Source organism: Zea mays, chromosome 5, assembly GCF_902167145.1.
Source record: "Zea mays cultivar B73 chromosome 5, Zm-B73-REFERENCE-NAM-5.0, whole genome shotgun sequence".
In the NCBI taxonomy this organism is placed as follows: Eukaryota; Viridiplantae; Streptophyta; class Magnoliopsida; order Poales; family Poaceae; genus Zea; species Zea mays.
This window is the reverse complement of record NC_050100.1, coordinates 184,890,901-184,960,268: the sequence shown is the minus strand read 5'-3', so window position 1 is coordinate 184,960,268 and position 69,368 is coordinate 184,890,901. Positions and strand designations below refer to the sequence as shown.

Sequence of the window (69,368 nt, the reverse complement as noted above, 5' to 3'; positions counted from 1 at the left end):
GTCCGGTGCACCCTCTGCCAGGTGGGACCAAGCTGGTCCACGGCAGTGTTTTCCCTTCGCAGAAACCCGAGAGCGCAGCGTTCAGAGTTGAATTTTAGTGGCACACCGGACACTGCACCGGACTGTCCGGTGTGCACCGGACAGTGGACTGTTCACTGTCCGGTGCGCCATGAGCCCAACGGCTCTCTGTCAGAACTAGCCGTTGGAAGTGACCGTTGGCGCACCGGTGGCGCACCGTTGGCGCACCGGTGGCGCACCGGACTGTCCGGTGCGCCATCGCGCAGTGAATTGCCTGTAACGGCTAGTTGGTGGGTGAGGGCTATTTATACCCCCTCCACCCACCATATTCAACGTCTTGCACTCCACATTTATTCCAGCACATTGGTAGAGCATTGCAAGCACCAAAAGGCTAGTGAGGAGATTAGAGAATCATAATCCACGCTTGTTCCTCATTAGCGCTAGTGAGAGCCACCTAGAGCACACACCACTTGCATTAGGCTTCTCTTGGTCAAGCGAAAGTCTACGGCTTGTTACTCTTGGTGATCAGCATCACCTAGACGGCTTGGTGGCGTTGGGAGCTCGGTGATCACCGTGAAGATCTTGTTGGTGACCCGACTCAAGTTTGTAAGCGGTCTCGAGGGATCCACCGCGCCGGAGTGGCAAAGGATCATCTCGTAGTGAGCACTTGGTTCTTGCGAGGACCAAGGGGGAGCGATACCCTTGCGCGGGTGCTCCAACGAGGACTAGTGGAGAGTGCCGACTCTTCGATACCTCGGGAAAAATTGGAGGAGTCTTCTAAACTTTGCTTTACATTCCGCACTTAATTCAAGCACTTTACATTGTGTATTTGTTTAGCAAGTATTTGAAGTATTATCTTAGCCTTGTTACATTTCTAGTATTATATTCTTAGTGCTAGTTGTTGGGGTGAAGTTGGGCTCTTGTTTAGCTCTTGCTTAGGTTTTAATTAGTGTTGATTTTTAGAAAAGCCCAATTCACCCCCCCTCTTGGGCATCGTGATCCTTTCAATTGGTATCAGAGCCTTGTTGCTCATAGATTAGCTTAACCGCTAGAGTTACGATGTCCGGTGGGGATGGACCTCCTCCCGTTTTTGATGGTGACGATTTTCCTTATTGGAAAATTCGTATGGAAGCATACTTAGAGGCTATAGACATTGGTGTCTATAAAGCCGCCACACAAGGGTTCCCCGAACCTAGAGATCCCACAAATCTTGTAGGTGATGAGTTCAATTATGAGAAATGGAATGCTAAGGCCAAAAACACCCTTTTTAGAGGCCTTTGCAAAGATGTGTTCAATAGAGTAAGGAATCATAAAAATGCTCATGATTTGTGGATGGACATTTGTGCTCTACATGAAGGAACTAGAAGTGAACGTGAGGAAAGATATCACATAGCCATGCGAAAGTTAAATTCCTTTGAAATGCTTACTAATGAAAATGCAAATGCTATGTACTCACGACTTAATATTCTTGTAGAGGAAGTCAATGGATTGGGGCTTACTCAAATCTCACAACTGGATGTTGTGAGGAAGATTCTCAGTGTCCTCCCAATAGACAAATATGGACACATTGTCACTGTGCTACATCAAATGGATCTTTCAGTTACCACACCTACACAAATTTTGGGAAAGATCAATGCCCATGAAATGTACATGCACATCAACGACAAAGAAGAATCATCTTCCAAAAGAAAGGATTTGGCTCTCAAAGCAAATCATGAAAGAAAAGGAAAAGCAAAAATACAAGTTGAGGAAGAATCCTCAAGTGATGATGACCTTGATGCAAACATTGCCTTGATGGTAAGGAAGACCACCAAGATGTTGAAGAAGCTAAATAGAGAAGGCATCAAATTTGATTCAAGAAAGAAGAAGTTCTTTTCCAACAAAAGAAAGCCCATTTCTGAGATGGACTGCTACAACTGTGGTGAGCTTGGTCATCTTGCTCATCAATGCAACAAGCCCAAGAAGAACAAGTTCAAGGGCAAGAAGGAAGATGACAGCGATGATGAAAAGAAGGAAAAGAAATTCTTCAAGAGGAAGGATGGGAAGCAAAAGAGGTTCCACAAGAAGAAGAATGGAAAGGCATATATTGTTGGCGACTGGCTCACCGACATCGAATCATCAAGTGGGTCTTCTTCAAGTGAAGAAGAGAATGATGAAAAAGTTGCGGCCATCGCCGGGGACTTCTCTTCACCACCACCATCGCCATCATCCACTTCTCACCTATGCCTCATGGCTAGGGGTGAACGAAAGGTACAAAATGACATTAATATTGATGATGATAGTGATAGTGATAGTGATGAAGAATTTGCTTCACCTTCATATGATGAGTTAGCTGACTTACTTAAAGAACATACTCAAATCATTAGAAAGTCAAAAGCTAAATGTGATAGGTTGAAAAATGAAAATGAATCTTTAAATGCCAAGTATGACATAGTTATAAAGGCTAGTGATGAAATAAAAGAAGAAAATAAAACTATGTCATCAACTGTAAATGAGCTCACAAACTCCCTAAAAGATGCTAAGGAAAAATATGACAAATTAAATGAAGCTAATAGGGAGTTGCAAACTAGACTAGTAAAGATCAAGGAAGACTATACTCAAATTAAATTTGATCATGACAATCTTCTTGTTGAAAATGAACTTTTATCTTGCAAAACACATGAGGCTATTAACCCTGTTGTTAAGCTTGATGTAGCAACCTCATGTGATGATTTGATTCAAGAAGAGCAAACTAGTCTACATGCTGAATTGACTGAAAAAGTTGAAGTCCTGACTTTAGACAACCAAAAATTGAAGAATTACTTGACTGATGCAACTACTAGAGGAAAAGTTGCTATTGAGAACAATGATTTCAACAATGAGTTGGCAGTGGATAACCAAAGGCTTAAGAATGAGGTCAAGAAACTAAAAAGTGAAAATGAACATCTTGCAACAAGTGTGCAAAAGTTCAACAAGGGTCAATACCTCCAAAATGAGCTGCTTATGAACACTGTTATGAAAAATAACAAGAGTGGTATTGGATACAATGCTTTTGTGCAAAAGAAAGCTATCACTCAATACAAGCCAAAGCAGACTCACAAGCCTATCAAATGCTTTGAGTGTGGAAATGAAGGTCATTTTGCCCACAACTGCAAAGCTAAACCACCAACTCCCTTGCCTAAGCACTCAAGACCATTTGCTTTCAATGCTCACTATGTTCTAAGAAAGGTTGCAAATGGAAAGATTAAGGTTACATTCCTAGGTCCACCAAATAAGAGTAGACCTAGACAAATCTGGGTGGCAAAGTCCTTAATTGAGAGAGTCACTAGTCCTATGCAATATAGGGCCCTCAAAACTCAAGCTTGAATTGTCTGTGAATGTAGGTGAACTACAAGACCGGTGGGAGCCATTGGGTTATTGATAGTGGATGCACACAACATATGACAGGCAACCCACGGATGTTCACCTCACTCGATGAGAATGTTGATGATCAAGATAAAATCACATTTGGAGACAACTCAAAAGGAAAAGTGCAAGGACTTGGCAAGGTGGCAATCTCAAATGACTTATCAATATCAAATGTTCTCTTAGTTACACCCTTGAGCTTCAATTTATTATCAGTGGGACAACTCTGTGATCTTGGACTTCAATGCTTATTCACTCCATCAGAGGTTATTGTAACAAAAATAGATGATGAATCAATGGTATTCAAGGGATTTAGATACAACAACCTCTGCTTAGTGGATTTCACTTCAGAAGATGCAGACTTAAGAACTTGCCTCTTCACCAAAGCTTCTCTTGGATGGCTTTGGCATAGGAGGCTTGCACATGTTGGAATGAGCACACTCAAGAAAGTATTAAAGAAAGATATGGTTAGAGGACTAAAGGATGTGGTATTTGAAAAAGACAAGCCATGCAGTGCATGTCAAGCTGGAAAGCAGGTTGCTAATACACATCCCACTAAAGCTTTCATGTCAACATCAAGGCCACTGGAACTACTTCATATGGATTTATTTGGACCTACAAATTATGTCAGTGCCGGTGGCAACCTCTACTGTCTAGTGATTGTTGATGACTTCTCAAGATACACTTGGGTGTTCTTTCTCCATGACAAATCTGAAGCTGCATCTATATTCAAGAAGTTTGCCAAGAAAGCACAAAATGAATTTGATTGCAAGATTAAGAAGATTAGAAGTGACAATGGCAAAGAATTTGACAACACCAACATTCATGAGTACTGTGATGAAATTGGGATCAAGCATGAAGTATCTGCCACATATACACCTCAACAAAATGGAGTTGTTGAAAGGAAAAATAGGACCTTGATCACCCTTGCAAGAACAATGATTGATGAGTATAACACACCGGAGAGGTTTTGGGCCGAAGCTGTCAACACTGCTTGTTATGCATCAAACAGGCTATTTCCTCACCGGCTACTTGCGAAGACTCCTTATGAACTGCTAAATGGGAAAAAGCCAGACGTCTCTTTCTTCCGGGTATTTGGGTGCAAATGCTACATCTACAAGAAACGCCATCACCTAGGGAAGTTTCAAAGACGTTGTGATATTGGTTTTCTTTTGGGTTATTCATTAAAGTCCAAAGCATATCGAGTATTCAACCATGCCACTGGCGTGGTAGAAGAAACATATGATGTGGAATTTGATGAGACTAATGGCTCCCAAGGAGCACTTGAAAATCTTGATGATGTAGGTGATGAGCCACTTAGGGAAGCAATGAAGAACATGCCTATTGGAGCTATCAAACCAAAAGAAGATGAAGAAGAGGTGCAAATCATTGACAGGCCTTCTTCATCAAATGTACCACAAGATGATGAAAAAGATGAGAGGCATGCAAATGAAGATACATTTGTCTCTCATGAACAAGCAAGGGTACAAGCCGAAGATGTTGATGCTCCAGGATCTTCTTCTCAAGTGGTTGACAGGAGAAACTCATCACTACTTCAAGCTCATCCTCAAAACCAAATCATCGGGAGTCCTTCACAAGGGGTTATTACTCGATCACATAGACATGCTAATTTTATTGAACATCACTCTTTTGTTTCTTGTGTTGAGCCTACTTGTATAGATGAGGCGCTACAGGATCCGGACTGGGTGAATGCCATGCATGAAGAACTTAACAACTTCACCCGTAACGAAGTTTGGACCCTGGAGAAGCCCCCACAAGATGCAAGAATCATTGGAACAAAGTGGGTGTTCAGAAACAAACAAGATGATCAAGGTGTGATTGTAAGAAACAAGGCAAGACTTGTCGCAAAGGGATTCTCTCAAGTTGAAGGCTTGGATTTTGGAGAGACCTTTGCACCGGTTGCTCGACTGGAAGCCATCCGTATCCTACTTGCATATGCATCATGCTATGATATAAAACTTTATCAAATGGATGTAAAAAGTGCATTTTTAAATGGCTTCATAAATGAACTTGTATATGTTGAGCAACCGCCTGGATTTGAAGACCCTAGATATCCTAACCATGCTTACAGGTTGTCCAAGGCGCTTTATGGGCTAAAGCAAGCTCCAAGGGCTTGGTATGAGCGTCTTCGCGACTTCCTCATCGAAAAGGGCTTCAAAATCGGGACTGTCGACACAACTCTCTTCACAAAGAAACATAACGGTGATATTTTCATTTGTCAAGTATATGTTGATGATATAATCTTTGGCTCGACAAATGACTATCATTGCAAGGAATTTGGTGAGTTGATGTCGAAGGAGTTCGAGATGTCAATGATTGGTGAGCTAACATACTTCCTCGGCTTTCAAGTCAAGCAAATGAAAGATGGTAACTTTCTCTCTCAAGAGAAGTATACCAAAGACTTGTTGAAAAGATTCAACATGGAGAAGTGCAAACCAATCAAGACCCCCATGCCTACAAATGGACATCTCGACTTAGATGAGGGAGGTAACCCGGTTAATCAAACTCTCTACCGTTCTATGATTGGTAGTTTATTATACCTTACCGCATCTAGGCCCGATATTATGTTTAGTGTCTGCATGTGTGCTAGATTTCAATCTAATCCTAAGAAAGCTCACCTTCGCGCTGTTAAGAGAATTCTTAGGTATCTCAGGCACACCACAAGCGTTGGTCTGTGGTATCCCAAAGGAGCTACTTTTGATTTAATTGGCTATTCCGATTCGGATTATGCCGGTTGCAAAATTGATAGGAAAAGTACTTCTGGGGGATGCCATCTGCTTGGTAGATCACTAGTTTCATGGACATCCAAAAAGCAAAATAGTGTTGCCTTGTCAACTGCCGAAGCGGAATACATTGCCGCAGGTGCTTGTTGCACACAGATTTTATATATGAAACAAACTCTCCTAGACTATGGCGTAGTTCTAGAAAAGGTACCTTTGTTGTGTGATAATGAGAGTGCTGTTAAAATTGCTAATAATCCTGTACAACACTCTCGCACCAAGCACATTGATATATGTCATCACTTCCTTAGAGATCATGTTGCTAAAGGAGATATCATTTTAGAAGGAGTGAGGTCGGAAGATCAATTAGCGGATATTTTCACTAAGCCTCTTGATAAGACCCGCTTTTGCATGTTGAGGAATGAACTAAATATTCTTGATCTCAGAAATTTTATGTGAAATGTCAAATGGTGTTGTCAAGCTTGCACTGCATATTTAAATTTCTTGTATTGCATCTAGGACTTGTCTAACCTAGTTGAGATAACCGCCAACAAAGCGAGTGAAAAAGCTTAACTCGGGTCAAACCTGACAAGTCTTAGTTTTTAAGCTTTTAGCACTTAAATTCTTACTTTTCATGCAATTATTGGTTCTTGAAATATGCATGAGGTACTGCACTTAGGGGGAGTATTCAAAACTCAAATCACTCTTGAAAACCCCTAGTGCAAGCCAAAATGCAAATTTCACCATTTGCCTATTTTCTCTAAGAATTATCTAGCCTATGGCAAAATATTTTGAAAAGTATATGAGGGTGCCAATACCTGTCCCAACAAGTGCTATTTTGTGTGATTATAAGTTGGGATTTGGTTTGGTTAGGAGTTAGATAGAAAAATTCAAAATTTTCCAAACTCCCCTCTGTCTGGGCTCACCGGACAGTCCGGTGTGCACCGGACACTGCACTGTGCAATGTCCGGTGCACCGGCAGCCGCGCGCTAAAATCCAATTTTTCCTGTGCGCTGTCCGGTGGTTCACCGGACAGCTACTGTGCGCTGTCCGGTGTGCACCGGACAGGCACTGTAGACTGTCCGGTGTGCCCATACTCCGTTTTTTAAAAAAAAATCCCTCTCTGCCCGAGCCCGTGGCCTGGCTCAGTTTCTTCCTCTCCACCCGCGCTCTCTGTTCTCTGGCGATTCTCCTCTCCCCGTCGGCGAACTTCCTCCTCCGGCGGCCACCGTCCCCGACTGGGCTCCAGCGACCTCGCCAGTACTCTTCCCCCTCGGTGAGCAGCTCTTGCTCACTCTCACTCCCTCAGTTCTCCTCTGTTCTGGTGAGCAGAGCCTCCCACCTCTTCCCTTTGTGCAATAACTCTAAATCCTGTGAAATCTGGTGATTCCCCTTTGTGAAATGTGTTCCCCTGTGTGCCTTAAACATCCTTGCAGGTTCCTAGCTCCTTCGGGAGGGTTTTCCCACCTCAAATAACCGTTTCACCGAAACCCTAATTCCCCGCACGCCACGTGCTCGGTGAAATGCCCAAACCAGTCAAAAATGCTCCAATTGAACCCAAATTTTTCAGGCACCTTCACAACACTTTCAGTAACCTACTTGCCAAATTTCACACCCATCCGAAATCCCAGGCTTAAATTTCACCAAATTTCCCGTTTTGAGCGATCGTTTCCGAGCCGAGTGCCCAAATCCATATTTCTTCGTCTAAATTCAAACCGAGCACACACTTCACTCATATTCACCTATATAAACCTATTCGTGAAGTATCGGCTCAATTCCATATCGTTTCGTGCCTCAATTCGAATTCCAAACATCCTATGACACCATTTATCCGTCAAACGCCATTTTCACGTCATTTGACTCCTTAATCGTCTCGTCTCGTGCCATCTCTCTTTGTGTATGTATTTATTCACATTTCATATGCTTATGACTATGTGACTAATACGTGCTCACCTCTTCTGTCATTTCAGTGACCTTGATTGATCGTGTGCTGTCTCCCGTCCTGCCTGGATCGTCACATCTCGTGTGAGCTTTCCAGGTAGACATCTCATTCTTTGCTAAATCCATCGGTCACTTTTGCTCTGTGCTTAGTCACTCTCTCTCATTTGCAGACATCAGATCAGGATGCCGCGCACGAAGAATGCGTCGGCGCCAGGGGGTGGCGATGATGAGGACCCTCGTCGCCCCTTCAGGCAGGTGAAGGGCAAGACTGTCTATTTGGAGCCGCAAGAAGCGGCGTACGGACAGAGAGGCTCGTGCAGCGGCAGCAGCTGCAGCAGCCGCTGCGCAGGCCGCTCTTGGAGATCAGCCACAGACTCCATCCGATCAGATTGCATTCCGTGCTCGTCGTCTCACCTCCCGGCCTCGCTCCTCCTCTCACACCTCCGCTTCCACTCCGCCACCCACTCTGCCTGCTCCCATCACTCCTATTACTCCATCCACCTCCACAGCCATACCCACTACCTCCTCTACGCCAGCTTCCACTGCTTCCCCTGCTCCCGCTCCCGCTTCAGCTCCTCCTGTCCCTCCACCTCGCTTCCAGGAGCATGATGAGACTGAGGTCCGTCCTCTGGTTTCGGATCCTCGTCTGTTTGATCTTCAGCGTGCTACTGCAGCACGGGTACGTCGGTTCAGGTACGTACCCGTGGAGTCCTGGCTACCAGCTCAGAGAGACCCAGCAGCAGGTGTTCTTTTCAGCACACGGATTCAGGAGTCATTCTTCAGAGCTCAGATGCCTGCTCAGATAGCTCTGCGAGTGCACCGCCTTTTGGATCTCCCAGCTTTTCTGCTTGCAGCCGGTGCTGAGTCTGAGGCGCATCTCACCTATCTGCCTGGCCTCCTGACCCTTCTGACTATCAGCGGCAGATATGTTGAGGAGTGGGTCCGTGTCTTCTACGCCTCTGTTTGGATTGACCCGGATCATCACTGGATGAGGTTCCATTTTGAGCGAGAGGATGTCACGATCACTGCCAGTCAGATCCGTCAGCTCTTTGGATTCCCAGAGTCGACGACTCGCCTTCACAGTCTCTGTTACGGCTCTTCTGACCCTCCTCGTCGCCCTCACGGCGGTGTGGCTCGAGGGACAGCTCACGTCGCGGCTCTGTTCCGCCCGCCTTTTTCAGATGGGTCGCGACGTTCTCCAGCAGACTTTACTACAGCAGCAAAGTACTTATATGAGCTCATCAGACGGACACTCCTGTCGAGGATGGGATACAGGGAGGCTACCACTCATATTCAGCTTTGGCTCCTTGGTGCCCTGGTATCCCACTCTGAGTTTGATGTTGTGGACTTCCTGATCTGTGAGATCGAGGACACTGTTCTGGATGGGATTCGTGCTCGTCGGCAGTTACCTTATGCTCACTACTTGTGCCACATCTTTGCGCAGCTGATTCAGCCACCTCGATTTCAGAGCACCCTTGAGGCCTCACGCCTTGTTTTTGGATCTTACCGTCCTGCTCCTGAGATTCCAGTGCCAGCTTCTGCTTCTGTGTTTGACTCTCAGGCCGAGGATATAGCTCTTCGTCAGTTTGACACTCAGGGTACAGCAGCTGATGATGATGATGATGATGATTTTGGGGTTCCTCCTCCGCCTCCGCCTCCTATGCCTCCACGCTCACATGATCATGAGGCTGGGAGTTCTCGTGCTGCCCCTGCTCCTCCTCCGGCTATGGACCCTGCTCTTGCGACTATTCTAGCCAACCTGGCAGCCGAGCAGACCCGGTTATCCGAGACGATGCTCTCGATGTTTCAGAGCATGCAGGACAGGCAGGATGCTCTTCAGCAGCAGTTACTTCAGGATCGGGCAGAGAATAGGGCATTCATGGCTCTCATGCTTCAGCATTCTGGTATCTCAACACCTCCGGTTCAGTCTGCTCCGCCTCCTCCGCTTCACGCTCCAGTGGTGCCATCGATTTTGTCTGGACCCCCTGTTGGTATCTCTCCGCTCCGGCCGGTCACTTTGGCGTTCACCTCTCCAGTTCTCAGCTCTGTCTGTCCGCAGCCGCCAGTGCCACCAGCATCTGCTGTTACCACTACCGCTGTGACAGTATCTGTGACCGCTTCTGTTCCGGTAGCTCCTGCAGCGCGGCCTCCGTCCGAGTCAGTACCAGCTCCAGCTTCTACCGCAGATCCTGGATCCGAGACTGACTCTGACCCTCCGTCGGCGTTCGCTCTGCTACCTCGACCTCGACCGGATGCGCCCCCGCCGCCTCCTCCTGCTTCAGGCGTTTAGGTTCAGGTCCCTTTTGGTGTTTGACGCCAAAGGGGGAGAGATATGAGTTGTGAGAGCTAGGGGGAGTTAGAGAGTTAGTAGAGAGTCAGAGTCAGTTAGAGAGTTAGTAGAGAGTCAGAGTCATTTTGGTGTAATATATGTGCTTGCTACTCTCTGTACTAGCTTGATGTTTTTGGCTCACAAACTCGTCATATACTCTCGTTGCGTATGATTGACTGTGTGTACTATGTTTTCACCTTATATTATATCACCAGTCTTCTAGCTCTTGTTTCATTAATTTAACTTCACTTTTACATGAACAAGAATCTTATGATGTGTATGCGCTCACTCTTATTATTATGGTACACATTCTTTCTGTCAAAGATTACTGAGTATAACTAACCATTCTTTCTATTGACAGAATCTTCAAAACAAACTACTCTCACAAAACTTGTAGGGTTGTCATCAATCACCAAAAAGGGGGAGATTGAAAGCATCTAGGCCCCTGGTTGGTTTTAGTGATTAATGACAACGTAATATTATATGTGACTAACGTGTGTTTTGCAGAGACAAATGGTAAGTTAGGTCGCATGACAGGTAGAAGTACTACAACGGTGAAAACAATCCCGAAGATAAGAACTCGAAGCGACGGCTAAAACGACAGAACAAAAGGTGAAGGTCTACGGAGTCCAAGTGTCAAGGAGATGTGGACACTCGCAATCTAGTTAGGTCTTTTATTCTCTTTTAGCCGTACTATAAAGAGGGGTTGTCGATGAGTAGTTTGACCAAGAGAGTTCTAGTGTAGTGTTGGTGCACAATCACACTCATATACAGTGCTAGGTGTCACTCTAGAACTCACACACAAGTTAGAGCGAAAACCGATTTGAAAATCAGCTGAAAAACAAGAGTTAGTGTTTCTGGCTTTGGGGCACCGGACTGTCCGGTGTGCACCGGACTGTCCGGTGCATCCTCTGCCAGGTGGGACCAAGCTGGTCCACGGCAGTGTTTTCCCTTCGCGGAAACCCGAGAGCGCAGCATTCAGAGTTGAATTTTAGTGGCACACCGGACACCGCACCGGACTGTCCGGTGTGCACCGGACAGTGGACTGTTCACTGTCCGGTGCGCCATGAGCCCAACGGCTCTCTGTCAGAACTAGCCGTTGGAAGTGACCGTTGGCGCACCGGTGGCGCACCGTTGGCGCACCGGTGGCGCACCGGACTGTCCGGTGCGCCATCGCGCAGTGAATTGCCTGTAACGGCTAGTTGGTGGGTGAGGGCTATTTATACCCCCTCCACCCACCATATTCAACGTCTTGCACTCCACATTTATTCCAGCACATTGGTAGAGCATTGCAAGCACCAAAAGGCTAGTGAGGAGATTAGAGAATCATAATCCACGCTTGTTCCTCATTAGCGCTAGTGAGAGCCACCTAGAGCACACACCACTTGCATTAGGCTTCTCTTGGTCAAGCGAAAGTCTACGGCTTGTTACTCTTGGTGATCGGCATCACCTAGACGGCTTGGTGGCGTTGGGAGCTCGGTGATCACCGTGAAGATCTTGTTGGTGACCCGACTCAAGTTTGTAAGCGGTCTCAAGGGATCCACCGCGCCGGAGTGGCAAAGGATCATCTCGTAGTGAGCACTTGGTTCTTGCGAGGACCAAGGGGGAGCGATACCCTTGCGCGGGTGCTCCAACGAGGACTAGTGGAGAGTGCCGACTCTTCGATACCTCGGGAAAAATTGGAGGAGTCTTCTAAACTTTGCTTTACATTCCGCACTTAATTCAAGCACTTTACATTGTGTATTTGTTTAGCAAGTATTTGAAGTATTATCTTAGCCTTGTTACATTTCTAGTATTATATTCTTAGTGCTAGTTGTTGGGGTGAAGTTGGGCTCTTGTTTAGCTCTTGCTTAGGTTTTAATTAGTGTTGATTTTTAGAAAAGCCCAATTCACCCCCCTCTTGGGCATCGTGATCCTTTCATCTAGCCTCGATGACCCCGGTGCCATGCGGGACTTCATGTCCGCATGTGACCACTGCCTCTCCGGTTGCTCTGACGATGGCCATGGCCTTGACGACGAGGGTTACAGCCCAAGTCGCGAATGTTTCCACGTCGGTCAGGGAGATCACAACGAAGGCAACCACCTCGGTATGCCACAGGTTGACGATCCCCCTGGGCCCACATCTCGCGTTGACATCCCGCGGGAGCTAGCTGTGGTCCCAGTCCCTATGGGGGGTCGGGACACACAGCTCGAGCAAATCCGCGAGATGCAGGCCAAGGTCGACGAGGAAGCAGGGCGGCTTGTGCAGCTCCGACAAAACATCGAACAGGAGTGGGCAGGCCGAACACTCGCCAGAGGATCCTGTCATCAGGCCCGGGACGTCCAGCGCCGCATCGTCGACAACGCCAGGGCAGCGCTACCCTTGGCCGTCAGCGGGTCCAGCCAGGACTTAGCTGCAGCGGCGATGCTACTTCGAACCATGCCGGAGCCATCCACCACCGAGGGACGGCGTATCCAGGGCGAACTCAAGGATCTCCTGGAAGGTGCCGCAGTTCGATGAGCCGAGAGCTCTGCCTCCCGGAGGCGAACTAACCCCTCGGAGCATCACATGGCATCCTCCCAACGCATGCGGGAGGCCTCGGTCCATCCCGAGCGCACACGGGACGAGGCACCTGCCGCCCGGGATCGCCTCGGCAACGAGCATCACCATCGCGACCATCGAGCCTGCCTCGACGAGAAGGTGCACCGAGGCTACCATCCTAGGCGCGGGGGACGCTGCGACAGTGAGGAGGATCGGAGTCCCTCGCTCGAGCCACCCGGTCCATGAGTCTTCAGCCGGGCCATACGACGAGCGTCGTTCCCCGCCCGTTTCTGAGCCCCGACTACCATCACCAAGTACTCGGGGGAGACAAGGCCGGAGTTGTGGCTCGCGGACTACCGACTGGCATGCCAGTTGGGAGGGGCGGACGATGACAACCTCATCATCCGTAATCTACCCCTTTTCCTCTCTGACGCCGCCCGGGCCTGGCTGGAGCATCTGCCTCCTGCGCAGATCTCCGACTGGGACGGCCTGGTCAAGGCTTTCGTGGGAAATTTCCAGGGCACGTACATGCGCCCTGGGAACTCATGGGATCTCCGAAGCTGCCGCCAGCAGCCTGGGGAATCCCTCCGAGAGTACATCTGGCGGTTTTTGAAGCAGCTCACCGAGTTGCCTAACATCACCGACTCGGACGTCATCGAAGCTTTCCTCGCCGGCACCACTTGCCGAGACCTGGTGAGCAAACTGGGGTGCAAGACTCCCACCAAGGCGAGTGAATTGATGGACGTCGCCACCAAGTTCGCCTCGGGTCAGAAGGCGGTCGAGGCCATCTTCCGGAAAGACAAGCAGCCTCAGGGGGAGCCGAAGGAAGACGCCCCCGAGGCGTCCGCCCAGCATGGCGCGAAGAAGAAGGCCAAGAAGAAGGCGCAAGCGAAGCGCAACGCCGCTGACGAGAATCTTGTCGCTGCTGTCGAGCACAGGAACCCTCGGAAGCCCCCTGGAGGGGTCGGCGCGTTCGACAAAATGCTCAAGGAGCCGTGCCCCTATCACCACGATCCTGTCAAGCACACCCTTGAAGAATGTGTCATGCTCCGGCGCTACTTCCATAAGGCCAGGCCCCCGACGGAAGATGGCAAGGGCCAAGGCAACAACAAGAAGGAGGGCGGCAAGGAAGAGGAGTTCCCCGAGACCCACAACTGCTTCATGATTTATGGCGGGCAGGTGGCGAACGCCTCGACTCGAAACCGCAAGCAGGAGCGCCAGGAGGTCTGCTCGGCAAAGGTGGTAGCGCCATCCTACCTAGACTGGTCCGACAAGCCTATCACCTTCGACCGAGGTGACCACCCCGACTTCGTGCCAAGCCTAGGGAGGTACCCGCTCATTGTCGATCCAATCATCGGCAACGTTAGGCTCTCCAAGGTCCTCATGGACGGAGGCAGCAACCTCAACATCATCTACGCCGAGACCCTGGAACTCTTGGGGGTTGATCGGTCCGAGGTCCGGGCCGGTGCGGCACCCTTCCACGGGATCGCACCTGGAAAGCGTATCCTACCCCTCGGACGGATTGACTTGCCCGTCTGCTTCGGGACTCCCTCCAACTTCCGAAAGGAAACCCTCACCTTCGAGGTGGTCGGGTTCCGAGGGACCTACCACGCGGTGTTGGGAAGGCCGTGCTACGCCAAGTTCATGGCCATCCCAAACTACACCTACCTCAAGCTCAAGATGCCAGGCCCAAACGGGATCATCACCGTCGAATCCACGTACCGCCACGCGTACGAATGCGACGTGGAATGCGTGTAGTACGCTGAGGCCCTCACCGAGTCCGAGGCCCTCATCGCCGACCTGGAACGCCTCTCCAAGGAGGCGCCCGACACGAAGCGACACACCGGCAACTTCAAACCAGTCGAGGTGGTTAAGTCCGTCTCTCTCAACCCCGGCAACGACGCCAGCAAGAAAGTCCGGATCAGCTCCGAGCTCGACCCCAAATAGGAAGCAGTGCTCGTCGACTTTCTCCACACAAACGCTGAAGTTTTTGCGTGGAGTCCCTCGGACATGCCAGGCATACCAAGGGATGTCGCCGAGCACTCACTTGACATCAGAGCTGGAGCCCGACCCGTGAAGCAGACCCTGCACCGTTTTGACAAAGGAAAGCGTAGGGCCATAGGCGAGGAGATCGACAAGCTACTCGCGGCAGGGTTCATCAAAGAGGTATTCCATCCCGAATGGTTAGCTAACCCTATTCTTGTAAGGAAAAAGGATGGGAAATGGAGGATGTGCGTAGACTATACTGGTCTAAACAAAGCATGTCCGAAGGTTCCCTACCCTCTGCCTCACATCGATCAAATTGTGGACTCCACTGATGGGTGCGAAACCCTGTCATTCTCGACGCCTACTCAGGCTATCACCAAATCAAGATGAAAGAGTCCGACCAGCTCGCGACTTCTTTTATCACACCTTTTGGCATGTATTGTTACACTACAATGCCATTTGGTTTGAGGAATGCAGGCGCCACCTACCAGAGGTGCATGAACCATGTGTTCGGAGAACACATCGACAGAACGGTCGAGGCTTACGTCGATGACATCATTATCAAGACGAAGAAAGCCTCCGACCTCCTCTTTGACCTTGAAACGACATTCAAGTGTCTGAGAGCTAAAGGCGTGAAACTCAACCCCGAGAAGTGTGTCTTCGGAGTCCCCTGAGGCATGCTCCTAGGGCTCATCATCTCCGAGCGGGGCATAGAGGCCAACCCGGAGAAAATCGCGGCCATCACCAATATGGGACCGATAAAAGATTTGAAAGGAGTACAGAGGATCATGGGATGCCTTGCGGCTCTGAGCCGTTTCATCTCACGCCTTGGCAAAAAAGGATTGCCCCTGTACCGCCTCTTAAGGAAGACCGAGCGCTTCACTTGGACCACCGAGGCCGAGGAAGCCCTCGGGAACTTAAAGGCACTCCTTACAAATGCACCCATCTTGGTGCCCCCCCCCCCCGCTGCGGGAGAAGCCCTCTTGATCTACGTAGCCGCAACCACTCAGGTGGTCAGCGTCGCGGTCGTAGTCGAGAGACGGTAAGAAGGGCATACACTGCTCGTCTAGAGGCCAGTCTACTTCATCAGCGAAGTGCTATCCGAGACCAAAATCCGCTACCCGCAGATCCAGAAGCTGCTCTATGCAGTGATTCTGACACGACGGAAGTTGCGACACTACTTCGAGTCTCACCCGGTGACTGTGGTGTCATCCTTCCCTCTAGGAAAGATCATCCAGTCCCGAGAGGCCTCGGGTAGGATAGCAAAATGGGCGGTGGAACTCATAGGCGAAACACTTTCATTCGCCCCTCGGAAGGCCATAAAATCCCAAGTTTTGGCCGACTTCCTGGCTGAGTGGACTGACACCCAGTTACCAACGACTCCAATCCAACCCGAGCTTTGGACCATGTACTTCGATGGGTTGCTGATGAAAACCAGAGCAGGCGCGGGCTTGCTCTTCATCTCACCCCTCGGAAAACATCTTCGCTACGTGATCCGCCTTCATTTTCCGGCATCAAACAATGTGGCCGAGTACGAAGCATTGGTTAATGGGCTGCGCATCGCCGTCGAGCTAGGGGTTCGTCGCCTCGACGCTCATGGCGACTTGTAGGTTGTCATTGACCAAGTCATGAAGAACTCCCACTGCTACGATCGGAAGATGGAGGCCTACTGCGACGAAGTTCGACGCCTGGAGGACAAGTTCTACGGGCTGGAACTCAACCACGTCGCCCGACGATTCAATGAGACTGCAGATGAGCTGGCTAAAATAGCCTCGGGTCGGACACCGGTTCCCCCGGATGCCTTCTCCAGGGATATACATCAACCCTCCGTCAAGATCAACGACACGCCCGAGGAAGCCTCGGCCGAGCCCCAGGTGCCCTCGGCCACCGAGGATGAGGCCCTGCGCGTCGAGGGAGAGCAGAATGGGGTCACACCGGTCCTAAACTGGCAGACCCTGTACCTGGAATATCTCCTCCGAGGAGAGCTGCCCCTCGACAAGGCCGAAGCTCGGCGACTGGCTCGGCGTGCCAAGTCGTTCGTTTTGCTGGGTGATGAAAAGGAGCTCTATCACCGCAGTTCCTCGGGCATCCTCCAGCAATGCATCTCCATCGCCCAAGGACAAGAGCTGTTACAAGAATACACTCGGGGGCTTGTGGCCACCATGCAGCACCTCGAGCCCTCGTGGGAAATGCCTTCCGACAAGGCTTCTACTGGCCAACCGCGGTGGCCGACGCCACTAGGATTGTACGCTCCTGCCAGGGGTGTCAATTCTACGCAAAGCAGACACACTTGCCCGCTCAGGCCCTGCAGACGATACCTATCACTTGGTCGTTTCCTGTGTGGGGTCTGGACCTTGTTGGCCCCTTGCAGAAGGCACCCGGGGGCTTCACGCACCTGTTGGTCGCCATCGACAAATTCTCCAAGTGGATCGAGGTCCGACCCTTAACTAGTATCAGGTCCGAGCAGGCGGTGGCGTTCTTCACCAATATCATCCATCACTTTGGAGTCCCAAATGCCATCATCACCGATAATGGCACGCAGTTCACCGGGAAAAAGTTCCTGGACTTCTGCGAGGACCACCACATCCGTGTGGATTGGGCCGCCGTAGCTCACCCCATGACGAATGGGCAGGTGGAGCGTGCCAACGGTATGATTTTGTAGGGACTTAAACCCAGGATCTACAACGACCTCAACAAGTTTGGTAAGCGATGGATGAAGGAGCTACCCTCGGTGGTCTGGAGTCTGAGGACGACGCCGAGCCGGGCCACGGGCTTCACGCCGTTCTTTCTAGTCTATGGGGCCGAGGCCGTCCTCCCCATGGACTTAGAATACGGTTCCCCGAGGACGAAGGCGTACGACGACCGAAGCAACTAGATCAGCCGAGAGGACTCGCTGGACCAGCTCGAAGAAGCTCGGGATGTTGCCTTACTACATTCGGCGCGGTATCAGCAGTCTCTGCGACGCTACCACGCCCGAAGGGTTCGGCCCCGAGGTTTCCAAGTGGGAGACTTGGTGCTTCGGCTACGACAAGACGCCCGAGGGCGTCACAAGCTTACTCCTCCCTGGGAGGGGCCGTTCATCATCGCCAAGATCTTGAAGCCCGGAACATACAAGTTGGCCAACGATCAAGGCGAGGTCTACAACAACGCTTGGAACATCGAACAGCTACGTCGCTTCTACCCTTGAAATGTTTCAAGTCGTTCATGTTCCTCGTTTTTACGCGCTTAAATAAAGTCTAACCGTCAAGGAAGAGTCAGCCTTGCCTCGGCCAAGCCCGACCCTCCCTCGGGGGCTAGAAGGGGGGACCCCCCTCTGCGTCGAAATTTTCTTCGGAAAAGATTTCTACCGAGAAAAGTTTTCTACAGAAAACAACTTTCGTGCTTTCGACTATATCGATAGCAGGGTCCTGCGAACGGGTGATAGAGCACGTAAGCGGTAAGGCCGACCGAGCCGAGGGACTCCTATGCCTCCGGGATACGGATACCTCACTCATCATCTTCCGCAAAAAGTAACTCATGCTCGGATAAGCGATCCTGCTACCGAACAAGTCCTAACGCTCGGGTAGAAAACGACTTTCGTGCATTTTTCGACTATATCGATAGCAGAGTCCTACGAACGGGTGAGAGAGCACGTAAGCGGCAAGGCCGACCGAGCCGAGGGACTCCTACACCTCCGGGATACGAATACCTCACTCATCACCTTCCGCGAAAAGTAACTCTCGCTCGGATAATGCGATTCTGCTGCCGACGAACAAGTCCTAAATGCTCGAAACAAGAGGAAAGAAAACACAGCTTTATAATCTGAATGCTAAATATGTTTAGGCCTCGGTGGCCGCAAAAAACATACACATACTTTAGACGAACTGTTCATGCAGGCTCAAACATCAACAGGGGGAGGAGCGGCACCCTCGGTGTCGTTTCCACCCTCGGCGGAATCTGGCCTAGCCTCAGACGGTGAAGCGAGTAGGCGCCTCGGCCAGCTGCTCCGAAGCCCCAGCCATCCGTCCCCCGAGGATCTCAGCCCGGCTCACGGTTTCGGCGGCTTGGCTCCAAGATTGGTCCTGCTCGCGGGTGATCTGGCCAAACCCCAGCTACCGCTGCTGCACCTCCTTGGCCTGGGAAGCCACCTGCCCCCGCATCGAGAAAGCCTCTGTTCAAGCCGACATCGCCTCTGTCCACGCCACCGCTACCTTCGACTTTGGCTCATCGCAGAGCAGCCAAAGGTTCTAAAACCGAGCCAGAGAGGCCTTAAGCGGCAAGGCCGACCGAGCCGAGGGACTCCTACGCCTCCGAGATACGAATACCTCACTCATCACCTTCCGTGCAAGGCAACTCACACTCGGTTAAGTGGTTCGGCCACCGATAGGCAAGTCCTAGTGCTCGAAATGAGGAAGAAACACAACTTTATACTCGAATACCTAGATGTTTAGGCCTCGACAGCCACAAAGAACAAATACATATGCTTGGGGTAACTATGCTACATAGACTTAGACATCGGCAGGACCCTCGGCGGTTCTCCCGGCCTACAACAAATGTCTAAGTCCTTGAAACAGTTACATTTTGCTCAGGCAAAAACCCAGTATATTCCCCATACAAACGGGACTCCGGTTCCAATCCCGCGGGTATGAACAACCTCCACACCAGGGGGCCCGCGGGATAACAAACTCCAAGCGGCTCGCCGACGACCTCTGCAGCAGCAGAGACAACGACCTCCACCTCGGGCGGCTAAACAGCAGCAGTGATGACCTCAGGACAGACGCTGCTGTGAAAAGGCCCTCGCCCGCGTCCCCACACGAGGGGCGAGGACAAGCCGTTAAGGCCGAAGAGTCGGAGGGCGCCGTCCGTGGGGATCGAACCCACTGACACCGCGCCGGCGAACAGCGGCTGCCCCAAAGCGCACCGGCAGGTCCTCACTCCCGTCCTCACCGAGGCCGTCCAAGAACACGAGTACCGCCCTCGCGGCGTACGACGTGCTGAGCAACCCCCCGGTGCAGCTGACGGTGCGAGGAGGACCTGGATGTGGCCGGCCCGCGCGCGGCACGACCGCCGCCCAGGTGGAGGACGGAAAGCTGCACCCTGGCCAGGGAGCAGCAGTTCGTCTTCCCCCGCATGGCTGGAGGACGCCTCCGCAGGGCTGGAGGATGCCCTTCTCCCCTGAACGCTAGGGGAAGAAAAGGGTCACCGACCCACGCGGAGGTGACCCCTCACTCGGTGCGCTCCTCCGCCTCAACCCAGATGACGAAGATCCTTGAAGCTGAGGGCGGGGCGGAGGTCGCAGCCCGGCTTGCTTCTCCCCACCACCAGGCTGGTGATCATCCCTACGGATGACCATTGGTGAGGGAATGCAGCCGAGCTGCATGACGAAAATCCTTGAAGCCAAGCGATGGCTGAAGAGCACCAATCTCCATGAGGTCGCGCTCCTCCAACAACAGCAAGAGCAAGGCGACGCCGGTGCGCCCCATCTGGGGGCTCAAAAGGTGGAAGGGCGCAACACATGAGGGGAGAACGAAGGCATGGCCACTGCCCGGGGGATCGATCCCCTTTTATAGGCAGATCTCCTCACTTGCACCCCTTAGCGTCACAGGCAAAGTCTCCACCGACGTGCTCCAGGGTTCTCCCCCTACGACACGGGGTTAGGCCCCACACGTTGTGCGAGCTGACCCAAAACGCGAAGGAGGCAAACCGTCGCACGAAAGGAATGAAACCGCCTTGCGGTTATAAGCGTTCCCTCATCCTCGCCGGAACCAGCGGACGAAAGGGCGAGTCGCCACGCAGGGAGCATGCAACCGCACCACGGTTATGCACCCTTTTAGCTTCGTCACTTCCGGTGGACCAGCACGAAGGCCCGGTCCCACCTACCATGCAACCGGCGCGACGGTCACTACGTGCGAGGAAACTGCACCGCCACATGAGCCAATGCCGCGTCTTCTCGACTGCGGAACCAGTGTCGTGACTCGAGGCGGCCCCGCGCGTGACCCAACAGTGCCAATTGGGAGCAGCGGTCACGGGTCAGTCAGCTACGGGGGTAGGCACGACAGTTGATGTGGCCAAAAGTGGACCGGCAATAACTGCTGCAATAGACGGGCGGAAGCAGCGGTCAGATCACCCCCAGGCTCACGTCTTTTCCTGAAGCAGCGGGGGAGCCCTCTCCCACGGCGTAAGAACGACGCGCCTGTGCCCCGTTCCTCGAACGGCCCGCGCACGCGCAACAGACGCCCCGCGAATCGCCCGTCCCGTCGCATTAACTCCTTGGCAGAGCCAGCGACACCGTTGGCAGGCAAAGCGAGCGACGTTTCACCTACGCCATAATGGTCGCGTCAAAAAAGGTGCGCCATGATTTTCAAATTCATATCCTTTTCTGTTTCCTCTCTTTCTCTTGACACAGGGACCGAGAAAGAGGATATTTTGAAAGGAATCCTTCCCCGCGAAGGAAACGGGCCCCCGAGCCCTCTTACTGATCAGGGGTTCGAAGGCTGGCCCCTCGGAAGGGTTCGACAGCCGCCCCAGAGCACCCGGGCTCCACGCCCATTACTGATCAGAGGTTCGAAGACTGGCCCCTCGGAAGGGTTCGATAGCCGCCCTAGAGCACTCGGGCTCCGCGCCCATTACTGATCAGGGGTTCGAAGGTTGACCTCTCGATAGGGTTCGACAGCCGCCCCAGAACACGCAGAGTGAGGGATGACCCTGGGTACGTCCGATACATGGTCGAGGCTCGGGCTATGCTCCCGAGGTACCCTAGGACATTTCCGAGACCATCGGGAACGACTCGTAATGGAATCCCACCGGAGCGAGGCATCGAGCCCTCGGACCCTGTCGAAAAGGGTCCGGGTCCAGCGAATCACCTGCAGGTACTTTTGGAGCGCGCCTCTGGGCCACTAGTTGACCCCTAACGAACGGAGCACGTGCGTCCACTCGGATCACCCGTTAGCAACTCACTGGAAACACCATGATCGATGCCCTCCGAGGGTAACATGGCGCTTTCCCCCCTTCCTCCTTGCGAAAAGGCGACGAAGGGGCGTATAATAAAAGTCGGGACAGTCCTTGATTGTTCTCTCGCTCCGTGCAGAGGCTCGAAGGCTGCTCTCGCACCCGGCTACGGCCAAACTATTGACAGCGTCAACAAACCAGCTCAAAAACTCGGAACCTGATCGAGCACCCGGGCTACGGCCAGGCCGCATGGGGGAACAACAGGACCGGCCGAGGCATCACGAAAAGCGTTAAGACCTCAGAGGAGTCAAACCACTCCTCCGAGGCCTCGGGGGCTACACCCGGCGGGTGCGCTCGCGCGCACCCGGCGGAACAAAGTATAACCGAGAAAGGCCGGTCCCCTCACCAAGAATGCGGCAGAGCCTCGAAGCGAGCATCACCACTCCCCTCGAGGCTCAGGGGCTACTGTCGGGTACCGTAATTAGGGGTACCCCCACCACTCCTAATCACGGCTGGTAAACACCTCCAGAGCAAACCGTGAAGATTGACGACTCGGGTCAAAGTCAAAAGCTTCGTCTACCAAGGGACGCGGTCTCACCTCGCCCGAGCCCGGCCTCGGGCGGAACAGTGGTCCCGGACGAATCCACGTCTCGCCCGAGGGTCTCCTCAGATAGTGAGCGCACCCTCGGCTCAGCCAAAGGCAAGCCTTGTCGTGCAAGCGACTTTGGCCAAATCGCCTTACCAGCCGACCGTGTTGCATGCACATTTAATGCTGGGGTCGCCTGCCACCTTATCCTGACACGCGCACCTCAGTCGGCAAGGTCGAAGTGACCGCAGTCACTTTGCCCTTTCACTGACCGATCTGACAGGAAAACAGCGTCGCCCGCCCCGCTCCGGCTGCTGTGCCAACCACCCGGGCGAGACCGACAACGGTCGAGTTCAGCCTCGGGCGCAACAGGAAGCTCCGCCTCGCCCGACCCCAGGGCTCGGCCTCGGGAGGAAATCTCCGCCTCGCCCGACTCCAGGGCTCGGCCTCGGCCTCGGCCTCGGGAGAAAATCTCCGCCTCGCCCGACCCCAGGGCTTGGCCTCGGCCTCGGCCTCGGAGGAGTCGCCGCCTCGCCCGACCTCAGGCTCGGATCAACCGCGCCACAAGGGATGCATCATTACCCTACTCCTAGCTAGCTCAGACTACGAAGGAACAAGACCGGCGTCCCATCCAACTTACCCTGGTAACAGGCGATGGTGGTTTCCCGCATGCAACCATGACGTCGGTGGTTCTCAAGCCCCCTACGGAAGCAGGGAGACGTCAGCAGGTTCCATACAGCACCAACAGCTGTACTGCTATAGGGCTCAAGGCACTTCTCCGACGGCTACGATACTACCTCTACAGGACTCGAGACGTCCCCCCGACGACCACGTTGTTATCTGTACAGGGCTCAGGGCACTTCCCTGCCAGCCACGTTAGCTCCCAGCTACACCCCATTGTACAGCTGGGCATCTCCTTACGTCTATAAAAGGGGGTGTCCAGGGCCCCACAGAGGGGAGAGAGGGGAAAAAAGGGGGACAAAGAGACGAGCATACGAACATACGAGCATACGTACGCACGGCAGGAGAGACGAGTAGACGCACGACAAAGGGACGGGAGAAGACGAGCAGGGGCCGGACCCTCTCTCTCTTGCTCTCTCCTACTCTCTCTCTCGCCCTCGCTCTCTCGCAAGGCTTATAACCCCTACTATAAGCACCCTGGTGCAGGATAATACAAGGCTCATTCCTCCACTTGTGTTTCATCTCGCACCAACCCATCTGGGCAGGGGCACGCAGCGACAAATTTACTCGTCGGTCTAGAGACCCCCGGGTCGAAACGCCGACAAAATTATATATATAAAGTTTTTTTAAAAATAATTAAAACATTAAATAATTAAGTTATAATGTATAGAAAAGTTTGGGAAGAATGATCGGAGACGTCCTATATAAGTAAAGTATTTTTTGGAAAAATATCGTGTAATATAATTAAAAGTATAAAGCTAAATGTCTTAGAGCATCTAAAGAGACTAGCTAAATAACTTGCCAAGCCAAATTTTAACTACTCAATAGTAAATTAAATCTCCAACAGACTAGTTATCTGACTCGCAAGCTCTCTGACTCTGTAAATTGGCTCTCTCACTAGTTAAATTTGGCTAGCCAAACTAGATAGATAGTCTGTTGGACTGAGATTCTATATATAGAGTGTAATTTTTATGAAAACATAAATAGATAATCAAATAGAGAGAAAAAAATGAAGAGTTTCTTAGAGATGCTCTTAGATGATAAAATTGTAAATCTCTTGTGTTCAACCTGTTAGGATCTATCTGGGAGCAAGAGAATCCTCAGCCGCTACCCTACCTTGCATCCAAAGTTCCAAACTGACACCTCAAAGACTCGTCTATTCGAACTGTCCCTCCCCATGGCGAGCACGCGAAGCAGCTCATTGCCCTCTCGCGGCGCCACCGATGGAGAGAAGCGCCTCGAAGCACTGGCCCTGGGCAGGGTAGCGGAGGCTGCCGACGCAGTTGCCTCCGCTGCTTGCGCCGGCGAGGTGGTCCGCGCGATTCACGCTGTCGCATCCCTCCTCTTCCCCGTGGACTCTGAGGCCGTCGCCGGTGAGGCCCCGAGCCCTCCGCCCCTGATCCACACCTACGTTTAAATATTTAACCCCTACACCTGTGGTCTCTAACTCGTGTCGTTTGCGTGCGCTTTCTCGTTCGAAGGTACCGTCGAGGAACCATTCAGGAGCCAGGTGAGACTTTGTGATAGTTTGAAGGCACTAGTTAATTCATTTGAGCGGAATTCTGACATTTCTACGAAATATTGCGATATTCACGTACAAATATGGTCTCCTAGAAAGATTGATTGATGGGAGGGGTCTATCGAAACCAGAAAGTCTGTTTTCGCTTTCATAATCACATAGGTTTTATAATTATATCATAAGAAGCCAGATACGCAACTGAGGTTGTACACTTTATATTCTGGAAAAAAACTGCCATCCAGCTAAGTACTGAACTAGATTAATGTGCCACAAGATCTTTTGGTTGGTAATCATTTGTGGCATATTGCATAAATGATTCCATCATGACACTGTGTGTTGCTGAAACCACTTACACTTAGGTGAGAAGTTAGCAGTTCCCAGGTATGGAAGTTTTTGAACCTTTGTCTAGTGATGAAAATGAAAGTATGATTTGAAGCTCTGGAGTTTAGCAGGCGCAAAGGGTCTTTCCCTCCTGTGTGGTCTGTTAGGGGGAAATGGAGTCTGAACCTCTAGTCTTTTAGTCCTTTGTGTTTTTGGCGCGGTTTTGGCGCGTTGTAATCAGTGGTTGTTGTAGGGTTTCTTAACCCCTTGTTTCTCCTTCTTAATATAAATGATATACAGCTCTCCTGCGTATTCGAGAGAAAAAAAGATGAAAATGAAAGTATGAAACATTCATGACAATGCACTGAGTGTAAATTGGGAGATAAAATAGTGAACATTTTCACAGGCACATACCTCTTTCTATGTGATATGCTGATATGGAAAATTTGAGTTCAGAACCATGGTTTTTGGATGTTTCACCACTTCCTATTTGAGTATTTTCTCAGATTCTTGATGCTGTAACTGTAACCCTCAGCAATGAGGAGAGGGAATCTTGGAGGCATGCCTTTTATCATGGTCCTGCATTTCCTACTATGTCTAAGATATTGCTTGGCAGTAAGTATACTACTCAGTCTTTACACCTAAATATTCACAAACAATGAATAGTCTGGCTATCTGCCTCTGCCAACTGCAGTCCCATACTGCCATGATTCATTTATGTCCACTGTTAGCTACAATCTCATGGCATGTCTAGTTGTTTGCACTCAATACAAAATTGACTTGTGCCATCAATTAGAAGCGATCTTCTAGTGTTATTTTTTTAAATTACTTCACAGGAAAAAATCATTGAAGAATAAAGAATTGAATTTTGTGCCCAAACTCATTTGTATTCACTGTGTTCTGCGTGAAAGCAAGAAAGGCTTGCTTGCTGGATGTTCTTTTTGGAAGAGTTTGTCTATGGTGTGCTAGAGTTCATGTGTCTAAGGTTAGTTGCTTGTTCAATCGTCTTGTGGAGCACTCTATCTGCCAATCGTCTTTAATTGCTTGTTCAATCATATAGGGCATGTTTGGCTTGCTGCCTAAGACACCACAACTTGCATAACTTTTCTGTCTAAGGTTAGTTCTCAATTGGAGCGATTAAACTTAGGAAGACTGTGGCACCTTAGGTATGAAACCAAACAGGTCATCGCTTCTGCTTAGTAATGAATAGAATTTCAATTGTGCCACTGTTGAACGGGAGGTGAATCCAACTTTTGTTTGAACACCAGTTGTTTGTGGCCCTTGTTGTCTTTACAGCAATTTAGTTCTCATGCCTCCATGGACATATAGGATGCTCAGAAGATTTTAATTAGTTTTTAAGCACATTGTCTCTTACTCTCTTTGTTACTCTTAAAACATTATTAGCACTCTCCAATCCATTCTGCCACTTGTGGTTGTCAGATGTTGCCTTGAAGTGGTTGCCGAAGATTAATGTCTCTGCAAGGCAAGAGATTTACGACTCATTTTTTGTCAAAGGGCCTCCAACTGAAGTGATTCAAGCTCTTGTTCCAGCGCTATCTGAAAAAGAATTTTCTAAGGAGGACCACCAGACTTTTTGCTTGAACCTTGAAAGGTAATATTCATAAATAGGATCCTTGCAGTTTAGCTTTGTGGACTTCACTAGTTCGCGCCTTTGACACATTTACACTGTGCATGTTTATGTATGTATACTGTTCATTCTAGTTATCGCAAAAGCAATTGGGGCACATTTTCATCTTATCTTTAGCTAGTTGTTGTTTCTTTATCACATTTATGCCATGGATGTTTATGTATACTTTTGTTCCTTTTGCTTTCACCTGATAACTATATTTTTTACATATTTCAGGCTACTGATTCTATGGTTACTTGATAATAAGGGTGTTTTCCAAATTGTTGTGGACTTCATTTGTTCTAAAAAGCATGGTGAAGATATTCTCAGCCCAGATAAAACAATATCCGTATCAAGGGTTGCACAACTACTTGCATCTGTTCCAGATAAAGCAAGATTGGGAGCTTCAGCTGCACTTACATCACCGTATCCTTTTAAACTATGCAGTATTCTGTATTTTACTAGACAATTAATGAGTATCTTGTTCCTTCCTTGCGGTATGTTATGTTGATTGCGCCCAAAGATCATAATAAAAAATGGGTCAAAATATTTTTGCCATTTACTTCTGCAGTTTGTCGTTTGCAAACTCAAATAATGTTTTTCTGATTTGTACTTGTATTGTAAATTCTTAACACAAACAAGCTCATTCTTCAAGCATGTTGTCAGCCAACTTCTTGCTGGTGCAGAAGCAACAACTATTGAGTTGGCTGCTGACAAAGAAGCTAATGAACATTATGTCTTGAGTTCTATGTTTCACTTTGTGGGCGAAGTGCTATCTCGTGTTTGTCGTCGTGGGTCTACTGGTGAGGATTGATCTCTCAAAGTGCAGTTTGATATTGATTGTTTTATGAACATAGAACATGTTTGGTTCTTTAGCATAAAGTTTCTACACTTTAAGCTTTGTGTTGTGGTATTTGTTTGCTACCACTATCACACAGCAAGGAAGCAGATCATTTGCTTGTATGTCTGATAACAGCTTGTTGGTTTCAGGTGTTTTAGTTGCTGAATTGATTCCTAAGGTTCGCAATCACATACATAGATGTGTGCCACCAGATCATAGGGCCACAATTCCTGAGATGGTCCAACATGTTTGCCAGTCTCAATTTTGGTTCAATATGGTTGAAGCAATGAGAGATCAGCATTCTATTGAAAGGTTGACAGAAGAGCTGTTGCGTCAACTTGCGTCACAACATATAAGCGATGAAGAGGCTTATTGGATTCTGTGGACCCTCTTTAATCAGAGCTTCAAGCGTTTAACTGTCATGAGGTGAGATAGGACCGGTAGATTTGAATTCTGAGCAACACTGGAAGTCAATCTTCTGATACCTTAGCGACTATTTTTTAGTTCATCTAAGTATGTGGCATGTAGTATGCTTTATTGCTTTGTGAAAGGAAGCACACTTCAAAAGCCTTCTTTGACCAATATTTGGTTCAAAATATGCAATTTGTCAACCAGGAGAGCCATCTGTTGCACAATGCACTGTTCTTTTCTTTTTTTGGTTATTGCTTTGCACATTCTCACTACAATTGTTCATCTTTCTGATCACTGGTAGCATAAATTATTCGTATGTGTTCTCTGAGCTGAAGTTTGTGGTGAATATTGTTTTTTAGTTTGCCATCAACATTTTCAGGTCAATATATATGTATTTTGGCCTCTCATATAAGCACCTATTTCATTGATACATAATTATCTTTTCTTTATGTTTGATTTTTTATGTGAATAATACCATCCAAATCCATATCACTATTATCTTTTCTTTATGTTTGATTTTTTATGTGAATAGTACCATCCAAATCCATATCACTATGAAGGGCCCGTTATACATCCTACCCCTGGAGTAGGAAATTTTGTACAAATGGAGTAGGAAACTTTAGCATCTACTAAATTTTGTGAAGTACTTCTATGTGTGTTTTCAGTTTCCCTCATTATGTAGCTTCATCTCATCTTACTTTAGGGCGATGTTTGTTGACAAATTTTTGCTCTGGAAAACATTTCCTTTATGCTGCCTGAGATGGATTCTTCACTATGCTGTCTTTGAATGTCCACCAAATTCAACCACAGAAATTCTGATGCAAAGGACACCAAACTTTTTTGGTATATTGCAAAGTTTGGTTAGTATTTGGTCCAGGAAAGAGTTTATTCAGTCATATTCAGTGGAGCAACAAGCTTGTATCCTTTGAGCCACTGAAAATTACGTTGCTTCATTTTTTATACAAGTATTATTTGGCATCATTCTCCTTAATAAATGCAGATATCACTGCAGCAATTGGATTATGTTTGGAAAAGCTAACAAAAAAAGAATTAGAAACAACTAAAGATGTATTGAATTCTATTCTTCAAGGAGTAAGCTGTGAGTTCACCCTTGTACATTAGCTTACCAGAATTTGATATGAGTAACGATAACATCTTCTTGCTGAATTGGTTTTTGTCACTCTAGGCAGGTTAGAGAGCCCAATTGATTTATTACGGAAGATGGCTAGTGCTGTTGCATTGACATTCTCTAAAGTTGTTGATCCGAAAAATCCTCTGTACCTTGATGACAACTGTTGTGAAAATGTTGATTGGGACTTTGGGGTTCTATCTCCAAAGGAGTTTAAAGCTCCTTTAGATGCTGTAGAAACTAAAACTAAACCAAAAACACGTGAGAACAAGAAAAAAGCAGGTGAGAAGAAGACAAAAGCAATAAAACGTGATATTCCAGACGTCAGAGCGAAAATCGTAGAGATCAATTCTATAGATCATGATCAAATGTCTGATACTGCTACGAATGGGCAGTTTGAGGAGGAAGAATGTGATGAAGAAGACATGAACATGGATGCATACAGTGATTCATCCCTCGAGCCATATGATCTATCAGACGATGACACAGATTTGCAAAAAAAAATTAGCCACCTGAGTGATCTTGCAGCAGCACTAAGAAAACCTGATGATCCAGATGGTGTAAGTTCCCAATTACTACTAATCAATTATTTACAAAGTAAGTATTACAAAATCCTGATCTTCTCTTTGCTGTCCCTTGTCTGTACCCAAGGTCGAAAATGCTCTTAATTATGCGGAAAAGCTTGTGAGAGCATCACCTGATGAATTACGCTACAACTCTGGTGACCTTGTTAGAGCACTGGTGCATGTTCGCTGTTCTGACGTGGCAATGGAAGGAGAGGAAGATTCTGCTGAAGAAAAGAGACAGAAGGCATTGGTTTCCTTGTTGGTAACCTGCCCATTTGAATCTCTAGATGTTCTGACAAAATTGCTATATTCATCTAGTGTGGATATTGGTCAGCGCATTTTGATTATTGATGCTATGACTGAGGCGGCACAGGAGCTTGCTGAAACTAAAACTGTGAAGATAGAACAGCGACGTGGTAACTTGATAACTGACACTTCTCCTTCTTGGCTGGTTCCGAGTAATATAGGACCTCCTGGGGCAGGCCCTTGGAGAGAGGTATCTGAACCAGGCACACTTCTAAGTTGGTCACACCGTTATGAAAGAGAGGTTCCATCTAAATCGGGTCAATTGAAATCAGGAAAATCTCGTAAATGGGGTCTTGGAAAAGCGAAAGACTTGCAGGTTGAGTGGTCTAAAAATAGATTTCCTTTGTATGCCGCTGCTTTTATGCTCCCTGTGATGCAAGGATATGATAAAAGGTCACATGGTGTTGACTTGCTTAATCGGGACTTTGTTGTCCTCGGTAAATTGATATATATGCTTGGTGTCTGTATGAAGTCTATGGCCATGCACCCAGAAGCATCAGCTCTAGCTCCTGCTCTCCTTGACATGATAAGATCTAGGTATTCACCACAGAAGAACTATCTACATGCTTAGAAACATGCATGTCAGCCCTTGTTGTTTTTGTAAATATTAACACAAACTCTTTTTCTATAGAGATATTTCACGACATGCTGAAGCATATGTCAGAAGGTCCGTATTGTTTGCAGCGTCTTGCATATTGATATCTTTGCATCCGTCATATGTGGCGTCATCTCTTATTGAAGGCAACCAGGACATTTCTACTGGATTAGAGTGGATACGCACATGGGCTCTTCAAATTGCTGAAGCTGATCCTGATACAGAATGCTCATCGGTAAGTAAAGTACTGCGACCTTTACCAGGAAGTTACATATCACCTGGATCTATATGTCTCATACAGTTCTGCTCCTTGGCATATCATATAGTACCCCTTTAGCCCATAATCATGGTACACAGGTACAGTACTTGCTACAACCAGCAAAAGCAAGTTACTGTGAAGTTATATTGAATTCGAGTGCTGTGGCCTTTAATTTTAGTCTGGAAAAAAGTTTGTTTTCTTGGTAAAAAGGTTTACTATATCACCGTATAATCTTACAGGATATCACTTTTTTGTTGCCAGTAAACTAGAAACTTCACACTTTGTAGACATGACATTGCCAATCATCCCATTTTGTTCTTCCACCGGGTGACTGCTTTCAGCAATTCATGAGTTTGTGCTGTATAGGGAAACTTTGCTAGCAATCTATGTTGGATATGCAATCTCTGTTAATACTATTGCTTATCGTGTTTTGACTGTTTTCTCACCCATGCTTGACTCCTTTAGATGGCCATGACCTGCCTGCGGCTCCATTCTGAGATGGCTCTTCAGACATCGCGCGCACTGGAATCTGCAAATCACTCCAAGACTGGCAGAGCCATACCTTCTAAGCTCGACAGCATTATTCTACCATTCGGCAACATGATGTGATAGGTAAACTATATATAAGTTGTGCAGGGATGTGTCCTGCTGTTGTACAGAACTTACGTAGCAAATTCTGGTTATTTAGAAGGTGGACCGTCAAGTTGTACCAGCTGGTTCCTGTGGTTGTCTGAAAGGTGAGAGTGAGAGATTGGAACTCTGCATTTCTTTTGGTAACAACTGTGGTCTTTGGCGTATTCAGTGTCAGATTTGTCAAAAGCCAACATTTTTACGGTGTTATTTTGTTTCCAGTCCAGTTTAAATGAGCAGCCCCACCGTAAAAATGTTAGTATGTTAAGGATGTATTTAAATCTTTTTTGTTTCTTGTTGTTTGGTTGAAACACCCTACATTCTTTTGCATTACAAATTGTGTGGAAAAACACAAATGATGCCATGAAGATTTATGCCTTATCCCTTATGAAACTACACAGATTCATGATAACAAATACATATTCACTCCTTTATTTATGTTTTTTGGAGGAAAGATTTGTGACTGTATAACCAGTCACCTCCAATCGAAAATTATTCATGGAGGAGCGAAAAGTGTAACCAACTATATACGTTTCTATTCATACGTCAAAGGTCGACCCATAAGGCCTCTACATTGTCAGACCTCAAACGCACGCAATTTCAAACAACGAATTTACGATGATGGGGCCCACCAGGTGATCAGGGCCACCACATCTACAAATACAATTACCACCTCTTCACTATACCAAAGAATGACAACGTTATTTTTTCTGCGCGTTACATCTTGTGTGCAAAAATTCAACACATACTGCTCAAGTGCAAATCTCAGCAGGAGGAAGACAATGAAAAAAATGGTATTTCTAACATCTACCATGTATTGTATGAATGGAAGAAGAAACTGCTAATACGTGCTATTGTACAATTATGAGATGGGTCTCGGTATTGAGAAGCGGTGTCACAAGATGCTGCCCATCAACCATAGGTGCACAGCCAGCCAGTACAACATAAGCCCTAGCCTTGCTCGTGGCCGGTTCATCAGAATTTGGCTCCCCGAGACCCTACAGAAAGACACAAGCTGATTAAGCGAGATGCAGTACCCTCCATTCCTCCTCATACACGATCATCAGAGTCCAACCAGCAATTGATCAACATTAAAGCACAATTAGAAAAAAATTGACTTGTCATGTTCTATGAATTTAACTCTTCTTTCCAGTGAGCCCAGTCATAAATGCAGAAATATAAAGCATCTAGTGCAAACAAATAGCCAGGTGAAATTATGCAAACGGTTTGAACACAGGTATCGAAAGTAGACCAGAATATTTGTGAAAACGGTACTGAAACTTCATGATCAGATACAATTTGTCTTGTGAGAACAAACAAAACAAGAAAACAAGAGAACCTAATGACTGGCTGGGCTTGATCCTGTTGTACATACATTTCACAGAATCATTTAGCATCCGAGAAATGGAGGCCTTCCTTTTATCTTTGAAAAAAAGGCAGATATCCATTTTACGAAATTAACTGAAACCTGTAAAGCTAGAAGCGCAAGTTACTGAACCGCTAGAGCCTAAGGGAATGGTGCACCTAACTCTTTAAGTTTCCTACACACATGTACAGCATTATTCATTATTGTGCAACCAGCTTACCAGAAGGCATCGACCCTATCAGCGATGTGCTTTCCCTGAGCTGGAATGAAGCCAGATGTATGGAGCGATTTTATACGCCCTTCAAAGATGAGAAATACAGTGCTATTAGACACATTAGAAAATTAGTGGAGCTTAGCTCCCCCCCCCCCCCCCTGTTCCACATAAAACCAAAAGAACAAAAGAAGGCTGCAATACCCTTGTCATCTGAATCTTGTGCAGCAATCAATCGTTCTGACTCTGAACCAATGTTGACAACAAGATGATCCGCTGACCCCTTCCGCATTGTTCTAGCATGTGCAGCTGTAGAAACAGATGAAACTGATGTTGTCTTGCCCACTGGTCCCTGCAGAGTAGTTCAAACCACCAAATTATAAACATGCTTAATTATAACTGTGCAGAACTGAGCTACAGTGCAAAGGATAGCTCCTGTTCCTCCCCAGCCAACGGTCCGACAGCGTCCAAGCGTCGGGGTCCTAGTCCTAGACCCCAAACCTACCACTCGTATTACCTCAGTAACCCTAGTTCTAACATCCTGAGCAACACATTGACAAACTACTAACATCAGAAACACCATAATAAACGCAATGTTAATCATATATGATGAGTGAATATCACAACGAAAGAATAATACATTACTGCTAAACATTATGAATGCCAGTAGCATATGCCAGAAGATTAAAAAGGTGAAATAATGGCAGAAGTACAAGCAAAAACAAGACTTACCGCATCTTCAATATCAGACATATCTGACCCAATTGTTGAGGAAGATGCTTCAAATGATCTGTCTTTACTAGGTTCTGGCTGAGAAAGTTGTGCATGGCACAAATCCTCGAGCATCTTTACTTTTGTTGATAGCTCATCAACTGCCTTTTCCCTTGACTGCAGCTTTGCTCCCAGCTCCTGTATTATGGATTTAGAATTCCCAGATTCAGTACTTGAAGCTATTATTAGCTTTTCCAGCTTCGATAAGAGAGCTTGTGTGCTAGCAGGTTTGTTATCTTCTAGTACATCTTTTCCTCCAAGATATCCTAACCGCTGAATCATTCGCTCCATACTAACAGCTACCTCAAGAAGCTCACTTCCTTTGGATTCCAACTCCCTATTAGTTAGATCACTATTTCTGGAGACCTCTCTTAGCTGTTCAATTTCACGGGTATAGGATTCAATATTTAACTGTAAATCTTCATTTTCATATCTTAAGGTCTCAACCTCGTGTTGAAGTGCACTGAATTCATCAATGACAACAAAAAGTTTGTCAAGCGGACTTGTAGCCTCTTCCCTCTGCACATTTGACTCGCCTGACAGCATATTTAACTTACTTATCTTCTCAACAAGAGCTTCCGTTTGATCTTTTGAAATTGCATTGTCAGTTAAACCTGTTCAAGAAAAAAGAGTTTGGCAAGATGAAACAGGTAAATGTAAGTTTGAAACAAAAAGAACATAGTGAATATAAGAACCTCCAATTACTAGTAGTGTGGCACGATTTTACCTCTGTCTGCTGAAATTTGAGTGTGCTCAACTGATAGCAACTCTAACTCCCTTGCCTTCAATGCACCCTCCCTTTCCTTATACTCTTGAATATTTAGTTCCATTTTGTTGCACTCATCCTGTAATATTTTGAGTTCTTTCTCCAGCATGCATACCCTTTCAACAGACAACTGATGCTCATGTGAAGCAGTTTCAGCAGCTGCTTCAGCTTGTTTCAGCTTCATTTTGAAGTCATCCAATGAAGTTATCACAAGCCCCTTAATGGTAGATAATTTTTCAGACTTGGACTTAAGTGTGTCAATTGTAGCAAGCAAAGTATCAGCCACCTTACTATAATCACTGGTATCCTCATTCTTCAGATCAGACACAGTTACCTCTAGTTCAGACCCTATGCTTGAGCTGCCTGTAGCCAAGTCTATTGCATATCCAAGATCAACCATATCGTCAAAAACAATTTCAATTTGTTGGACGCAATAAATACATTTTGATGACATTGCTCTCAGATCTTTTTGTAGAGAAAGCACTTCAGATTCTTGAGCTCTGTTATGAGCATCCTTGTTCCCCAATTCAACCTTCAACATGTCATGCTCTTCTAGAGTATGGGCAAAGGTGTTGCTCACTAGTTGCAGAGAACGAAGCACCACAATAATATTGCTATTCATGTAGGTTGACAAATCTTTTAAAAAACTAGAAAGGTATTCAGTTTGGTTGCTCAACTGTTCAACAATAGTAGAGAAGGATGAAGTGTCATCAATATTCCCTTTTCTATTTATGTTCTTGACCAATCTTTCTCTAACAAAGCTCTCATAGTCCGGAAGAGATAAAAGTGATGAGAGTTCTGAATCCTGCTTACATTTGGTGATCATGAAGAGGTCAAAGTTACAATCATTACACCTGACAAGAATTACAAAGCAAACTAAAGGGAACAAAAGAGAAAAAGGTATATTCTAAGATGGGGAGGGGGGTTTACAATTGATCCACCTCTTTGATCGCTCGCGCAACATGAAGGCAAAATAATGTAGTAGGTGTCTAGGTGAATCTAGATGGCCATGTTAACAGTGTATTCCAGCCATCACCCTAAACTATCTTACTAGTAAGATCAGATGCTCCATGTTGAAGCTCTTAATTAGATTACTCTTACTCGCTCAGCTATCTTGTTTACTGATGGGAAGCAATTGCACACACTGAGAACAACATTACAAAGTTGACAAAACAGATAACACAGAACTAGATAGCAAATATGATGATTAGACAAAGCATACAACTCAGCCCAAGCATTGTTGGAAGTACAGCGTATAGAACTATAGATAGCTCTAAAAAAGCCAACGAGATGAATAAACCAACAAATTATCTCACTTCACTGCACAGAACAGAGAATCCTAAAAATGCATTATCAAAGGAAAAAAAATATACCTCCACAATTGAATCATTCTGAAAACTCTTCACAGAAAGCTGCTCATGCATACTCTTGACTATAAGACACATATCTCTCAAGCTGTTGAATGTCTTTCCATATTCTTCAGCTATCAGAGACAAGAGACTATCATCCATCATAAACATGCCAAGCTTCTCAAGGTAACCATGATATTCTGTTGAATGACTTTGTAAGTGCCCATGAGTTTTATCCAACTCCTCCAAACATTTGGTTAGCTCAGCATTAAGAGCATTTATTTCTGTTTCATATTTAGCTTCAGCTTCATTCTTTTCAGCAGCAAGAATAAAAATATTTGATCTAGCCTGTGATAGTGCATCTTGTAGTGAATTAATGGTGGTGTTGGCACTTTCAAGGTTCCTGAAATTGATTGCCAGTTCCTCGTTTGTTTTCTCCAACTCCTCCTGTACAGCAGAAGTATTTAACTGCATTTGACGTTTTTCTTCAGAAATGGAAGAAATATGATCTTTTAGTTTACTCAACTCATGTTCTAACATGTTTATTGTGGAAAGGGCATCAGAATGCCTGCTAGCATGTAAGGTAATTTGCTCATTTGCTTTCTGTAGCTCATTTTCAAGAGAACTCTTAGCAACTTGAGATTCCTGGATGTATTGGGCAATCTGGCTAAACTTTTCCATAGGCCCCTCAAAAGGCTGATCAATAGGAAGAGTAAGGCTTGATATTGAATCAGCAAGAGTGTCCCAGGAAGCTCTGGCTTCTTCCAACATGCTTTCTAATTTCACCTTTTCATCATTAAGGGTAACAATATCTACTTGCAACTTTTCCAAACGTGCAACCTGCGACGACAATAGATGTTCAACATGCTCTCTGAGATCTGTCATGGCAGATTCTCTTGACTCTATCGCACCTCTTAGATTCTCAATATCCATGTTCTTTGCATCCAGTTCTTGTTTTATTTTATATGCTTCAGAGGTTTTCTCAGCAAAAGCTTGTTTTAAGTTTTCTGTTTCCACGCAACTATCACCCAGAGCATGTTTAAGCCTTTCAATCTCAGTGTTTTTCCCGTCCAAAACTTGCTTCACATTCTCTGTTACAGACTTATTTTCATCCAGAGCATGTTTTAACTTCTCTATCTCAGAGCTCTTCCCTTCCAAAACTTGTTTCAAATTCTCTATTTGAGATCTCTTCTCGTCGAGAGCTTGCTTGAGTCCTTCACGCTCATGTACCAGACCCTTGCCCTTCTTTACAGCCATTGACAGCTTCTCTCTAAGCAATGCTGATCTCTCCTCCACCCGTTCAACCTCCTTCTGCAGTGATACCTTCTCATTTTTCAGAACAATAATCTCCTCAGCCATTCTTTGAAGTTCACCAGTCCTCTCAGATCTGTTAATCATGTCTTCTTCAAGAATCATCTTACATAGTGTTGATTCCTGGTCTAGGGTATACAGTAGTGCTTGTAGCTTCTCAAAGCTGCCACTCTCAATAGGAGAAGATTTTGGTCTTTGTTGGATATTTCTGAGGCCCTGCTGTACCAATTTGGCAATATCCATAGACTGACTACCCTCCAATGTGACATCAAAAAATTCCGCAAATGCCTTTAGCAACTCATTATTTTGTGATGAGACAAGGGACAACTTATTAACAGCAGCTTTGTATAGGGACATCAATTCAGAATGTTCATTTAAAAGAATATCCTTTTCCTGTTTCTCTTCCAGTAGAATAATTGTCAAACGGTCAATTTCCTCATGCATTGACACCAGCTTTGATTCATGTGCAGCCATTTTAGCCAACATTTCAGCAGACTCATCACGCAACCGGACCGCATCATCTTTGGCCTGGTTCAGTGAGCTGGCAAGCCAACTGATCTGGGAATCAAGTTCAGAGGTTAAGACAGAATGTGGAATGTCAACAGAGCTCAAGATTTCTTTAACTTTCTGATGCTCTGAGAAGATCATATCTGCAATTTTCTTCTGCTCAACTAACCATCCCAACCTATCTGTCATCTCCAAGGAAAGAAGATCTTCTGGAAATGTTGCCTCTGACATGATATCTTCAATGCGTTCAAAAACCCCATCCTTTAGTGAAAGGGAAGCATGCAGGGCACTTTTTGATTCATTTAATTGCTCCATGCTGGTCTTAGCAGCTTCCCATGCACTATATGTGTCTCGAAGCTCATCCAAGCACTTTTCATGCTCACTTGTCTTTTCATCTAAAAAAATCTGTAGCTCATCAACCCTGCTCTCAGCTGCTTGCAGGGCATCAGACTTCTTTTGCAATTCTGTCATGCAACTCTGAAGCTCACCCGTCTTTTCAGCCAAGGCCTGCTTCAAGGAATCACGGTGTTGCACCAGTGACTTGCCCTTCGTAACAGCCATGCTGAGCTTCTCCTTAGTCGTTGATAACTTTTGCTCCATCTGCTCAAACTCTGCCTTTGCTTTGCTTGCCTCAGCATTCACTGCATTCCTAGCAGCTTTCACTTCCTCAAGTTCATCAGCAATAGCCTTCTTCTCTTCAGCAAAAGCATTCATCTTCTGCAGTAAATCCACCTCATTTCTCTTGCTACCAACCAATTCATCTGAAAGAACACTTAAAGTGGTAGCAAGGTCACCGTGCCCTGTGGCCGCGAAACCAGGCTTCACCTCAGCTAAAATTTGCTCAAGCTGTTCAATACCCATCGAGGCCTGCCTGTACCTCTCCACAAGCAATGAAGTCTTCCTTTCCAGAATAGAAATCCCATCCTGGTCAGCACCCTCAAAGCTGGCATCATCTTGCCTAACCACAGCATCAATTGATGCAAGCATCCGCCCAACAGCTTGCTCAGACCCTTCTCTCCACGAACCCAGGTATACATGAGCAACCTCACTTGATACCTCTGCCTCTGCAGCCCTGGCATGTAGGCTCTCAATCTCTTGCTCCCTGGCCCGTGCCATCGAGTTAAGTTCAAGCACAAGCCTCGAGCAGTCGTCCAGCATTGAATGCAACAGTGTCTCGTCAGCGTCCTCTCCATGCAACGCAACTGAAGCTTCCTGCCCCAACATCTCCTGTAGCAACCTCCGGAGTGCCACTGCCTCCCGAGCAAATACAGCCTTCTCTTCCTGAACAAAAAAAAAACATTGTTCGTCACATCACAAATTAGAGCTTCCGCAGCAAAATCACGCACAAAACCAATATAATCTGACGGGAGAGGAAAGAGGAAGCAGCACCTGGTACTTGCGGAGCTCGGCGCTGGTGCTGGAAACCTCAGGGAAGTCGATGACGGCTATGGACTCGTCCAGCGAGCGTGCGGAGAGCGAGCCGGCGGCCGCGAGATCTTCGGGGGCGTCGTCGAAGGTCTCGCCGCTGGTGGCGTCGTCAGCGGGCATGTTGACGAGGACGCCGCTGTCAGGGTCGGCCCCGGGGCTCCGCGCTTCCTGCAGAGCGAGAGAAGCTTCTCTAAGACGCCGTAGGTCCGAACCCGTGGTACCCGAGTGGAGGCGGCTTCGTCGCGCCATACCTGAGTAGGAAGCTCGACGAGGACGCCGTCGCTGCTGCCGGTCTCGTCAGTGTGGGCCCGGCTGCGCTGCGGCGAGGAACGGCGGCGGGCGGAGGGGGAGGACGAGGACGAGGAGGACTTGGGGGAGGAATCGGAGTCAGAGTGGTCACCCATGGCGACTGCGGCGGCGACGACAGATCTGGGCCGGGTCCGGGTGGGGGATCTGATCAAGCCATCGGGCATCGGCTACGCGGTAACGCGGGGGAGAGCAGCGAGTCCGGTGTGTCCTGTACTCCTATTCGGTGGAGACGATGGGTTGTGGGCCACGCGCCCACGCCAGTCCCGGCGCCCAGGATGCGTTCCGCCTGCAGCTGCAGCGGAGGATCGTGGAGAGCGAGCTTACACATGGGCCCCAGGTGGCAGTGGGAGAGTTGGCGGGTGGTGATTTGTCAAATTGGTGCTGGCCATTGCGCTATTGTCAGCGACTCGGCGACCTAGGGCCCACCTGTCGGTGACCGAGTACGTGCTCGGTGCCGCATTCATGACTGCGACGGGAAAGCCAGTGCCGTGCGCGAGCGATCCGAGCAAGAGCAACCGAGCGGGACGGTGGGAGACTGGGAGGTGCTCCATCTCGCGCGCCTTCCATCACAAGGATCTCCACGCGTCGACCATCCGAGGTGCTCGAGGATCGGGGTCCACGTGAACCCACCGGCACCTTCTGCAGTTTCTGCTTCCTAGCCCTAGGTCGAAGTCTTCTTTGATCAATCGAGTCAATCAGAGAAGTTGCATTTTGTTGTCGTCTCATCAGGCAGGCGATCTGATCGGCGACATGTCTGAATGTCGTATCGGACTTTATCGATCATCTCCACAGGTATTATATACTCTACTTCCCATTGAACTCTAGAGGTGTTAGTGATTTTTTTTCAGATTTGCCGTCGAACAGTTTGGTGTAGTAAAATCGGACGGCGTTGTTGGCTTTGTTTTCTGGACTTTGAGTTTTTTACTTCAGTTTGGTTGTTCTCCCCGATGTAGAAATTTCTGCTTTGCATCCATTTTTTTGGGGAGGGTTTGTGTGTTTATGATACTAGTAACCTCATCTTATTGATGTTGGTCTTATGCCTTTCCCTTGTCTAGTGCCATGCCTTCCTCTTCTCTAGTGCCTGAGCCCTGAAGTGACCAATATTGTCGGTGGTTTAACCATGGGAGGAGGAAACGAATTCTTGGTGGGGATGACCGGCTCTGCTCCTGATTCTGCCCGCCAGAAGCGGTGTCACGACACTGCCAACGGTGAGGTGCGGGACGGCGACACTGTGGTAAAGAACGGGAAGACGTCCGATGCTGCCTCCGTAGAGAAGAGGGAGAAAAAGGAACATCTGTTTAAATGCAGTGCCTACCATGGGAAGGATACGGACATGTGGAGTGGCGACCAGAGGATAAACAAGAGCAGGGTGCCTGCCGCATTATGTGAGCAGGGAAGGGAAATGGATGATGACCTGAACAAAACCAACAGCAAGGAGAGGATGATGGGTGTTGAACTGGACAAGGAAAAGACGATTACATCGGATGACTGCAGTAAGGTTGAGGGTAAGAAAAAGTTCAACACCGCATCCCCTGAGGAGGAGAGGAAGAAGAAACCTCACAATGCCAGCACTGGGAAGAATATGCAAAGGGATGATGACAAGGAGGTGGTAAGGATTATGAGTAACTCTGATACTAAGGTGAAGATCAAGAAGGTGTCCACCCCATTACCTAAGAAGGAGAAGAATAAGGAAAAGCTAAACAAAACCTACCGAGAGAAGAAGATGCAGGCTGCTGACAGCAAGATGCGGAGTTGTTACAGTGGAGTGAAGAAGGGGAAGGTGCCCACAGCATTTTGTGATAAAGAAAAGAAAAGGAAAATGCCTGACAATACCAGTAGTGAGAAGGAGACTGCACCAATCACACCTGCTGTTAAAGAGAAGAAAATGAGGACGACTGAGAGCATGGAGATTAAGATGAGACATGACAGACAGAATAGGAGAAATGTGCCGCTTGATGTATCTAACTTGAAGATGGGTACATCAAGTGGCTCTAACTATAAAATATGGAAGGAGAAATTACCACACACATTATTGAAGGAAAAAAAGAGGATGTGGCGCAATGATAGTGATAAGATTTATGGTGGCAGGGTGAAGGAATTGAAAATATTTAGCGGCGGCAAGGAAAAGAATAATCAGGCTCCCATTGCATTTTTAAAGTTCGTACGCAACAATGCCGAGAAATTTCTGGTATGGTTTTGTTTGTTGCTGCTTTCCATTACAGCTATGCTATCCATTTCTTTTATTTTCCTTTATTTGTCTTATGCCATGGCCCCTACAAAACATCATGTACATGCATATATTGTGCAGGTGATACCACGAATTGTTGCACCCAGACTGGAGTATTTGACTAATCAACTTGTGTATCTTAAAGATTCAAAGGGAAAATGTTTAAAGGTCCTGGTATCGAAGGTGGTTGATTCCCTTGCTTTTGATCAGGGATGGGATGTTTTTGTCTCAAACCATTTGATTAAATGGGGTGAATTTCTGTTGTTTGAGTATATTGCTGAGCGTACATTTTCTGTGCGGGTTTTTGGTACGGATTCTTGTGAAAGACTCGACTTCAATCCTGAGAGCACAAATAAAGGTGAAACTAAGAAACAGGCATGGAGTAATATGCCACCTGATGATTTGGTCGTCACAGATGGTATTTCAGAAAACAGTGGCTACTATGTTTCTGGCGAATGTCCTAGGACCAAAGTGCCTCAAACATGTCATGTAACTTGCAATACAAAAAAAGACCCTAAACGAGTTGAACGTGTGGTTGGATCTGGACCAGTGGCACAAGATATCAGTGGTAATTTGATTGGTCCACAGTGCAAAACAAAGGGTACTCCACTGTGCAGCAAAGGAAAAACAGTAATTATGATTATAGATTCTGAAGATTCTGAACCTTCCGCGCATGAAAAAGAGGATACAATGAAGCTAGCCACATCAGGACCAGATTCAGATATAAGTCTTGTGGCTGTTAATACCAATGAGGACCCTATAAGAGCTCAAAGTGGCATTGGGAATGGACCCTCAGCTGTACTAGCTGACGAGAAGGGGAATTTCCCTGAAATTGAGTGTGGAACCAAGTGCATTTCAGCAACATGCAGTGAAGTAAAAACAGTATCTCAAATTATAAGTGCTACAGCTCTCTTAGATTTACATGATTCAGATGAAAATTTAGGCAGAAAACAAAGAACAAATGCCATTCCTTTAGATTCTAGGACAACCGCGGAAGATTATCATAATTATAGCAAGATGATCATTATCCAAAACTTTAATAGAAAATATGAAGCTCCTGGAGGTTTCCGATGCTTGGAGAAGTGGAGGAAGGATGTTGTGAACAATCAAACAGCTCTTGATTGCACTGCACCGATTAAACATGAAAACCCACAAAAAACTGACGGCATGTTGGTTGATGGTTACGGTTTGATTGAACTGAACCCAGTAGATGAGTACATTTGTTCCGAGGGAAATCATGAATGTGTCCAACCAGTATTCACAATGCCCATCAAAGAACCATCAAGTGCTGACAGAGTAATCGATTGCGGACGTGATGGGACAGAGATCAACTATAGCATCAATGAGAAAGATGGAGGTGCGCTTCGTCTCATAATTTTCTTTATTATAGCTACCAGTATAGGTCTTGTTTGGATGCACTGGTATCTACCTCAATCCACCCATGTTGGCGTGGATTGGAGGGGAAATTAAACTAAGTTACATCCTAATCCACTCCAAGAGGTGGATACTAAGTGCATCCAAACAAGGCCATATGATGTCAAAGCTTCTGTGCTGTTTCATTCAAAAGAAGAAGAGTTTATTGCGGTGGTAAATGGTTTTTTGTAGTAGAGAAATAGTTTCCATTATCATTCTATAGGTGCTTCTGTTCTACTTGAAGCAAAAGGAGAACAAACCCATGGGAAGCATTGTACATAGCCAAAGTAACAATGTCTGGTTGAGTGCAAACCCTGTAGTTGCGGGTAAATATGCTGCACTAGGACTAAACCCTAGCAGGTCTGAAGGAAGTTGTGCCTTTATTGAATCAATGTTAACAGGGTCCATTGAGAAAACCTCAAGTCCTGACGAAATATCTAAATGCAAGAATAGCATGATGGAGACTGCACATAATGTCAATGGAAAAGGTGGTGGTGTGCTCTTTAACTTTCTAGTATCACTTCAACTGTTTTTCTTTTCAAAGATCTCTTGGTTGTTTATTGTGGATATAATTGTTGTTTATAGCATATTATCGAATCTATGTTTGGTAGGAACTACTGCTCAATTTGAAACCAAAATGGATCAAGCGGAGCCAGCGAGGAGCGGTGTACGCAGCAAAATTTGCAACAGTGTTGTACCTGCCAACGAGTCAGGTGAGCTTATTTTAACTTGTTTTGTTTGATTGTAAAATTAAAGGGTGGATAACATGTTTTCTTTGAATATAAAACTAAAGAGTGGTTTCTGATCGGATAGTGTGTTTCTAATTAGTCTGTTGGATTGTGACTCATGCAGAACACCGTTCCACCAAACAGGAAGGCAGAATGTCTAGTAACCGTGAGGTCCCAGAGTCTTTGTTGCCTACAAAGGACGAAATTCCGGAGCCGGATCATCATTCTCCACCAGAGATCAACTTCCAACTGTGCATTCCTGATACTACTCAGAAATGGCTTGTGAGTTGTGCAGATTCCATAACTGGTCTTCTTTGACTAATTTTACATCGATACCGGACATCACATCACTGTACATGTTCATAGTTGTAAAGTTCTTTTTAAGTTTCTGACCACATCGCTAAAAAGGTGTTTCTGATCACTGTCACCCCCAGGACCTATCCAAGTCGCTTTCCAATGCAGTTAGACGACAGAGAAGGCATGACTATGATGTCATAATGCTGAAGGACCCCAAGAAGAGACTATGGCCTGTCGTTTACCACGACAGCCTGTTATTTGTGGGATTCACCGCGGGCTGGAAACATTTCGTGGCATCAAACGACCTTCGGGCTGGGGATGTTTGCGAACTTGTTAAGGAGCCAGACGATGGTGAGCCGGTGTACTCTGTCCGGATGTCTGATCACAAAATTTAAAGCCGCCCCGGCTTTATCTGTGCGCTTCTCTTCTGTTAGGTGGGCTGCTAAACTCTGTGGTTTGTCTTTTTTTTTACCTGTCAGTCGAGTGGTTTGTCTTCTTTCCCTAATAACCCGTTTGCAACTTGCGAGTGTGCAGACCTCCAAGAAGCATGGTGCAGCCGACTTGCGGACCTTGTGAAAAGCATGTGGGTCTGCCCCCCCTTTTTTTTGCTGGAAGTCATGGAGAAACCATGTGGGTCAGGCGTTTCTGCGTGGATTTTTGACGATCCACAGCCTATAAAAACATAGAGCGACACAGCTGTAGTAGTACTGTAGAAGTCGGGCAGTGTGGGACTGCAACATGAATTGTGATGTGTTGTGTGGTTGGGACTTGGAAGTGGTGGTGTAACCATGTGCTGTGATGTTGCAGCCATGTGCGCGCGGTGGTCATGGTCGATTTTGCTCTCTGCCGTTTGAACATTCCGACCATGCCTGAACTGGATAAAGATTTCAGTATATAATAGTGTACTGTTACTACTTACTATTGTCCTTACCGTTTATGGGTTTACACTAAAAAAAAATCTTCGATGCTCTCCTAGAGGAAAATGCAAACCGTTCCGATTGTGGAAGCGACGTCGTCGTCGCAGATGGATTCGCGGCGTCGTGACAAGACTTCCATCCGCGCAAGGCGGTGTTTGCCCAACGCCCATGCTGCTACTGCTACTGGTAGCCGGCAGCCGCATTGATCCATCGATCGATTCCCATTCCCCCCTCTCCCACCTGCCTGGATTGAAGCCGGCACCCACTCGCGTCCATTGCGCGGCACGGCTCGCCACTCGCGTCCCACCTGGCAGTGGCTCAGCAGCCAGCACGACGCCTCGACGGTCGTGCAGTGCACAAGGGTTGGGATTTCCGCCCGCCACCGGCGACCACATCCCCAACGGCCCCCGTCATTATTTCGGCTCATCAAACCCGACCTGCCAAGTGCCAACCCCGCTGTCCCCTTCGTCAAGGCACAGCCAAGATGCGCATCAAATCCACAGTTATTACAGCAGAGCTGGAGATGCGCCCGGTGCACCGTGAGCGGGTTGCCTCTGATCTGCATCTGCTCCGGCCTCTGGTCTGGATGCCATGCCAGTCAACCTCCGCAGCTCGCCGGTTCATCTGCCACGCGAATAGGCTGATGACTTGGCAGGTGAGCCTACCAAACACGTCAACGGTTACGTCGGTGAATTTGACGTGCCCAAAGAGTGTGGCGCGTGCTATGTTATAATCTGTGTGTCTCCGTCTGTTTGTTGTAACTTACCCTTACCCCTGGCCCTGAGAGTAAAAACTGTTCCTGCGCAGCTGCCTTGGCTGATGAAGAGGGCAGCCGAACGCTTGTATCTCACGTAAAGACTGCTACTTTGACTCGCATTCCTTTGTAACCTGCACGAGGAAGTGAGAAAGAAAGGTTGTCCGCTAGGATGTGGTCTTTCTCCGCAATGAATTTATCCAGTTTTATACTACTACTTTCATTCTTAAATATTTATTATCCGTCATTTTATTTTTATACTAAAACGACGACAAGTAAAAAATAAATGAGGAAGAATTTCTCTATAAGAGCACCACTACAAGAACTTGAAAATCCACTTTGAAATTTGTCCGTCCATACGAACTCTACGACTACGAGCCTACTACTCTACTACTGCCTACGGAGGAGAGAGAGAGATTTCATGAGTTCGTGTTCAGTTAGTCTTGGTGCACCAGTTCCACCCACCACCGGATATAGGTCATGCCCCTTATAAGCTCGACACAGGGGCAGGCACACCGCACAGCACCGCACCGCACTGCATCGGTCGCCAGCCGAGCCGAGCCGAGCCCTGCTCTCTCCTCCAGCTCCCCAAATCACACTCCGCCATGGCCGGCACGTGCGCTCACGTCGAGTTCCTCCGCGCGCAGCCGGCGTGGGCGCTGGCGCTGGCCGCGGTGGGCCTGCTCGTGGCCGTGCGCGCCGCCGCCCGCTTCGCGCTCTGGGTCTACGCCGCGTTCCTCCGCCCGGGCAAGCCCCTGCGCCGCCGCTACGGCGCCTGGGCCGTCGTGACGGGCGCCACCGACGGCATCGGCCGCGCCGTCGCCTTCCGCCTCGCCGCGTCCGGGCTCGGGCTCGTCCTCGTCGGCCGCAACCAGGAGAAGCTGGCCGCCGTCGCCGCCGAGATCAAGGCCAGGCACCCCAAGGTCCCCGAGGTGCGGACTTTCGTGCTCGACTTCGCCGGCGAGGGGCTGGCCGCCGCCGTCGAGGCGCTCAAGGACTCCATCCGGGGCCTCGACGTCGGCGTGCTCGTCAACAACGCCGGCGTGTCCTACCCGTACGCGCGCTACTTCCACGAGGTGGACGAGGAGCTGATGCGCACCCTCATCCGGGTCAACGTCGAGGGCGTCACGCGTGTCACGCACGCCGTGCTGCCGGCCATGGTCGAGAGGAAGCGCGGCGCCATTGTCAACATCGGCTCCGGCGCCGCCTCCGTCGTGCCTTCTGATCCGCTCTACTCCGTCTACGCCGCTACCAAAGCGTGAGCTCCCCGTTTTCCTAGTCACTGCTTCCATGCTGTCCGTTGCGCATGCTATAGCTTAGATTGGCTCGATTCTAGGATAGATGGCTTCTAGTACAAGTAAGATTGCGACTGATCGAGAACAAAAGGAGCACGTCTTTCTTGCCTACATGGTTTGGGAACTATTGTAGCAACACTGGGATCAGGAATCAGAGGAAACGCCTTCAGTGTGAATCCCTACCTTGCGTGTTGGTCATGCCAGATTCTGATGCAATCATAGGGGGAGTTAGTTAGATATGCATTCAGATGCTAGAATTAGTTGGGTACTGAAATTCCATCAGTCTAGGATTACTCGAAATGTCTAGATCTGACGTATGATCCTTCTCCTTAGGGGAAAGAAAAAGATAGGTAACTGCATAAGCAAAAAAACTTTTACTGTAAGGCGTACTGGTTTTTGTTTGCATAAGAAATTAAGAACTAAAAAAAACTTTTGTGATGCTCCTGTTGAGTTGGTCTAACATCCATCCTGCTTGCAACTATTAGAGCTCACTGAATAGTGGGGCTATATTATCCTGTGATCTAATATTAGATGAATAGTTGAAAAACCTATAAACAATGATATATTATCATGTAAGGCCTCCTATTTGTTTGTGTATCTTTGTGTTATGCACTACATATTTAGCTGAAAATGCGAGCATGATGATTCTTCCATAGGTGGGTGTGGGTGGGTGGGTGGGCGGGCGCGTGCGTGTGTGTGTGTAATTCAAAAATAGCTGTAATTAGGCAGATGCACACATTCTCTTGATCTTACTAAGTGCACACTAAAAATAATGTTATTTGTATTTTCCAGGTATGTTGACCAATTCTCAAGATGCCTCTATGTTGAGTACAAGAGCAAGGGTATTGATGTGCAATGCCAGGTAACAAATCTATCTTTGCATCGAATGTATCTTGTCTCAAATTATCAACCATTTATACAGTTATCTTAACTTAGTTTTGTGCTATTGAAATGATTTATTGCCTCTCACCAAATTCCAATTTTCCATTTCAACTATAGTTTCTCGATCTCTGTTCTCTTTCTAAAGAATTAAAAGAAATTTTGATGAAACACTCTAGTTGTTTCAGGCTCATGTTAGTCCTCACAAACTATCACACATGAGAGGTATCTTGGGAAGGGATAAAGTGAGGCGAGCCTTTCCCCTGCAAATATGTAGAGGTTGCTTCGAACCTGTGACCTCAATGAGACAGTTCTCATCGCTGCACCAGGCCTGCCCTTTAGCCCTCACAAACTGAAGTGATTCTGAAATTTCCAAACGTCTAAAATTAACCATCTTGAAGCATCATTTCACATGTTCTACTAAACTTGGTTGAGCTTGTTTATTTGCTGAACTGATTTGTGTCTACCTTTTGATAATGCTTCTTGATCAATTGGAGAATTAGTGCTTTTGCAAGTAATTGCAACGGTTTTGTCAGTAATATGTTGTATTTCTTCAATCTATCCAGGTGCCCTTATACGTGGCGACAAAGATGGCATCCATCAGGAAGTCTTCCTTCATGGTCCCATCTGCTGACACCTATGCTCGTGCTGCCGTTCGTCACATTGGATACGAGCCTAGGTGCACACCATACTGGCCACACTCTGTCGTGTGGTTCTTGATCTCCATTCTTCCCGAGTCCCTTATCGACAGCGTGCGCCTGGGCATGTGCATTAAGATCCGCAAGAAGGGGCTGGCCAAGGACGCCAAGAAGAAGGCGCTGTGATTGATGTTTCAGAATGCATGTTCAGATTCGCACATTTCCTCATCACCTGTAGTAGACACGTGCCTTGCTGTAGTCACTTTATTAGCTACCATTACCTCCTGAGTCTGTTAAGAATCGAGAATGTCATTGTTCCATCCGCGGTTATGATGATGAAAAATACGATTCTTCAATTCAAAATGTAACACTAATACGAGTAATGATGCATGAAATTAACTTGAAGAAGTTGTGCAACTCAGTTGTTTTTCTGAACCATTTCACATTTTTGTGAAGTCTCTTTGCCTGCACACGGCTTCAAATGGAATTTCCTTTGCCACACTTAAACCTAATGATAATGTTGTTTATGGAGAATTTAATACTCTCGCTTCTCCATTTGTCTTGGGCTATCGTTTTTCAGCAGTGTTAGATCATTTGTATATTGTATGGACAAATAACTGAAGACAAGCACACCAAGACAGTCGGAGTAAAAAAAATAATCCAAAGGCATCCAACTCGGCTAGAACGAACGAGGGCATGTAACTGGTGGCACTAGGGCGAATCATATCTTTTGCTTTCTGTTACGAAGTATTACTACAGTGTTGTCCAGATACAGTCCTGAAAACAAACAACTCATCCTCGAGATGGTTGAGGTTAAACTCTTCATACAGAAGTGTCAGTTCTTTGTATCCAGTTAGCAAAATAACACAGAAAAGTAGTATCTCCTTTTCAAACTGAGGTTACAGTTGAACACCTCCAGAACATCATGAAGTGAAACCATCGCTTGTTAGCTGAGCCTCATGATCATCGCCCGGGATGCCTGTTGTTTTCCCTAGTGATCTCTGACTAAGCATTCGGACGATACCACTTCTTATCTTCCGGACCTGAGACCCATTGGCAGATTGATTACCACCCATTGTCCTTGCAAGCTCTTCTGAAAGAGCCTTCACAAGGGCGTCGAAGCGACGCTTGGATGTGGGGTACCTTGATATCGACTTTGTGATCCCTTGCAACCTTGCAGTAGGATCAGCGGGGTCAGATTGAATCATATTTTCTTTAGTGGTTGAAAAGGAGTGATGAAAGGACTACCTTCGAGCAAATGCTTCTATTTCTGCTTGTTTTCTCTCACTCAATGGTGGAAGCCGAATGAGATTCTCCTTGATGCGCTTTGGATCACTAATCAAGAGCACTTGCTTCTCAAGGTATGCTTCCTCTTCTTCTGTGAAGTTTTCAGCTTTGATTTGATCTTTGATTACCATCAGAGGGTCAAAAAACCACTCAAAGATTTTACTCGTAGGCCTATTGTCGGATGTTATCTCAGATCCATTACCTGCATATTTCACAGGAAAGTCTGGCAGGTCAATAAAAGGTACAACAAACCTCTTTAGCGGTGAAAAAAAGGCACCCTTACTTAGAACGAGACCATCAGAATTGGCTTTAGCAGATCGGAGGAGTGCCTTAAGGATAACATATGCTGGTAACCCAACATTAAGTACCCCAGTGCTGGCTTTGCCTGCCTTTGTTCCTTCTATATCTTTTGGGGTTATCACTCCTTCAGCGACCAGATCCTTGCCATGGTGCTTACACTCTATGAAAAGGTGATCTAGCAACTAAACAACACATTTAAATCAGTTATACTGCACAAATTTCCAAACACCAAAGAATCATATCATGGTTTTGAATTTTAAATGGGATTATAAAACCTCATAGTATAATCTCTAAACTCTACAAAAAGTATAGCTCCACCATAATACTCCCTCGGTTCTATATTATAAGACGTTTTGCCTTTTCCTAGATACATTGCTTTTGTTATGTATTTAGACATGGTGTATATCTAAGTGCCTAACAAAAGCTATATATCTAGAAAAGTCAAAATGTCTTATAATTTAGAATGGAGGAAATAGAATACAATGAAACTAATCTAAATGGAGCATGGACCAGTGTCAGTATAGAGAATGTTTATGTAGTGGGAACACAGTGAAATTTCTTTTGCCAATTTTCCAGAAAAAGATCACCTTGAATGGATTGAACTCATCAAAGCTACTTTTAAATGATGTTACACGCTGAGGGGCTTTCTTTCCATCATGCTTGTCCTTGAATGAAGCGGGTCTCGAGAGAGAGCCACCATGTGAGGAAGCTTCATTTGTCCTATATTTAAACCTACTCATGGAAAGTGAAATTTTGAGTAACTTGTATTATTTGGTGTACAATTCAAGGACAATATTCTGGTACAGAATAAACCATTTGTACCTAGGAAAGCAAGATCCTGGTGCCATGTCAAGTACGTCATTTGTATATTCATCAAAGATGGATACTGATGATATTGCATAAGACAGTCCCAAGAAAAGTGAGGATTCCTGCCACATAAACAAGATTGCAATTATAAGCTTCACGCCTCCACATCTATCATGCTAAATCAGGTAATATTTCATCATAATACTAGCTTTATACTACAAATGATATTTTTCTGTTACCAGTCCAAAAAGATTCGTCAATACCTGATAAACCACCACAGCAGCATATACACCAAAAGGAACACTGCAAATAACAGAGGCTATAAAAGCTCCTATAACTGCAAATGGCCAGAGAAGAATTGCAAGACCAGCAAATGGCATGCAAGCTGTCTCAAGAAAAGGTCCTTCTCTGCCAATAAGATCTTCAATCAACCGCTTCCATCCTTTGAATAGCATAACGGGGAACTTGTACAAGGCAATCAGTGTGAACATTATTGCATCCACTACAAGCCCACAAGCAGCAGCAAATATTGCACCAGGAATTTGTAGCAATCTGGGGAAATTAATTATTTTATGCCATACGGAATTCCTCAATTAAAAGAAAATCACTACAATGGTTTTTAAATATTAGCAATCAGATCAAAATTTAAAAGAATACTGAACTTCAATTTACATGGGACACTCCCCCATATCATTTCTTTTTAAAGTGAGTTCTCAAGTATTAATTAATTGTGTATTTCTTGTCTTTCTTGTGACCACATACAGTGTATTTTATTGTTAACATGAACTGTTTATGATGTGTAACAAAAGCTAACCAAGATAACAAACAGACAAAATATTTTAAGTAGAGTACCGGATGAAAGTAATGTCTCATTTAGTACAATTGCTACTCACTTGTTAACACATATAGTTATAAGGAAGAATGAAAAGGCCGAAAACAATAACAAATAGAAAGTAGAACTAAGACCTTATCTCATATGGCTTGCCGTCGGGTGGTGCATGAAGACGAACTTCATCCATGATTGAAAAATATGAGTGTACCAACATGTCTTTCATGTCCCTGACAACTGTACAGCTTCCTGTGATAGTGCTCCATGTTCCATCCTGCATTTCCAGTTAGCTAACCATGTGAAACAGGTATTGTACACACAAGACAGATATCAGAATGAAGCTGTTACAAGTAAATTGTACCAAAAAACAGTGAACAAGTGGATTTTCTTTTCCTTCCCCAATCGCATCAAATGTAGCCATTACTGGTGCGAGAAAGCCATAGGCCAAACCAGCAAGGATGCTTCCCACGACGCCAATTATTAGCCATATAACCAAAACCGCAGTTGCAACAATAAGAAGCAGCAACTTTACGACCGGTCCTACCATCTTGGTTCTGCTTTCATAAAAAGGTGATAAGCACATCCAAATACACCACATTGCATGACTTTCCTTTCAGGACTGCAAACTCTACCTGATGATGCAGTAATATGTCCAAATCACATGCATAGGCCATAAGCCTAGAATAAGTGCAGAAATTCCAATTGTCATGACAAGCCATGCCCATGGGCCAAACAAAGCACCTGGATTGGTAAGATTAGCATGAATCAGATAGACCAATAAGAACTGAGATCAACACAAGTACTCAACCAGTCAATGAAATGTAGGCTAGCCAAGGTATTAATATTTACAATCAGAACACTATTTTTTCTAGAATGAATCCAAAATATCATGTGCACATAGTTCAATTCATATCCCTGGATATTCTGATTGCAAAACTCTACATAAATAAGTCTATTGCCCCTATCAAGCAGAATTGTGCAAATGACAAGTAAAACTACGACATGGATAAATCTGCAAATGAAAAAGAACCAAGCAGATGGAGCAATATTCATAAAGTCAATATTCTCTGCCAATAAAAGTTTGCCAGAGTATTGGTACCTATATGAACTACACCATTTGCTCCCTTATTATCAAAGGGAGTGTATATCAGCTCATAAATGGACTACTTCATTGGTGATATGAGCATTTATGCAAGCCAAATCAAGGACCAGGTTACATCATTATTCATTACTGAAGCCCACAACAATGGTTGGAAGGAGCAACCAAGCATCAGTACAGGCAGAACCCGAATAGTTCGATCGACAACCATTTTTAGCAACGGACTAGCAAATGCAACGCACCAAGTGAACTGGTTGATTGAATTCATGAAGCAAGGGCATAGCCGTGTGAAACCATCCTTTAATACAATTACATTCCATACTCCTATTAAGAAAAAAGGCGAGAAGAATGGACTGACAGAACAAGCGTTCTGTCCACCTTTGATGATGCCCAGGAGGAGAAGCGCAAAGAAGAAAGGCAGGAACTTGATGAAGCTCCAAACAGATGCCCAAATCCCAGAATCCATCGACAACCTTGGTCGAAGGCTTCAACCAATCTCACTCCCTTCGAAGCAAATCAAAGCCGTCCACCCCAGCTGTGCAAAATGGGAAGACGAAAATGTGAATGCCCCTCGTCAAATCCACACCGGAGATGGGGTAATTAAAACTGGCGCCCAGGAGCAACTCAGAGCTTACAATAACCGGGCGTGGAGACTGGATTGCCGGTGGTTATGGGCATTTAACTAAACAAAATCAAAGGAAAACGTAACCAAGAAAAGGCGGACCTGACTGGGCAACCGCCTCGCGCTGTCAAATGCTGCGTGGGCTGGGACCTGACCTGACTGAACGAACTTGCGGAGGCCGGTGGAGCGAGGTTGCTTGCGCGATTTTTTATTCAGAGATTTGGGGGAGTGAAAAAGGAGCTCGCCTTGCTGGTGGTCTGGTGGAGACGTAGAGTGGAGGTCGGTGCTGCTGGCGAGCAGAGCAGAGCCAGTGCCGGCTTCGCAGCTGTACCGGGCAGAGGAGGACGACTGGACGAGGGATCAGGGAAAGGGAAGGAAGGAGCCAGTGCCGGAGTGCCTGCCCAGTGCCCACTGACCAGGAGTCGCCTGGTCGGCGTCGGCCAGATGCGTCCTTTGTAGTAGGAAGGCGACAGAGGAGAGAGAGAGGGGTGGGGCATAGGTTGTGCTTCTGAGTCATGAGTCATGACTACCGTCTACCGGGCACCGGCTATACATGGCTACTCATTATATTCCCGATTATATATTTTTTAAGAGTAAGATTAGTTATGTTTTTTTTAATTGGCAGTTACATGAAGACTTGATACTGATGAGGAGACCGAGGTATTTATGTGTCTTTGTTTGGCTGCAACAAAAATTCTTGCAGCTTATGTTCACATGTTCATTGACAAACACAAAAGTGTTGTTTGGTTCATATATTTGTAACGGGAACCGATAACGTTAAACCATGTTTGTTTAAATCCGACCGTAATTAGATATCGTACTAGAAACTGATAACGTCTTATTCAAACATGTTACCGTTGGTAATCGAGTGTGAATCATTACCGTTACCGTTTACGTTGCATTTTGTGAACCAAACGTCACCAAAGAGAGATTCTTTTAGGTGGAATTTGACCATATCTGGTCTGTTTTCAGTTAAGTCGATGTATAATACTTCAATCAATAATGGTTTAGTGTTTTATCATAAATTAATTTGGAAACTAAAATTACCTCTAAATATTAAGATCTTTTTGTGGTACCTTTTAAAAGGTATGGTTTTAAAAAAGGATAACTTAATTAGACGCAATTGGCAAAGTAATAAAAAGTATGGTTTTTTAGCAAAGACGAGATAATACAACACTTATTTGTCAATTATCATTTTGCCATGTATATGTGGCTGTTATTGTTCTGTTTTGGTTTTGCAACGACCAAGATCAGTAAGACATGTTTTGGGTATAGACTCAAATACTAAGCATCCAGTTATTACATAAACTCTTTGGTGGGCTACTTGGATAAGCAGGAATAACTTGGTATTTGATAAAATTATGATGTTTACATATCTGCAGGTTCTTTTTAGGGAACATACTGGCTCCGAACTTGGGCTCAACTCCAAAAAATAGTGAAGCTGATGGCGTCTTGTTGAAGAATGCTTGTCACCAGTTAGAGACGGTGGCCATGGATATCTTTTCTCATTTTGGTTGGTGTTTTTCGAATAGGGTTGCTTTAAATTAGTTTGTTTCTAAGGTTTTAGCTGGAGGTTATGTCCTTCCTGCTTGTTGGGAGCATTTTCCATGTGATGTAAACTGTTGGCCCTAACCTCGCAAGAGGAGAAAGCCGGATGGTTTATTACTGTCGGGGACCATAATTAGGGGTACCCCCAAGACTCCTAATCTCAGCTGGTAAACCCCATCAGCACAAAGCTGCAAAGGCCTGATGGGCGCAATTGAGGTCAAGGCTCCGTCCACTCAAGGGACACGATCTCGCCTCACCCGAGCCCAGCCTCGGGCAAAGGTAGCCGACCCAGGAGGATTCACGTCTCGCCCGAGGATCCCCTCAAGCAACGGACGCACCTTCGATTCGCCCGAGGCCCAGCTCGGGCAGGCTTCGTGGAGAAGCAACCTTGGCCAGATCGCCACGACAACCGACCGTATCGCAGGAGCATTCAATGCAAGGATCGCCTGACACCTTATCCTGACGCGCGCTCCTCAGACGACAAGGCCGAAGTGACCGCAGTCACTTCGCCCCTCCACTGGCTGACCTGACAGGAAAACAGCGCCGCCTACGCTGCTCCGACTGTTGTGCCACCCGTCAGGGTGAGGCTGACAGCCGCCAAGACCGGCCTCAGGCGCCATAGGAAGCTCCGCCTCGCCCGACCCCAGGGCTCGGACTCAGCCTCGACCTCGGACAACGGTCTCCGCCTCGCCTGACCCCCGGGCCCAGACTCAGCCTCGACCTCGGAAGACGGACTCCGCCTCGCCCGACCCCAGGGCACGGACTCAACCTGGACCTCGGACGACGGACTCCGCCTCGCCCGACCCCAGGGCTCGGACTCAACCTCGACCTCGGACGACGGTCTCCGCCTCGCCCGACCCCAGGGCTCGGGCTCAACCTCGACCTCGGAGGAGTCACCGCCTCGCCCGACCTCGGGCTCGGACCGACCACGTCATAGGGGGGCCATCATTACCCTACCCCTAGCTAGCTTAGGCTACGGGGAACAAGACTGGCGTCCCATCTGGCTCGCCCCGGTAAACAAGTAATGATGGCACCCCGCGTGCTCCATGACGACGGCGACTCTCAGCCCCTTACGGAAGCAAGGAGACGTCAGCAAGGATCCGATAGCCCCGACAGCTGTACTTCCACGGGGCTCAAGCGCTCCTCCAACGGCCACGACATCACATGAACAGGGCGCCAAAACCTCTCCGACAGCCACGACGGCACGTACATAGGGCTCTGGCTCCCCTTTGCTAGACACGTTAGCACATTGCTACACCCCCCATTGTACACCTGGGCCCTCTCCTTACGTCTATAAAAGGAAGGCCCAGGGCTCTCGTACGAGAAGGTTGGCCGCGCGGGAGAACGGGCTGGCGGACAGTCTCTCTCTCTCTCTCTCCCACGCGAACGCTTGTAACCCCCTACTGCAAGCGCATCCGCCCTGGGCGCAGGACAACACGAAGGCCGCGGTTTCCCCTTGCTGTTTCCCCCCTTTGTGTTCCGTCTCGCGCCGACCCATCTGGGCTGGGACACGCAGCGACAATTTACTCGTCGGTCCAGGGACCCCCCGGGGTCGAAATGCCGACAGTTGGCGCGCCAGGTAGGGGCCTGCTGCGTGTTGACGAACAGCTTCCCGTCAAGCTCCAGATGGGTAGTCTCCAGCAACCTCTCCAACCCAGAACGATGCTCCGTTTCGGGAGTCTTGAGTTCATGTTCCTCGATGGCAGCTACGACATGATACTCCTTCCTCCGCCGCGCGACAACGACAATGGCGGCCGTCCGCCCACCCACCGGCGGCGGAATCGACGACGTCTTCCCCACGTGGCGGAAGAGCAACATTCGGGTCTGTCCCGTCACCTTCCCCGCCGACAGAGGAGGAGGCGGGGCAGGCATGGCCAAGCAGGAGGCGGCACCTCATCGGCTGTCGAGCGAGTCGACGGCGCCGGCGCCCCAGCGGGGGACATGTCGGGCGTTGACCTCGCGTCTGAGACGAAGACGAGCGTCGTCTCCCCGCAACACGCCAACCCTAAGCTGACGGACGACGCCAGCACGCTCGCGAAGGACTTGCTGGGCGTTAGCTTCGTACCTCAGACAACGGTGCAGTCCGCCCCTGACGCGACTTCGTCACCACCCGTCGATCAAGAGGTACCGTCCGTTTCCCATTCCATGCCTTTTAGATTCAGCTGCGACCCACCAAGCGACCTCGCTTCGGTGGACGCTTTCATAATGGCATGTCCAGACCCTCCGGGGTATCATATGCGGTCACCCTGGGACCGACTGATGGCCATCTCGACCTACGGGCCCCTGGGTTCCGAGGAAGATGACGAGCCCGACTCAGGTTGGGATTTCTCCGGGCTCGGTGACCCCAGTGCCATGCGAGACTTCATGACCGCATGTGACTACTGCCTCTCCGATTGCTCCGATAGTAGCCACAGCCTCGACGACGAGGACTGTGGCCCAAGTCGCGAATGTTTCCACGTCGATCTAGGGGGTCTCGATGAAGGCAACCATCTTGGTATGCCGGAGGACGGTGATCCCCCTAGGCCTGTGCCTCGCATTGACATCCTTCGGGAGCTAGCTGTGGTCCCAGTCCCTGCGGGGGGGTCAGGACGCACAGCTCGAGCAAATCCGTGAGGTACAGGCCAGGCTCGACGAGGAAGCAGGACAACTTGTGCAGCTTCGGAAAAATATCGGGCAGGAGTGGGCAGGCCGAGCACCGGCCGGAGAAGCGCGTCATCTAGCCCAGGATGTCTAGCACCGCATTGCCGACGATGCCAGGGCAAGGCTGCCCCCAGCTTCTAGTGGGGTCGGCCAGAACCTGGCCGCAGCAGCAATACTACTCCGAGCGATGCCGGAACCATCCACCCACCGAGGGGCGGCGTATCCAGGGAGAGCTCAAGAATCTCCTAGAAGATGTCGCGGTCCGACGGGCCGAGAGCTCTGCCTCCCGAAGGAAGGGGTACCCCTCGGAGCATCGCGCCGCGACTTCCCGGTTCATGCGGGAAGCCTCGGTCCACACCGGGCGCACGCAGAACACAGCGCCTGTGGCCCCGGGTCGCCTCGGCAACGAGCACCACCGCCGCGAACGTCGAGCCCACCTCGACGAGAAGGTGCGCCGAGGCTACCACCCCAGGCGTGGGGGACGCTACGACAGCGGGGAGGATCGGAGCCCCTCGCCCGAACCACCCGGTCCATGAGCTTTCAGCCGGGCCATACGACGGGCGCCGTTCCCGACCCGGTTCCGAACCCCGACTACCATCACCAAGTACTCTGGGGAGTCAAAGCCGGAACTGTGGCTCGTGGACTACCGGCTGACCTGCCAGCTGGGTGGAACGGACGATGACAACCTCATCATCCGCAACCTTCCCCTGTTCCTCTCCGACGCCGCCCGAGCCTGGCTGGAGCATCTGCCTCCTGCGGAGATCTCCAACTGGGATGACCTAGTCAAAGCCTTCGCCGGCAACTTCTAGGGCACATACGTGCGCCCTGGGAACTCCTGGGATCTTCGAAGCTGCCGCCAGCAGCCGGGAGAGTCCCTCAGGGACTACATCTGGCGATTTTCGAAGCAGCGCACCGAGCTGCCCAACATCACCGACTCGGATGTCATCGGCGCGTTCCTCGCCGGCACCACTTGCCGCGACCTGGTGAGCAAGCTGGGTCGTAAGACTCCTGCCAGGGCGAGTGAGCTGATGGACATCGCCACCAAGTTTGCCTCTGGTCAGGAGGCGGTCGAGGCCATCTTCCGAAAGGACAAGCAGCCTCAGGGGCGCCAGCCGAAAGATGTCCCCAAGGCGTCCGCTCAGCGCGACACCAAGAAGAAGGGCAAGAAGAAGTCGCAAGCGAAACGCGACGCCACCGACGCAGACCTTGTCGCCACCGCCGAGCACAGGAACCCTCGGAAGCCTCCCGGAGGTGCCAACCTGTTCGACAAGATGCTCAAGGAGTCGTGCCCCTATCATCAGGGTCCCGTCAAGCACACCCTTGAGGAGTGCGTCATGCTTCGGCGCTATTTCCACAAGGCCGGGCCACCGGCGGAAGGTGGTAGAGCCCACAACAACGACAAGAAGGAGGATCACAAGGCAGAGGAGTTCCCCGAGGTCCACGACTGCTTCATGATCTACGGTGGGCAAGTGGCGAACGCCTCGGCTCGACACCACAAGCGAGAGCGCCGGGAGGTCTGCTCGGTAAAGGTGGCGGCGCCAGTCTACCTAGACTGGTCCGACAAGCCCATCACCTTCGACCAGGGCGACCACCCCAACCGCGTGCCGAGCCCAGGAAAGTACCCGCTCGTTGTCGATCCCGTCATCGGCAACATCAGGCTCACCAAGGTCCTCATGGACGGAGGCAGCAGCCTCAACATCATCTACGCCGAGACCCTCGGGCTCCTGCAGATCGATATGTCCTCGATCCGGGCCGGCGCGGCGCCTTTTCATGGGATCATCCCTGGGAAACACGTCCAACCCCTTGGGTAACTCGATCTGCCCGTCTGCTTCGTACTCCCTCCAACTTCTGAAAGGAAACCCTCACGTTCGAGGTGGTTGGGTTCCGAGGAACCTACCACGCAGTGCTGAGGAGACCATGCTACACCAAGTTCATGGCCGTCCCCAACTACACCTACCTCAAGCTCAAGATGTCGGGCCCCAACGGGGTCATCACCGTCGGCTCCACGTACCGACACGCGTACGAATGCGACGTGGAGTGCGTGGAGTACACCGAGGCCCTCGCCGAATCCGAGGCCCTCATCGCCGACCTGGAGAGCCTCTCCAAGGAGGCGCCAGATGCGAAGCGCCACGCCGGCAACTTCGAGCCAGCTGAGACGGTTAAGTCCGTCCCTCTCGACCCCAGCAACGACGCCTCCAAGCAGATCCGGATCAGCTCCGAGCTCGACCCCAAATAGGAAGCAGTGCTCGTCGACTTTCTCCGCGCGAACGCCGAAGTTTTTGTGTGGAGTCCCTCGGACATGCCTGGCATACCGAGGGATGTCAGCGAGCACTCGCTGGATATCCGAGCTGGAGCCCGACCCGTGAAGCAGCCTCTGCGCCGATTCGACGAAGAAAAGCGCAGAGCCATAGGCGAGGAGATCCACAAGCTGATGGCTGCAGGGTTCATCAAAGAGGTATTCCATCCCGAATGGCTTGCCAACCCTATGCTTGTGAGAAATAAAGGAGGGAAATGGCGGATGTGTGTAGACTACACTGGTCTAAACAAAGCATGTCCGAAGGTTCCCTACCCTCTGCCTCGCATCGATCAAATCGTGGATTCCACTGCTGGGTGCGAAACCCTGTCTTTCCTCGATGCCTACTCAGGGTATCACCAAATCAGGATGAAAGAGTCCGACCAGCTCACGACTTCTTTCATCACACCCTTTGGCATGTAATGCTACGTTACCATGCCATTCGGTTTGAGGAATGCGAGTGCGACATACCAAAGGTGCATGAACCACGTGTTCGGAGAGCACATTGGTCGAACGATCGAGTCTTACGTCGATGACATCGTAGTCAAGACGAGAAAGGCCTCCGACCTCCTCTCCGACCTTGAAACGACATTCAAGTGTCTCAAGGCGAAAGGCTTAAAACTCAATCTCGAGAAGTGTGTCTTCGGAGTCCCCCGAGGCATGCTCCTGGGGTTCATCGTCTCCGAGTGGGGCATCGAGGCCAACCCAGAGAAAATCGCGGCCATCACCAACATGGGGCCCATCAAGGACTTGAAAGGAGTACAGAGGGTTATGGGATGCCTTGCGGCTCTGAGCCGTTTCATCTCGCGCCTCGGCGAAAGAGGCCTACCTCTGTACCGCCTCTTGAGGAAGACCAAGCGCTTCACTTGGACCTCCGAGGCCGAGGAAGTCCTCGGGAACCTAAAGGCGCTCCTTACAAGCGCACCCATCTTGGTGCCCCCCGCTGCCAGAGAAGCCCTCTTGATCTACATCGCCGCTACCACTCAGGTGGTCAACACCGCGATCGTGGTCGAGAGATGAGAAGAGGGGCACGCATTGCCCGTCCAGAGGCCGGTCTACTTCATCAGTGAGGTACTGTCCGAGACCAAAATCCGCTACCCACAAATTCAGAAGCTACTGTACGCGGTAATTCTGACGCAGCGAAAGTTGCGACACTACTTTGAGTCTCACCCGGTGACTGTGGTGTCATCCTTCCCCCTGGGGGAGATCATCCAGTGCCGAGAGGCCTCAGGTAGGATTGCAAAGTGGGCGGTGGAGATCATGGGCGAGACAATCTCGTTCGCCCCTCAGAAGGCCATCAAGTCCCAAGTCTTGGCGGACTTTGTGGCTGAATGGGTCGATACCCAGCTTCCAGCAGCTCCAATCCAACCGGAACTCTGGACCATGTTTTTCGACGGGTCGTTGATGAAAACAGGAGCGGGCGCGGGCCTGCTCTTCATCTCACCCCTCGGAAAGCACCTCCGCTACGTGCTGCGCCTCCATTTCCCGGCGTCCAACAACGTGGCCGAGTACGAGGCTCTGGTTAACGGGTTGCGCATCGCCATCGAGCTAGGGGTCCGACGCCTCGACGCTCGTGGCGACTCGCAGCTTGTCATCGACCAAGTCATGAAGAACTCACACTGCCGCGACCCGAAGATGGAAGCCTACTGCGATGAGGTTCGGCGCCTAGAGGACAAGTTCTACGGGCTCGAGCTCAACCACATCACACGACGATACAATGAGACTGCGGACGAGCTGGCTAAGATAGCCTCGGGGCGGACAACGGTCCCTCCGGATGTCTTCTCCCGAGACCTACATCAACCCTCAGTCAAGACCGACGACACGCCCGAGCCCGAGAAGGTCTCGGCCCTGCCCGAGGCGCCCTCGGCTCAGCCCGAGGCACCCTCGGCCCCCGAGGGTGAGGCACTGCGCGTCGAGGAAGAGCGGAATGGGGTCATGCCTAATCGAAACTGGCAGACCCCGTACCTGCAATATCTCCACCGAGGAGAGCTACCCCTCGACAGAGCCGAAGCTCGGCGACTGGCGCGGCGTGCCAAGTCGTTCGTCTTGCTGGGTGACGGAAAGGAGCTCTATCACCGCAGCCCCTCAGGCATCCTCCAGCGATGCATATCCATCGCCGAAGGTCAGGAGTTATTACAAGAAATACACTCGGGGGCTTGCGATCACCACGCAGCACCTCGGGCCCTCGTTGGAAACACCTTCCGACAGGGTTTCTACTGGCCAACCGCGGTGGCCGACGCCACTAGGATTGTATGCACCTACCAAGGATGTCAATTCTACGCAAGGCAGACGCACCTACCCGCTCAGGCCCTGCAAACAATACCCATCACCTGGCCGTTTGCTGTGTGGGGTCTGGACCTCATCCGTCCCTTGCAGAAGGCACCCGGGGGCTACACGCACCTGCTGGTCGCTATCGACAAATTCTCCAAGTGGATCGAGGTCCGACCCCTAAACAGCATCAGGTCCGAACAGGCGATGGCGTTTTTCACCAACATCATCCATCGCTTCGGGGTCCCGAACTCCATCATCACCGACAACGGCACCCAGTTCACTGGCAGAAAGTTCCTGGACTTCTGCGAGGACCACCACATCCGGGTGGACTGGGCCGCTATAGCTCACCCCATGACGAATGGGCAAGTAGAGCGTGCCAATGGCATGATTCTGCAAGGACTCAAGCCACGGATCTACAACGACCTCAACAAATTCGGCAGACGATGGATGAAAGAACTCCCCTCGGTGGTCTGGAGTCTGAGAACGACGCCAAGCCGAGCCACGAGCTTCACGCCGTTCTTTCTAGTCTATGTGGCCGAGGCTATCCTGCCCACAGACTTAGAATACGGTTCCCCGAGGACGAGGGCGTACGACGACCGAAGCAATCAGACCAACCAAGAAGACTCACTGGACCAGCTGGAAGAGGCTCGGGACATGGCCTTACTACACTCGGCGCGGTATCAGCAGTCCCTGCGACGCTACCACGCCCGAGGGGTTCGGTCCCGAGACCTCTAGGTGGGCGACTTGGTGCTTCGGCTACGACAAGACGCCTGAGGGCGTCACAAGCTCACGCCTCCCTGGGAAGGGCCATTCATCATCGCCAAGATCTTGAAGCCCGGAACATACAAGCTGGCCAACAGTCAAGGCGAGGTCTACAACAACGCTTGGAACATTCGACAGCTATGTCGCTTCTACCCTTAAGATGTTTTCAAGTCGTTCATACATCTCGTTTACATACACAAATAAAGTCTAACCATCAAGGAAGGGTCAGCCTTGCCTCGGCAAAGCCCGACCCTCCCTCGGGGGCTAGAAGGGGGGCACCCCCTCTGCGTCAAAATTTTCCTCGGAAAAAGTCTTTCTGCCAGAACATCTTTCGTGCTTTTCGACTACTTCGAAAGTGGGATCCTGAAAACGACGAAGTACACGTAAGCAGCAAGGCCGACCGAGCCGAGGGACTCCTATGCCTCCGGGATACGGATACCTCACTCATCACCTTCTGCGATAAGTAACTCATGCTCGGATAAGCGATTTCGCTGACCGAACAAGTCTTAACGCTCAAAAACTTTTTTGCCGAAACGATTTTTCGTGCCTTCTCGACTATATCGATAACAGAATCCAATGGACGAGTAAGAGTACACGTAAGCGGCAAGGCCGACCGAGTCGAGGGACTCCTATGCCTCCGGGATACGGATACCTCACTCATCACCTTCCGTGAAAAGTAACTCTCGCTCGGACAAACAATTCTGTTACCGACAAATAAGTCCTGGTACTCGAAACAAGGGGAAAAGAAATGCAGCTTTACAACACGACGACGGTATGTTTGGGCCTCGGCGGCCGCAAAAAACATACGCACACTACAGATAAACTTTTCTTGCAGGATCAGACATCAGAAGGGAAGCAGCAGCACCCTCGGCGTCGACTCCACCTTCGACGGAATCCGACCCGGCCTCGGACGGCAACACGGTCGGAGGATCTCCACCTCGAAGGAAGATGTCAGCACCGCACCTGGGCCATTGCCGCCGGGGTCTCCTCCAGGAACCCGGCCCGAGCAGACGGTTCGATCGGCCGCTCCATAGCCTCAGCCAGCTGTCCCCCGAGGACATCAGCCCGGCTCATGGCCTCGGCAACCCGACTCCGGCGCTGGTCCCGCCAGTGGACGGCCCGGCCAGGCTCCGGCCGATGAAGCCTCTTTTCGAGCCAACTCTATGTGATATCCTGGCCCCTGGGATGGGATGTCCTGGCCCAAGGCTTAATAGAATTAATAGTGTAAACATACCAACAAGGTGCATCTTCTTTTTCGGAAGCCTATCTTGAAAGAACCTCCAAGTTAAGCGTGCTTGGCTTGGAGCAATTTGGGATGGGTGACCGACCGGAAAGTTTTCTCGGGTGCGCATGAGTGAGGACAAAGTGCGCACAAAAGACTCGTGTTGGTCTGTGGGGACAATATATGATCCTAAAGAGCTGCCAGGAGTAAGTACCGCCGGTCCAGGGATTGGACGGGGTGTTACACTCTGCCTCTGTTCATGCTGACACTGCTGTCTCCGGCTCCGGCTCATCGCAGAGCGACCGAAGGTTTCTTTAACTGAGCAAGAGAAGCCTCGGGCGGCAAGGCCGACCGAGCTGAGGAACTCCTACGCCTCTGGGATACGGATACCTCACTCGTCACCTTCCGCACGAGGCAACTCACACTTGGTTAAGCGGTTCAGCTAGCCGACAGGCGAGTCCTAGTGCTCGAAATGAGGAAAAAACATGGTATTACACCCAAAATACCTACATGTTCAGGCCCCGACAGCCACAATGAACAGACACCGGCACTCAAGGTGCCATTACAGACGGAACTCCGGTTCCACTCCCGCAGGTACGAACAACCCCCCACATTGGAGGGCCTGCGAGACGACAAAATCCCGGGTGGCTCGCCGCCGCCCACTCCGGCAGCAGCGACAACGACCTCCGCTCCGGGCAGCCAAACAACAGCAGCGATGACCTCACGGCAGACGCTGCTGCGACAAGGCCCTCGCCCACGACCCCACTCGAGGGGCGAGGACAAGCTAACAAGGCCGTAGAGCCGGAGGTCAGTCCGCGGGAGGCACCGACTATCTCGTCGGCAGAGAAACCTCTTCCGGCTGCCTCGGTGGGAGGTGGCACCGGAAGCAGCGCCGAAGCCGCTCAGGCCGGAGAGCCAGGCACGCGGCAGCTGCCAGCGCCACGAACGACGAATGCCCTTCCCCCCGATCACTGAGGGAAGGAGCGGGCCGCTGCCCGTGCAGAGGCAAGCCCCAACTCGGCGCACTCCCCTCCCAAGCACTGATGATGAACATCCTTGAAGCTGAGGGCGGGGCAGAGGCCGCAGCCCGGCTTGCTTCTCCCCACCATCGAACTGGTGGTCACCGTCTTGGGTGACCACCGGCGAGGGGATGCAGCCGGGCTACCTGATGAAAATCCTTGAAGCCGAGCGATGGCTGAAAGGTACCAACTTCCGCGAAGTTGTGTTCCTCCAACGACAGCAAGACGAAAGCAACGCGGGCGCTCCCCATCCGGGGGCTCGGAAGGTGGAAGGACGCGATGCATGAGGAAAGTGCGAACACATGGTTGCCATCCAAGGGGGTCGCCCTTCTTTTAAAGGCAACTCTCCCCACTTGCGTCCTCAGCCGTCGCGGACAGAGTCTTCACCAACACGCTCCAAGGTCTTCCCCCTACGAAACGGGGGCTGGGTCCCACGCGTCATGCAAGCTGGCCCAGGACAGAAGGAGCCAAACCACCGCGCGTAGAGCGCACAACTGCCCAGCGGTTACAAGCACTCCACCACTTTCGCCCAGACCAGCGGGTGAAAGGACGGACCGCCATGCAGGCGGCATGCAACTGCACCAAGGGGGCGCACCCTTTCGACTTCGACGCGTCCAGCATGGAGGCCCAGGCCCACACATCATGTAACCGGCGCGTCGGTTACTACGTGCGAGAAACTGCACCGCCACTTGCGCCAGTACCGCGCCTTCTCGACTGCGGAACCGGTGCCGCGACTCGAGGCAACCCTGCGCATGGCCCAACAGTGCCAACCGAGCACATCGATCACGGGTCGGTCAACCGCGGGAGAAGGCGCGACGGTCGATATGGCCAAAAGTGGGCCGACAGTAATGGCGACGGCAGGCGGGCGGAAGCAGCAGTCAAGTCGTCTGCAGGCTCACGTCCCCTCCTGGGATAGCGAGAGAGCCCTCTCCCACGGTGTGAAGACGATGCGCCCGTGTCCCGTTCCTCGAGAGGCTCACACACGAACAACGGCCGCCCCGCCAACCACTCGTCCCGTCGCATCAACTCTGCAGCAGAACAGGCGACACCTTTGGCAGGAGAAGCGGACGGCGCTTCACCTCCGCCATAATGACCGCGTCAAAAAAGGTGCGCCACGTCGTTCAAATTCATATCCCTTTTTATCTTCCCCTTTCTCTCTCTTGCTACATGGACCGGGAAAGGGGGATACTCCGAAAGGGATCCTTCTCCGCGAAGGAAGCGGGCCCCGAGCCCTCCTACTGATCAGTGGTTCGAAGGCTGGCCCCTCGGAAGGGTTCGACAGCCGCCTCAGAGCACTCGGGCTCCGCGCCCACTACTGATCAGAGGTTCGAAGGCTGGCCCCTCGGAAGGGTTCGACAGCCGCCTCAGAGCACTTGGGCTCCGCGCCAACTACTGGTCAGAGGTTCAAAGGCTGGCCCCTCGGAAGGGTTCGACAGCCGCCTCAGGCCACTCGGGCTCCGCACCCACTACTGATCAGGGGTTCGTAGGCTAGCCCCCGAAGGGTTCGACAGCCGCCTCAGAGCACGCAGAGCGAGGGATGACTCTGGGTACGTCCGTTACATGGCCGAGGCTCAGGCTACGCTCCCGAGGTACCCTAGGACATTTCCGAGACCAGCATGAGCGATTCTGTAACGGAATCCCATCAGAGGGAGGCATCGAGCCCTTGGACCCTATCAAACGGGACCGGGTCCGGCAAATCACCTGCAGGTACTTTTGGAGCGTGCCTCTGGGCCACTAGCGACCCTTATCGAATGGGGCACGAGCATCCACTCGGATCACCCGTTAGCAACTCACTGGAGACACCATGTTCGGCGCCCTCCGAGGGCAACATGGCGCTTTCCCCCTCCTCCTTGCGGAAAGGCGATGAAGGGGCGTATGAAAAAAGCCGAGTCAGTCCTTGACCGTTCTCTCGCTCTGTGCGGAGGCTCGGGGACTGCTCTCGCAAACCCGGCTCTGGCCAAACCATTGACAGCGTCAACATACCAGCCCGAGAACTCGGAACCTGACTATGCACCCGGGCTACGGCCAGTTCGCATGAGGGAACAACCAGACTGGCCGAGGCATCACGAAACGCGCTAAGACCTCGGAGGAGTCAAACCACTCCTCCGAGGCCTCGGGGGCTACACCCGGCGGGTGTGCTCGCGCGCACCCACCGGAACGAAACGCAACCGAGAAAGGCCGGTCCCCTTGCAAAAAAGTGCGACAAAAGCCTCCAAGCGAGTACCAACACTCCCTTCGAGGCTTGGGGGCTACTATCGGGGACCATAATTAGGGGTACCCCCAAGACTCCTAATCTCAGCTGGTAAACCCCATCAGCACAAAGCTGCAAAGGCCTGATGGGCACGATTCAGGTCAAGGCTCCGTCCACTCAAGGGACACGATCTCGCCTCACCCGAGCCTAGCCTCGGGCAAAGGCAGCCGACCCAGGAGGATTCACGTCTCGCCCGAGGATCCCCTCAAGCAACGGACGCACCTTCGATTCGCCCGAGGCCCAGCTCAGGCAGGCTTCACGGAGAAGCAACCTTGGCCAGATCGCCACGACAACCGACCATATCGCAGGAGCATTCAATGCAAGGATCGCCTGACACCTTATCCTGACGCGCGCTCCTCAGACGACAAGGCCGAAGTGACCACAGTCACTTCGCCCCTCCACTGGCTGACCTGACAGGAAAACAGCGCCGCCTGCGCTGCTCCGACTGATGTGCCACCCGTCAGGGTGAGGCTGATAGCCGCCAAGACCGGCCTCAGGCGCCATAGGAAGCTCCGCCTCGCCCGACCCAGGGCTCGGACTCAGCCTCGACCTCGGACGACGGTCTCCGCCTCGCCCGACCCCCGGGCCCGGACTCAGCCTCGACCTCGGAAGACGGACTCCGCCTCGCCCGACCCCAGGGCACGGACTCAACCTCGACCTCGGACGACGGACTCCGCCTCGCCCGACCCCAGGGCTCAGACTCAACCTCAACCTCAGACGACGGTCTCCGCCTCGCCCGACCCCAGGGCTCGGACTCAACCTCGACCTCGGACGACGGTCTCCGCCTCGCCCGACCCCAGGGCTCGGGCTCAACCTCGACCTCGGAGGAGTCACCGCCTCGCCCGACCTTGGGCTTGGACCGACCATGTCACAGGGGGCCATCATTACCCTACCCCTAGCTAGCTCAGGCTACGGTGAACAAGACCGGCGTCCCATCTGGCTCGCCCCGGTAAACAAGTAATGATGGCACCCAGCGTGCTCCATGACGATGGCGGCTCTCAGCCCCTTACGGAAGCAAGGAGACGTCAGCAAGGATCCGACAGCCTCGACATCTGTACTTCCACGGGGCTCAAGCGCTCCTCCAACGGCCACGACATCACATGAACAGGGCGCCAAAACCTGTCCGACAGCCACGACGACACGTACATAGGGCTCTGGCTCCCCTTTGCTAGACACGTTAGCACATTGCTACACCCCCCATTGTACACCTGGGCCCTCTCCTTACGTCTATAAAAGGAAGGCCCAGGGCTCTCGTACGATAAGGTTGGCCGCGCGGGAGAACGGGCTGGCGGACAGTCTCTCTCTCTCTCTCTCCCACGCGAACGCTTGTAACCCCCTACTGCAAGCGCATCCGCCCTGGGCGCAGGACAACACGAAGGTCGCGGTTTCCCCTTGCTGTTTCCCCCCTTTGTGTCCCATCTCGCGCCGACCCATCTGGGCTGGGACACGCAGCGACAATTTACTCGTCGGTCCAGGGACCCCCCGGGGTCGAAACGCCGACAATTACTTTCCATTATCTAAAAAAGAACCCAGCTAGAATGTCGGGATTGAGTGGAATTGTATGGTTGAATGAGACGCTAAACACTCTAGGTGTATGTCACTCACAGCTTCATATGAGCATAGAGATATTCATGGATCTCTATGATGTATTAGTGACAAGGTATGACATACAAGCATTGTTGTATGTGAGCACATACGAGAGCCTAACTATTTTCTTATTCATTTGTGGTGGCAACGAGTCAAATAGAAGAAGTCAAAATTGGTTCAGGCATTCAGAAACAATTTGTAGAAAATTTGATGAGGTCCTCAATTCTATAATGGCTATGGGAAGGACTTCATAAGGCCCAAAAATCCAAACTTTTCAAAAGTTCACAGAAGAATAAGAGACGACAGAAGAGCTTACCCATACTTTAAGGACTGTAATGGTGCACTTG

General features: G+C 49.4%; 5 protein-coding genes across 7 annotated transcripts; 3 read left to right on the top strand and 2 right to left on the bottom strand.

Moving 5' to 3' along the window:
- The first annotated feature begins 24,152 nt into the window (after positions 1–24,152).
- On the top strand, positions 24,153–31,613 carry LOC100192364 (telomere length regulation protein TEL2 homolog). Of its 2 annotated transcripts, XM_008647673.3 has the most exons (14): positions 24,153–24,487; positions 24,596–24,624; positions 25,461–25,569; positions 26,395–26,566; positions 26,819–27,007; positions 27,224–27,384; positions 27,572–27,848; positions 28,537–28,751; positions 28,834–28,932; positions 29,020–29,522; positions 29,614–30,371; positions 30,466–30,501; positions 30,576–30,664; positions 31,154–31,613. In XM_008647673.3, the coding sequence occupies exons 1-13, from the start codon at positions 24,292–24,294 to the stop codon at positions 30,634–30,636; spliced, it is 2,805 nt and encodes a 934-aa protein (XP_008645895.1). In that variant the 5' UTR covers positions 24,153–24,291; the 3' UTR covers positions 30,637–30,664; positions 31,154–31,613. The 2 variants fall into 2 exon arrangements, with proteins under 2 accessions (XP_008645895.1, NP_001296784.1); NM_001309855.1 differs by having other exon boundaries at positions 24,195–24,487; positions 30,466–30,664; positions 31,154–31,608.
- Positions 31,614–31,916: 303 nt separating this feature from the next.
- On the bottom strand, positions 31,917–39,676 carry LOC103627381 (myosin-9). The gene is made up of 8 exons (XM_008647671.3): positions 39,279–39,676; positions 38,989–39,195; positions 35,806–38,880; positions 34,394–35,237; positions 33,628–34,280; positions 33,100–33,247; positions 32,905–32,983; positions 31,917–32,316 (listed from the first exon to the last, which is right to left on the bottom strand). Exons 1-8 carry the CDS (start codon positions 39,498–39,500, stop codon positions 32,214–32,216), a joined length of 5,331 nt encoding a protein of 1,776 aa, XP_008645893.1. The 5' UTR covers positions 39,501–39,676; the 3' UTR covers positions 31,917–32,213.
- Positions 39,677–39,731: 55 nt separating this feature from the next.
- On the top strand, positions 39,732–44,919 carry LOC103628738 (B3 domain-containing protein Os02g0598200). 2 transcript variants are annotated; one of them, XM_020538581.2, is made up of 8 exons: positions 39,741–40,128; positions 40,392–41,524; positions 41,645–42,920; positions 43,378–43,464; positions 43,588–43,689; positions 43,829–43,986; positions 44,139–44,435; positions 44,536–44,919. In XM_020538581.2, exons 2-7 carry the CDS (start codon positions 40,457–40,459, stop codon positions 44,394–44,396), a joined length of 2,949 nt encoding a protein of 982 aa, XP_020394170.1. In that variant the 5' UTR covers positions 39,741–40,128; positions 40,392–40,456; the 3' UTR covers positions 44,397–44,435; positions 44,536–44,919. The 2 variants fall into 2 exon arrangements, with proteins under 2 accessions (XP_020394171.1, XP_020394170.1); XM_020538582.3 differs by lacking the exon at positions 43,378–43,464 and having other exon boundaries at positions 39,732–40,128.
- A 1,230-nt stretch (positions 44,920–46,149) lies between these two features.
- Positions 46,150–48,901, top strand: LOC542359 (glossy 8). Its single transcript, NM_001111936.1, has 3 exons — positions 46,150–46,930; positions 47,760–47,829; positions 48,413–48,901. The coding sequence occupies exons 1-3, from the start codon at positions 46,278–46,280 to the stop codon at positions 48,668–48,670; spliced, it is 981 nt and encodes a 326-aa protein (NP_001105406.1). The 5' UTR covers positions 46,150–46,277; the 3' UTR covers positions 48,671–48,901.
- Positions 48,902–49,291: 390 nt separating this feature from the next.
- Positions 49,292–53,839, bottom strand: LOC100502381 (Steroid nuclear receptor ligand-binding). Its single transcript, NM_001366999.1, has 11 exons — positions 53,531–53,839; positions 53,185–53,341; positions 52,340–52,448; positions 52,069–52,261; positions 51,845–51,981; positions 51,142–51,430; positions 50,894–51,000; positions 50,659–50,803; positions 50,055–50,253; positions 49,733–49,973; positions 49,292–49,657 (listed from the first exon to the last, which is right to left on the bottom strand). Exons 2-11 carry the CDS (start codon positions 53,270–53,272, stop codon positions 49,408–49,410), a joined length of 1,758 nt encoding a protein of 585 aa, NP_001353928.1. The 5' UTR covers positions 53,273–53,341; positions 53,531–53,839; the 3' UTR covers positions 49,292–49,407.
- Positions 53,840–69,368: the final 15,529 nt, after the last annotated feature.

Coding starts and splice junctions, on each gene's coding strand:
- LOC542359 (NM_001111936.1), top strand. CDS start 46,278: ATGGCCGGCACGTGCGCTCACGTCGAGTTCCTCCGCGCGCAGCCGGCG. Junction 46,931..47,759: donor GTCTACGCCGCTACCAAAGC/GTGAGCTCCCCG, acceptor TGTATTTTCCAG/GTATGTTGACCAATTCTCAA. Junction 47,830..48,412: donor GTATTGATGTGCAATGCCAG/GTAACAAATCTA, acceptor CAATCTATCCAG/GTGCCCTTATACGTGGCGAC.
- LOC100502381 (NM_001366999.1), bottom strand. CDS start 53,272: ATGGATTCTGGGATTTGGGCATCTGTTTGGAGCTTCATCAAGTTCCTG. Junction 49,974..50,054: donor TTCTGATGGTCTCGTTCTAA/GTAAGGGTGCCT, acceptor TGAAATATGCAG/GTAATGGATCTGAGATAACA. Junction 49,658..49,732: donor ATAGAAGCATTTGCTCGAAG/GTAGTCCTTTCA, acceptor TCCTACTGCAAG/GTTGCAAGGGATCACAAAGT.
- LOC103628738 (XM_020538581.2), top strand. CDS start 40,457: ATGGGAGGAGGAAACGAATTCTTGGTGGGGATGACCGGCTCTGCTCCT. Junction 42,921..43,377: donor CATCAATGAGAAAGATGGAG/GTGCGCTTCGTC, acceptor CAATGTTAACAG/GGTCCATTGAGAAAACCTCA. Junction 43,690..43,828: donor TGTACCTGCCAACGAGTCAG/GTGAGCTTATTT, acceptor TGACTCATGCAG/AACACCGTTCCACCAAACAG.
- LOC103627381 (XM_008647671.3), bottom strand. CDS start 39,500: ATGCCCGATGGCTTGATCAGATCCCCCACCCGGACCCGGCCCAGATCT. Junction 32,984..33,099: donor ACAAGATTCAGATGACAAGG/GTATTGCAGCCT, acceptor TCATCTTTGAAG/GGCGTATAAAATCGCTCCAT. Junction 32,317..32,904: donor GATAGGGTCGATGCCTTCTG/GTAAGCTGGTTG, acceptor GTCTTTCTGTAG/GGTCTCGGGGAGCCAAATTC.
- LOC100192364 (NM_001309855.1), top strand. CDS start 24,292: ATGGCGAGCACGCGAAGCAGCTCATTGCCCTCTCGCGGCGCCACCGAT. Junction 27,008..27,223: donor TCAGCTGCACTTACATCACC/GTATCCTTTTAA, acceptor AACACAAACAAG/CTCATTCTTCAAGCATGTTG. Junction 30,372..30,465: donor CTTGACATGATAAGATCTAG/GTATTCACCACA, acceptor CTTTTTCTATAG/AGATATTTCACGACATGCTG.